Source organism: Acomys minous (assembly GCF_964271855.1).
Source record: "Acomys minous genome assembly, chromosome: 6".
Taxonomy (NCBI): domain Eukaryota; kingdom Metazoa; phylum Chordata; class Mammalia; order Rodentia; family Muridae; genus Acomys; species Acomys minous.
This window is the reverse complement of record NC_140487.1, coordinates 92,959,528-93,030,258: the sequence shown is the minus strand read 5'-3', so window position 1 is coordinate 93,030,258 and position 70,731 is coordinate 92,959,528. Positions and strand designations below refer to the sequence as shown.

General features: G+C 43.3%; 3 protein-coding genes across 4 annotated transcripts in view; 2 read left to right on the top strand and 1 right to left on the bottom strand.

The window, feature by feature from the left end:
* The first annotated feature begins 17,228 nt into the window (after nt 1–17,228).
* On the top strand, nt 17,229–35,082 carry CYP4B1 (cytochrome P450 family 4 subfamily B member 1). Its single transcript, XM_084786585.1, has 12 exons — nt 17,229–17,475; nt 21,829–21,970; nt 22,146–22,190; nt 23,353–23,480; nt 29,123–29,247; nt 29,481–29,632; nt 29,762–29,868; nt 30,646–30,836; nt 32,308–32,441; nt 33,540–33,604; nt 33,704–33,786; nt 34,146–35,082. Exons 1-12 carry the CDS (start codon nt 17,296–17,298, stop codon nt 34,327–34,329), a joined length of 1,536 nt encoding a protein of 511 aa, XP_084642711.1. The 5' UTR covers nt 17,229–17,295; the 3' UTR covers nt 34,330–35,082.
* A 2,444-nt stretch (nt 35,083–37,526) lies between these two features.
* LOC311600177 (cytochrome P450 4A10) lies at nt 37,527–47,973 on the bottom strand. 2 transcript variants are annotated; one of them, XM_084786589.1, is made up of 13 exons: nt 47,714–47,973; nt 46,181–46,322; nt 45,457–45,501; nt 44,930–45,057; nt 43,472–43,596; nt 42,992–43,146; nt 42,486–42,592; nt 42,204–42,394; nt 41,988–42,121; nt 40,871–40,935; nt 40,657–40,733; nt 38,158–38,331; nt 37,527–37,789 (listed from the first exon to the last, which is right to left on the bottom strand). In XM_084786589.1, exons 1-12 carry the CDS (start codon nt 47,900–47,902, stop codon nt 38,163–38,165), a joined length of 1,527 nt encoding a protein of 508 aa, XP_084642715.1. In that variant the 5' UTR covers nt 47,903–47,973; the 3' UTR covers nt 37,527–37,789; nt 38,158–38,162. The 2 variants fall into 2 exon arrangements, with proteins under 2 accessions (XP_084642715.1, XP_084642714.1); XM_084786588.1 differs by having other exon boundaries at nt 46,181–46,325; nt 47,714–47,972.
* Nucleotides 47,974–69,900: 21,927 nt separating this feature from the next.
* Nucleotides 69,901–70,731, top strand: part of LOC311600179 (cytochrome P450 4A14) — a 10,354-nt gene continuing 9,523 nt past the window's right edge. The window contains exon 1 of the mRNA XM_084786591.1: nt 69,901–70,132. Coding sequence (XP_084642717.1) covers nt 69,938–70,132 — 195 coding nt within the window. The 5' untranslated portion in view covers nt 69,901–69,937. The remainder of the gene's footprint in view (nt 70,133–70,731) is intronic.

Genomic DNA, 70,731 nt, shown 5'->3' with positions numbered 1-70,731 from the left:
TAAATCATCAGAACATTTCTCTGAGATTAGTAGGATATCTTAAGATATTTGTTCAGAATATCCTAAAAAGCTGTTTTATGTGTGGATAAGAACGTGTAGCACACACATTCGAAGTCTTATCCTGTTGTGAGTTAGGATAAATTGTAGTAATCAGAGGTCTAAGCCCTTAGCCTTCCGAGGCTCTGTTTTCCTTTAGCCTCTTCCCGCTACACTGGAAATGGACATCTAACTTTACCAGTGGCGTCTCTCTCTCTCCTTCCCTCCCCTCCCTTCTCCTCTGTCTCTCCTTCCCTCCTCTCCCCCCCCCCCCCCCCGTCCTTCTCTCCTCCCTCAATTTATTATAATTTATTCAGATTAGATCTAGATTGTTGTTCCCTCACTTGTATCTTCCTGCTTCCGCCCTCCCGCCTGCCCTCGCTCTTTCGCCCTATTCCCCTCCCCTAGACCTCTGACAGAAGGAGACCTCCTCCCCCCATAGGGCCACAGCCTGCCAGGTCTCATCCGCAGAACCTGCTTCCTCTTTCTCTGTGTACCGCCAGGCCTCCTCACCAAGGGGAAGTGATCAAATTCAGGGCACCAGAGTTCATGTCAGAGGCAGTCCAGTGGTGTCTCTCTAACCTGGTGTTTGTCTTGGTCTGAAAGACCCATTTCACACCGACTTGGCAGAAAAGCATACCCTGATTTTCTGCAGTGATACAAGAAAAGGAAAGTACAGATTACTGTAGTCCCTATAATGTTATGCAGATGATTTGTATAGAAAATATAATTTATGATGTTTGAAAATTATAAATCCATGACATTAATTCAGAGTACTATTAAGACCAGGAGTGTATAGGAGAGTTTTGAAAGGCTTCAGTTCCTCATCTGTTACAGCAAAAGTCTCCCTTTACTTTTTCTTTATTATACTTTTTATTATTTAAAACAATTTTTAAATTTAAATATATTTTGATCTTACTCTCTTCCTCCCCCAAGTCCTTTCAGATCTCCCCCTCCCTACCCACTTAACTTTATGTTCTTTCTCAAATAATAAAGAAAAAACTAACACAACTACAAAACCAAGAAAACATAATAAACAACCCCCCCCATAACCCAAAATACTAAACTGTAACCAAATAAAAGCACACACAAACCAAACTGTTGAGTCCATTTTATGTTGGTCAACTACTCCTGAACATGAGGCCTGACCTGAAGTGGTTGGTGTACCCAATGTCACTCTATTGGACGGAACTGACCTTCCCTGTCCCAGCAGGTATAAACCTTATTTCCTCTTCTGAATGAGATCGAAGCATCCTCCCTTGGGCCCTCTTGGTTACTTAGCTTCTTTAGTACTGTGGATTGTAGCATGGTTATCCTACACTTTATGGCTAATATCCGTTTATAAGTGAGTATATACCATGTGTATTCTTCTGGGTCTGGGTTAACTCACTCATGATGATCTTTTACAATTCCATCATTTTCCTGCAAATTTCATGATGTCCTTGTTTTTAATAGCTGAGTAGTATTCCATTGCATAAATGTACCACAGTTTCTTTGTCCATTCTTTGGTTGAGGGACATCTAGGTTCTTTCCAGTTTCTGGTTACTATAAATAAAGCTGTTATGAACATAGTTGAGCAAGTGTTCCTGTGGTATGGTGGAGCATCTTTTGGGCATATGCCCAGGAGTGGTATAGCTGGGTCTTGAGGTAAAAATATTCCCAATTTTTTGAAAAACTGCTAGGTTGATTTCCAAAGTGGTTGTACTAGTTTGCACTCTCACCAGCCATGGAGGAATGTTACCCTTGCCCCACATCTTCTCCAGCATGTGCCATCACTTGAGTTTTTGATCTTAGTCATTCTGATGGGTGTAAAATGGAATTTCAGAGTAATTTTGATTTGCATTTCCCTGATGACTAAGAATGTTGAATATTTCTTTAAGTACTTCTCAGCCATTAGATATTTGTTTCTTGAGGATTGCCTGCTTAGTTCTGTACCCCATTTTTTAATTGGGTTATTTTGTTTGTTGGTGTTCATTTCTTGAGTTCTTTATATATTTTGGATATGAGCCCTCTATCAGATGTAGTGTTGATGAAGATCTTTCCCCATTCTTTAGGGTGCCATTTTGTACTATTGATGGTGTTCTTTGCCTTAGAGAAAGAAGCTTTCCATTTTCTTTAAACATTTTTTTTAAATTTAAAATTTAAATTTATGTATGTTGGTGTGAGGGTGTCAGATCTTGGAGTTACAGACAATTGTGAGCTGCCATGTGGGTTCTGGGAATTGAACCTAGGTCCTTTGGAAGAGGAGGCAGTGCTCTTAACCACTGAGCCATCTCTCTAGCCTCAGAAGCTTTTCATTTTCATGAGGTCTCGTTTATTAATTGTTGATCTTAGAGGCTGAGCTGTTGGTGTTCTGTTCAGGAAATTGTCTTCTGTACCAGTGTGTTCAAGGCTATTCCCCACTTTCTCTTCTATTACATTTAGTGTATCTTGCTTTACGTTGAGGCCTTGATCCACCTGCACTTGAGTTTTGTGCAGGCTGATAAATTCAGACCTATTTTCATTATTCTGTGTGCAGACATCCAGTTAGACCAGCAGCATTTGTGGAAGATGCTTTTTTTTTCTATTGTATTTTGGCTTCTTTGTCAAAAATCAAGTGTCTTTAGGCATATGAATTTATTTCTGGGTCTTTGATTCAATCCCATTGGTGGACCTGTCTTTTTATGCCAAGACCATGTGGTCTATATTGTTATATCTCTGTAGTACAGCTTGAAATCAGGGATGGTGATGCCTCCAAAGTTCTTTTATTATACAGGATTATTTTAGATATCCTGGAGTTTTTGTTTTTCCATATATGAAGTTGAGAATTTTTCCCCAAGTCTGTAAAGAATTGTGTTGGAATTTTGATGGGAATCACATTGAATCTGTAAATTACTTTTGGTATTTTTTTTTTGGCCAATTTTAATATGTTAATCCTACTTATCCATGAGCCTGGGACATCTTTCCATCTTCTGATACCTTCTTCAGTTTCTTCTTCAGAGACTTGAGGTTCTTGTCATACAGGTCTTTCACTTGCATGATTAGAGCTACACCAAGATATTTTATATTATATGTAGCTATTGTGAAGGGTGTTGTTTCCCTAATTTCTTTCTCAGCCCATTTGTCATTTGTACTCAGGAGGGCTACTGACTTTTAAAAAAAATTTTATCTTGTCTCCAGCCAATTTGGTGAAGGCGTTTATCAGCTGTAGGAGTTCTGTGAGTAACAGTACTTTGACGTCTTCCTTTCCAGTTTGTATTTCCTTGATCTCCATCGTCTTACTGCTCTAGCTAGAACTTCAAGTACTATATTGAATAGATAGATAGAGAGAGAGAGAGTGGGCAGCCTTGTGTTGTTCCTGATTTTAGTGGAATTGCTTTAGGTTTCTCTCCATTTAGTTTGATGTTGGCTCTAGGCTTGCTGTATATTGCCTTTATTTTGTTTAGGTATGTTCCTTGTATCCCTGATCTCTCCGAGACTTTTAACCATAAGAGGTGTTGGATTTTGTCAAAGGATTTTTTTCAGCATCTGATAAGGTGATCATGTGTGTTTTCTTTTTTAAATTCAGTTTCTTTGGTGGATTACATTGATGGATTTTTGTATATTGAACCACCCTTGCATCCCTGGGATGAAGCCTACTTGATCATAGTGGATGATGTTTTTGGATTTGGTTTGTAAGTATTTTAATTGAGTATTTTTGCATCAATGTTCAGAAGGGAAATTGATCTGAAATTCTCCTTTTTTTGTTGAGTCTTCATTGAGTTTAGATATCAGAGTAACTGTAGCTTCATAGAATGAGTTTAGTAATGGTCCTTCAGTTTCTATTTTGTGGAATAGTTTAAGAAGTATTGGTATTAGCTCTTCTTTGAATGTCTGGTAGAATTCTGCATTAAAACCATCTGCGCCTGGGCTTTTTTTTGTGGTTGGGAGACTTTTAATGGCCATTTTTATTTCCTTAGGGGTTATAGGTTTATTTAGATTGTCTACCTGATTTTGACTTAACTTTGGGAAGTGGTCTCTATCAAGAAAATTGTCCATTTCATTTAGATTTTTCAATTTTTTGGAGTACAGGCTTTTGAAGTAAGACCTAATGTTTCTTTGGATTTTCTTAGTGTCTGTTGTTATATCTCCCTTTTCATTTCTGATTTTGTTAATTTGGATACTGTCTTTTCTGCCTTTTAGTTAGTTAGGCTAAGTGTTTGTCTATCTTTTTGATTTTCTCAAAGAGTTAGCTCTTGGTTTTTGATTCTTTTTATTATTTTCTTTGTTTCTAATTTATTGATTATTATTTGAGTTTGATTATTTTCTGCCCTCTACTCTTCTTAGGTGTTTTTGCTTCTTTTTGTTCTAGAGCTTTCAAATTTACTGTTAAATTGCTAGTATGAGATCTCTCCAGTTTCTTTATGAAGGCACTTAGTGCTATGAACTTTCCTTTTAGCACTGTTTTCATTGTGTCCTATAAGTTTGGGTATGTTGTGCCTTCATTTTCATTGAATTCTAGGAAGTCTTTAACTTTATTTCTTCATTGCCTCAGTGGTCATTGTGTAGAGAGTTGTTCAGTTTCCATGAGTTTGTATGCTTTCTGCTATTTCTGTTGTTAAAGTTCAGCTTTAATCCTTGGTGGTCTGATAAGATACAATGGGTTATTTTAGTTTTCTTTTATGTATTGAGGCTTGCTTTGTGACCAGCTACATGGTCAATTTTGGAGAAGGTTCTGTGAGGTACTGGGAAGAAGGTATATTCTGTGTTTGGGTAAAATGTTCTGTAGAGATCTGTTATGTACATTTTACTCATAGCATCTATTAGTTTTATTATTTCTCTGTTTAGTTTCTGCCAGGGGCCTTCCACAGCATGAAGGTCGTTGCTGACAAGGCAGCCCACAGAGAAGATGAGGAGTCAGAGAGGAGAGTGAGTGAGTCAGGTGATGGTCAGGGGAATTCACCAGCTCTGACTTTCTAGCAATCAAGTGCTTCTTTATTTATACAAGTTTCACAGAACAAAGACAGATGAATGGTTACCCAAGTGGTACAGAGTATGTGTTTTATTTATTTTTTTATTACAAGTTCAGTCACAAATAAAAATACAAACAGAATAGATTTTTTTCTTATTATTACTGCTGTAACTCCAATGTAAAGAATCTGAAGAATGTCTCCTCCAAAGCAAACACATATATTATATGTTAGACTGCTTTTAGGCTGGCAGTGCTTGCTGTTTGAAAGCACTCCTGACAAACAGAAAATATCTGAACTGGTCTTTTTATGAATAGCGAATACTAATACCTGTAGGCACAAGGTTATTGTGTAGTTTATTGTATCATTTGTACACATTGCACATTCCATATATATGTACAAATATATCTATACTAATAATTTCAAAAGTTTGCTTATTTTCAGAGCAAAAAACAGGATAATAATGAAGACAAAGCAGGCAGCCTGGGCTGGGTGATTCAACTTCGGAGACTGCCTCTGGCATGGAAAGCAAGTTGCTTCAGCTACTGTTTCCTCGAAAAATTACATGCATATCAACTTTAAAAGGGCTAGCCCAAAACATTGATCCCCAAAAGAATGGACAAAAACAGATACAGCTAGCTTTTGCAGAGCTTGGCCAATATCTTATTTTTCTAAGGGTACCCAAAAGATGTTTATACCTCCAGACAGCAAAAGGTAATTTTGAGAGAATGTCGCCCCCATTCCCAATAGATGGGGTGGCGGTTTTTGGTGGGTTGCCAATGTTCATTTTTGCCAAGGGGGTTAGTTATAAGTTAATAAAAGTTTTATTTAAGGATTTCTTTCTTCTATCCTTTTTTCTCTCTTATCTTTCTATCCCATCTAGCATTAGGGGAAAAGGGGGGAAGGAGGGAAGGATATAAGGGAGGCTATAGATTTATAAAATAAAAAGTAGATTATTGAATCTACTAGACTCAAATATTTTACATTGGTATTCAAATATAGTACATTGGTATTGTAGATTGATCGAAATTTAAGACTATTCTATTCAACTTTTGCTTTATGTATTGTATATTGTATGTTGATGGAAACTTAAACTTCATTTTTTTGTTGGTTGAAACTTCAGATCATTTTGTTTGACATTTCCTTAATGTATTATACATGTGCAACTCATGTGAAAAGGTGAAAGCTAACTGTTATAACGTGTTCAGGATGGTTGGAGATAAAAGTTGGTAGTTAATCACCTATAAATCTTACTAGATACTAAATTATTTAATTATAGAATAAGCTTTATTTAGTTTCTTGCATGTTTTCAAAGGAATAGATAGATGATGGATAGATAGATAGATGGTCTGCAAACACTTCAAAGACGCACAGAATATGACATTTAGTAATAAAGGGCTTTTATGACAGAGAGATACATCTGCTCCTGGCAGCACCTCCAGTCTAATTATGAGGGCATCGAGAAATGAGAGTGGCAGAATAACCACTGGACTGAGGAACTGTTTTTATCCCTAATGCTAATGACAGACTGACTGTCCACTATGATCAAGCCTGATACTGAGAAATTGGCTGCCCAGCCTTGCAGAGATTAGGTGGGCCAGTCCTTCAGGATTGCTGCTTCACAGAGCAACTTGTCAGAGGATTTTGGGCTGGCGGGTTGAAGACTGGATGCCGTGACAATGGAGAGGAACCCGTAACTGTCCAGGCAGTCAGCTCTATCTGTCCTGCCAATACTTTTGGAATATATATGTATATCTGGCCAAAACAGAGGCAGAGTTTTTTGGGTCTTGGTATTGTTTGGCTGTTCATCCTTCCACTTCAAGATGCTCCTAGAGAGAACCATTCCAGCAAAGTTGGGGCTTCAGGCTTCGGCTGCTGCTCCGGCTTCTGGCTGCTGTTCCAGGTTCCAGCAGCAACTTTTGTTGAATTGCTGATCTGCTGAAATCCTGCTAACTATGCCAGGAGAATTGTTCATAAGAACTTATACCCAGAAGGTTTCATTCTTGTTTTCTTTAATCTTCTTTTCCTATTGTTTAGGATAGGTTATAAGGGAGGTACACTCATTTTATAAGTTCATAATAAAGTATAATTGTTGCTTATATTCCAATTTCTTTACTTCTCATGTCTGGTTGCAAGCTTTATTCTGAGAATTTACTGCCTAAATGTTGTGTAAACTCTGCTCCCCAGTTGTCCCCCTGGTATGTCCATAAATCAGCTTACAGCCAATTGATGAGCAGGGGAGAGAATGGGGCTGGACTTCCTGCCAGCCAGGGGGGGGAGGAGCTAGGAGAGGAAGCAGGGGATTCAGCCAGTGTTCAGAGGAAGGAGCTGGAGACAGGAAAGCTACTAAGTGCAAGTATTGCTGGCCTGTTTGCTGGGAACGAGACAAGATACCATAGAGGGTTAAGAACAGACTTAAACTGCTCAGACTGTGCTGTGAAGCCTTGTATCATAAAATGGCTTCAATAAGTTCTGTGATAGCTGGGTTAATAAATAAGCTAAGAGAAACGAACACTGTTTTATAAAAAATAACTTCAACGAATACCTAATTTTCCTATATGTATCATATCATCCACCTATGCTAGACAATAGGAAAAGCTTATTTTAGTCAGCCTATCTTATTTATTGAATTCTATTCCTTTAGTAGTGTACCCTGTAGCCTCCTATCTTTCAACTACGTTTTTAGATAGCTCTAATCCTATAGTGAAAAGAGACCTTGAATCTGTAACCTATTATCTTGGCCAGTCAGTTTGTCAAATGTCTCTAATTTTGCTGTTTGAAGATTCCTGGAATAATGACCTTTTCTAGCTATGTGCTTATCTGTACATAAAGATCTCCAGGACATAAAGAAGACTTCCAAATAGCGGCCAGATAAAGTCAATTTTAGGATTTTTCTAAGAAGACTCAGATATAACTTTTCTCAGGAAAAGACATATTGAATCATAATGTGGAAAGTCACCAGCAATGCAACACACGGAGGCCAAAACCCAATGGAAGGACAGCAATTGTAGCAATCAGCTTTGCTGGCACTGTGTCAGGCAGCTGTGATGGATTCATGACTCTTGCTGTTTCCAGTGGATATGGCTGTGCCAAGTTTCTTTCCCGATGACCTGTCCCTTAGTGAGAGTTGGGTGTTGAAGTCTCCCACTTGTAATGTGTTTTTGTTTTGTTGTTGTTGTTTGTTTTGGTTTTTCGAGACAGGGTCTCTATGTGTAGCTTTGGCTGTCCTGGACTCGCTTTGTAGAGCATGCTGGCCTCAAACTCACAGCGATCTGCCTGTCTCTGCCTCCTGACTGCTGGGATTAAAGGCGTGCGCCACCACGCCCAGGTTAGTAATGTGTAATTTAAGATTTAGTAATGTTTCTTTTACAAATGTAGGCTTCCTTGCATTTGAGGCATAGATGTTCAGAATTGAGAAGTCATCTTGGTGGTTTTTTTCTTTGATGAGTATGAAGTGTCCTTCCCAACCTCTTTTGAAAGTCTATTTTATTAGCTATTTGAATGGATATTCCAGCTTGATGCTTGGGTCCATTTGCTTGGGAAACTTTTTTTTCCAGCCCTTTACTCTGAGGTAATATCTATTTTTGTTGCTGAGGTGTGTTTCTTGTATGTAGCAGAAATGAAGGATCCTGTTTTTGCATCCATTCTGTTAGCCTGTCTTTTTATTGAGGAATTGAGTCCACTGATGGTAGTTTATTTCTGTTAATTTGATGTTGGTGATGTTTGTGTGTGTGTGTGTGTGTGTGTGTGTGTGTGTGTGTGTGTGTGTGTGACATACATATATCTTATAGAATAGTAGGCTTCCTTATATGAATCTATATTTTTTATTTGTTTACTTCATATTTATTTTATTTTTGTGGTTTGAATGTTTGGCTGCATGTATGTGTATGCCTGGACCTCCTGTGGAGATTAGAAGAGGGTGTCAGATCCCTAAAAATGGAGTTATAGATGGTTGTTAGCCAACATGTGAGTGCTGAGAACCAAACATGGGTCCCCTGAAAAACCAAAAGTGCTTGTAACTGCCCGAGTCATTTCTCCAGACCTAAGCCTATACTTTTTTCAGTTTTTATAATGTATTTTTCCAATCTAAGGTAAATAGCAAGTCAATCTCATTAAATCAAAAAAGAACTATCCGGCAAAGCAGTAAACTATGCTGATTTTATTGGAAGTTTCTTCTTTTGTTCCCCACCAAAATAATTTTATTATTTGGAGATTTCATTCAGTGCACTGTGATCACACTTGCTCCCCATTCCTTTCAGGTTCACCCTCCCACCCCTGTGCTCCCACCCCACCAAAAAACCCTACTAAGCCCAATTTATGTTGCCCATATACTCATTGGAGCATGATCAAATTCCCAGTGGCCAGGCCATACTTAAAGGTAACTGAGCCCATCCCACCTCATGCAAGAAGCCATCAGTTGCAAAGAGCTGCACTTCAGCATCTTTATCAAAAATCTTAAGGATGCTCTGCAATAGCTTCATGTCTGGACTCTTTCTTTGGGGCGAGGAGAGAGTTGCACAGAATCCTTCAATGTCTCTCCTTCTTGGTTATGAGTCTGCAGTCGTTGACACCACTGCAAAAGTGGCTTCCCTCCCACAGCAGCTGTAGAAGGGATCATGAACATCAACATGGTTTCCAGAGGCAGTAGGGACTAAGGAGGTCTTGTGAGGCGACTTAACTGGGAAAATGAACCATTCTTCATCTCTAAAATCTTGTTGTTGCTCAGACTCAGGGTGCGAGTGCTGTTGGGAGCATGCCTGGGGCCATGACATGTGTGAGTAGCTCAAAAGGCGTCATCATCATCATCTTCATGTAGCAGGCTGGGGCATGTGACCAAGTGGTGGCTACATCTTTAGTTCTGTTTCTCTCTACCAATGTATGACCTCTCCATTCTGTCATCTTTTTTTTCTTATTCAAGCCTATATTTTAAATCAATGGTGTTATTGAAAATATAAATACAGGTAGAATTTGAAGTAGTCATGATACAAAGGGCAAAAATTTTTCAATACTAAAATTCAGGCTTATGGCAATTTTATGCAAAGTAGCAATCATGGAAAATCATAGATTGGATTTGCAACCTAAGAACCTGTATCTGTAAAAAATATTTTTCTTAAATTTTTTTTTGGATTCCCAGAACCCATGTAAAATAATCTGGGCTTGATGGTGCACATCTGTAATCCCAATGCTGGGCAAGCAGAGACAGGTTAATGCCTGGGTTTATGGAATAGGTAATCCAGAAAAACCGGTGGGCTACAGGTTCAGGGAGAGACTTCATCTCAAAAAGAAACCATGGAAAGCAATGGAAGAAGTCACCGAACATTAACCTGTGTTGCCGACACACCTGTACACACACCTGTACACACACACACACACACACACACACACACACACACACACACACACGGAGAGCATGATCACACCATCCTACACAGATGGCCAGGGAGTGCTGGAGAAGCAGGGGGTCTGACTCTATGTTTTCTCTGTCATGTTATAGTCCTATGAGGATGTGGCAAAGCCATCACTGCGGTGTGTGGGTGTGTGCAGGGACACGGGAGCATCTTGGAAGAAGCTTTGTATTCTCTGGAGCCTCAATCCAGGAGAGATCATGTAGAATAACAGACTTGATCCAGCCCAGTGGCATCACAGTCCTGACAGCTCTCTTGCTTTTACCAACTCCCCTATATTTCTTCTCCCTTCACACTTTCATGACCAAAGTTCTCACCCAAAGTTGGCTGAGATTGTCGCTGGGTACATACAGTCTAAGTGGAAGGGAAGGAGCTTGGTAGAATGCAAAGATCAGAAAATTTCAGATGCCAGGATGGGGCAGGGCTTTCCTCTGTTATCTCATCCACTTTGTACATTAATGACACATCTCACATAGTACACCAACTTTCCAGGGTGTATAGGGGGTTTCCATGATCACAAGTTTCCTATAAGAACACAGTGAAGAGGGCTGGTTGACCAGGAGATCAATAAAGAGGACAATGATCTAGAAATGGGGTCTGGTGTTTCAAAGCCACTTGAGTGTTCCAACGTTCACTCACAGCAGAGAATGCTGCTCCAGCACAGCTATGAATATTATTTGCAACCCTGGTGCTTTCATTAAGAGTCTATACTCAGGGCTGGAGCGATGGCTGTGGGTTAAGAGCATTTGTTGTTCTTGCAGGGGACCCAGGTTTGATTTCCAGCACACACATGGTGGTTCACAACCCCCCAGAACTTCAGTTCCAGGGGATCTGGTATCCTCTTCTGACCTCAGTAGCACCAAGCACACATGTGGTGCACACACGTACATGTAGGCCAAACACTCTCTCAAACAAAAATGAATGAATCTTTAAAAAAAATACAACTATACTAATGACTTTCTCAGTTTACTGACTGCACAGAGACCCTTGAGTGTCAATTGAATGTTTAGAGAGTGGTGGATAGAGTGGTGCCATATTATGAGTGGCTGTTGGACCTGCGTTCTCCATTCCTGCATCGAAGCACAGCTTTTGAGGTTGTTTCATAAACATGGCTGTGGTCCCACTGAGTGCCTTTTTGCTCTGTGCAAAAGCAAGGGAAAGGCACATTTGGTCTCCAGAAGGCCACAGATGGGAAGGATTTGAAGACTAAGGCACACACTCAAATGGCTGCCAGGGAGAAAGTGCACACACTCAAGAATCGTGTAGATTGTGGTTTGAATTGGTGTTTTTGGTGAGATAGGCACCGGAGGGAGGCTTCCTGGAGAAAAGCTACAGAGTAAAGGCGTCACCCTCGTCTCTGGTGCCTTCCCTTCCCCACATCTATAGCCCCAGTCTTCCTCTGGCGAGTGACAATTACAAATTTGCAAATGTCCTTTTCGAGCATCTGAGAAGGGGGCTTCCAGTCTCCCCACAGGCCTGAATCATAGTGGCTTCTTAGCCAAGTGCCACTGGATAAGAAATGCTACTTTAAGCCTAGGATTTGGGCCAATGGCATGCCGGGAGATATTTAACGGCTGGCTTTCCAGGGAAGAAAGCTGTGATAATGTTCACAATTTCTGTGGTGCTAATGCTCCTACAACGATCGATTTCAAGCAGCTAATGTCATGTCCCACAACCTAAAGTTGAGACGAGACGCAGAATCTGCCTTTGAGTCCCAGTTTCAGCTGGTGGCTTATCTCTAAGCCTCTCTTCACAGCAACTGTTTTTTTTTTTTTAATGGCCACCTTGAGAACCAGACTAAGACCAATGGATGGAAGCTCCAGAGAAGTATATATGGCTTCCAGGGATCACTACTCACGTGGCAAAGTGTAGGCACCTTTTAGGGTAGAGCTCAGGACGTACCTGCTATTGACCCTGGGCACGTGGTCACTTGTCTTTGCCTTAGAAGTATGAGTGGTTGCTAGACTCTAGCGAGGGAGTGGGGCGTAGGGATTGAGTGATAGAATCATCATGAGCATGAGAAGATAGCAGAATCTCTGAAGCTACCAACGACATCCTTGTTCTAACTTTGCCTCCTAGTTTAACACACACACACACACACACACACGAGAGAGAGAGAGAGAGAGAGAGAGAGAGAGAGAGAGAGAGAGAGAGAGAGAGACAGAGAGACAGAGAGAGACAGAGAGAGACAGAGAGAGACAGAGAGAGACAGAGACAGAGAGACAGAGACTGAGACAGAGAGCATTCATACTCCTTAATTTAAGACTAGAAGTGCTTTGGTTGAATGACATTGGGTCTAGGTTTCTCCTGGAAATAACAAATCACTATGGGGGAAGGTGACTAAATATATATGGACATCTTTAATTATACTACCAAAATGGCCAGGGACAGGTGGGGTCAGGATCTAGGAGTTGGTTGTTGTTTAGCCCATGACTTTGGCCCCTGAGTGACCTGCCTTTTGCCCTAGAAGTGTAACTAGCTGTCAGATTGTAGCAGGAAGTAGATGGCTGGGTGTGACAGGCTATAATTCTGTTTGCTGTGCTATCTAAACACAGGGCCATCCTGTATTTGGGGGTAAGGTCAACGCCAAGAGTGTAAATTCATGGTACTAGGTAGAAGAAGGGTTCAGGAAAATGATGCTCGGGATATATTCACCCAAAGTCTACCCTAACCACTTGGAGCTTTCTACATTAGTCATTTTTACTTCTAGGTGAACCCCATATGGTCCTTGACAAGGGCTACGACTTCTTAATCAGCTTGGAGTTCCCTTAGGTCCTTCCTCAAACACCCCCTTAATCACACTTCCTGGTGGGGATATAGTGATACACAATTCACTGTAAAATGCCAAGGTCAGCAGATGGCTCATCATGATGCCTAACTCTCTAGCCCATGTGAACTGTGTTTTCATTGGGATAAAGTGAAACCTGGATATGAATTTTCAGAAGTGGGATAAATCAATAGAGAAGAAACTTACAAAAAATCTTTTTATTGATTCTTTGTGAGTTTCACATCATGCACCGCTGTCCCGCTCATCTCCCTATCCCCTCATACCTGCCCTTTGCCCTTGCAACCTCCCCTCCAGATAAAAAGCACACAAGCAAGCAAACAAAAAAAAAGCATAGAGAACATCTTATCGTGGAAGCTGTACTATGTCACAGTGTGTCCCAAAGTATATTCCTCTGTCCACACATTTTCTTTTCTTTTTTTTAGTTGTCTTTTAAAAAATTTTTTTATTAATTTATTCTTGTTACATCTCATGGTTATCCCATCCCTTGTATCCTCCCAGTCTTCCCTTCCTCCCATTTTCCCCTCCCCTATGACTGTGACTGAGGGGGACCTCCTCCCCCTGTATATGCTCATAGGGTATCAAGTCTCTTCTTGGTAACCTGCTATCCTTCCTCTGAGTGCCACCAGGTCTCCCCTTCCAGGGGATGTGGTCAAATATGAGGCACCAGAGTTCGTGTGAAAGTCATACCCCACTCTCCACTCAACTGTGGAGAATGTTCTGTCCATTGGCTAAATCTGGGTAGGGGTTTAAAGTTTACCACTTGTATTGTCCTTGACTGGTGTCATAGTTTGAGCGGGACCCCTGGGCCCAAATCTGCCTAACATAATGTTCTACTTGTAGGTTTCTAGGATCCTCTGGATCCTTCTACTTTGCTATTCTCCCATGCTTCTCTCATCTAGTGTCCCAATAGGATGTTGTCCACATATTTTCACTTGCGAGTGTTCATTGCAATGAGCCATTCATTGATCTGGTTCAAGATCTTTGGCTTCTGTGACACAATCAATATTGGATCCTCATCGGGACTCTCCTCAATTATCCTGTGATTGTTCTGTGTCATGGCGATCCTTCAGCTTTGGAACAGCAGGACTGGCCCTTTCATATGTCCCAACCGTTTGGTTGACAGATGATATAGATTTTGGGGTAGGCCAACTCAGAATCCTTGATCTGGGCCTAGGTAGTAGCAAAGTTAGTCAGCCCACTGGCTCTGCCTTATCTGCACCACCAGGACAAGCTCCCCAGTACTGCTCTGCTCTGGCTAGGCCACCCAGTGCCTCCATCAGCAGGGAGCGGGGTCGGCTATCCTGATTTCATGCCTTTGGCCCTGACTTACCCATGCCCATGCCTCCAGAGCCAGATCCACTGTGTTGCTCATTCAAGGTGCTGGGCTCACTCTCTGTGAGGGGCCGAGACAGCTTTCCCACTCTCACACCCTTGGGGCTGGCTTATCTGTGACTTAGCCATCAGGGCTAGCTCCCCTGTGTAGCCCAGGTGAGGTACAAGGCTTGCTCTCCCAAGTGTTATAGCCAGCAAGGGGAGAGGAATAGCTCTCCTTTTCTCATACCCTGTCCAGGAGAGGTGCAGGGCCCCACTCTCTGCTGCAGCCACTGGGAGGCAGGGCCAGCTCACCTACTCTCATGACCCCAGTGCCAGCTCTCCTGACTGCAGCAGATGGTAAGGGGCGAAGGGGGAGGGATTCACCCCTCTACACCACCCACACCACCTCACGGGAGAAGATGAGTGACAGAGCCCACTCTCCATTGGTCTTGTCCTCAGGACTGGCTCACCAATGCCCTCTCAACCGGGGCCAGCACTACTATGCTGCCCAGGCAAGGTTCAGGGCCTGCTCTCCCAAATACCTCAAGTACAAGGGCCAGATCACCAGCTCTCATGACTATGGGGCCAGTTATCCCAACTGCCTCAGATAGAGAGGGGCAAAGGGGTGCAGGGTACCCCCCCCCATAGGCCACTTAACAGCAGAGGAGTAGTGGGGTCAGCTCTGCCATGCTTGTGCCCTCGGGTTGTTCATTCATGCCCTGCCACCTGTTCACTGTGCTGCCTGGGTGAGGCACAGGGCCCATTGGTGACAGATGAAGCCAGATCTCCATAGTGCCATAACCAGTGAGGAGTGGGGCCAATTATGCACAGCACCATGGACATCCACGTGGTCTCCAGTGACTACGCCAACCAGGGACATCCCATGTTCTCGAGTGGTAATATGAGTCATGGACATCAACACTGACCCTTGCCACTGTGTAGGCGTGGACCTAGACATGACCTTAAGTGACAGCTTTGGCTGGGACTTCACCATGGCCCCAGGTGGTGGGGCTGGCCACTCTCAACAGGCTTCTCTCTCTAGTTCCATCTCTTTTCATGATGCCCAAACTGCTCCCATTTGATCACTGCATATTTGCACCAGCTGCGATAGCTCCAGCTGCAAGCTAGCCACGCAGCTGACGGGTACCTGGGTGACATCGTTCATCCTGGCTGTGTAGTGTGGCAGGCACTGAGTGTCTATGGCCCATAGGTGCTTTGCTAGAATGTATGTCTCCAGGTAGCATGGTAGTCCGCAGATCTCTGTCTGTCTTCCTCCTCCCATGCTGTGCTGCCTGGATTTGATTTGATTTGATTTTTATGAGTCCTAGACATAAAACAGCTTGGGGCACCAAGCCAGGCATCATGCTAGGATGAACAAAGGACCGCCATCTGCTCTGCCCCTGCCTGATATAAGGACACCACCGCCACCAAGGTGTCTCTTCGTCAATTGCCAGGGGGTGTAGAAAAAACTTTTGGAGTTTTCTTCATCATACTATCTCTTGCTCCTCTGCCTGTGGGCAGGCCTGGGTATGCTAATTCCCCAATCTCCTCTGTCAGGTCGACAACTCACCATTTGCTGAGTCAGGACCTACTGCTGGAGTTCCAAGTCCATTCGTGCCTCGGTTTGGCCCTGTCACCCTACACCACACCCAGTCTGCATTTTTCTGTCTATACTGAAAATACGACTCCCACGGATTGACCCTCCTTCTTGCCCTCCATATCCCCTTTCTGATTTGGTTGACTGATAGGGGACACCAGGAGGAGGTTGGGGAGTGGTAAAAGAAAGGGTTGGGGGCACAGTTTCCTTTGCCTGCATTATGCCGGGCAAACGCAGTCCCAACCAGTTTGTGGGAAGGTCCTTCTTGTTCCTTCATGCAAGAGCGATGACAAGATTCTTGCTGTTGCTAATTCACGGACGCCACGCCAGGTCACGTGTGCTGCTTTCCAACCCCAACTACCCTTCTGAAAAAGAGCCTTTCATCAAAGTCCTTCACCCGAAATACCGGCGGCGGACTCTGTGCTCTGCAGTTGCCCAGGATGATACAACTCCACATCAGAGGGAAACAGCAGACATTCCCTGCAGCAAGGCAGGTGCTTCTGCCAAGATTGTCCTTCAACAGAGCCCTTGGCTGTGGCATTCGGAGCAGCCGCTGCCTTTCCAGGAAATGACATTTCTCTATTCCTCACGGGCCCCGAGTAGCTCATTAACCGTTAATCATCAATCAAATCAAGAGAGATTCGATGGTTAACCATCATTGCCTTGAAAGTATATTCCATATCCCTGTCCAGTTTGTACTATGGTTTTGGAGGTAGTTCATTCTCCTTTGATGCTTCTGGGGCTGTACCAGTCCCTAAGGTCATCTTGTTCGACAGTGGGAGCTGTCTAATGAGAAATCACAGGTGACCTTATCTGGGAAACAGAAGAATGAGTACCTATGACCTTAGTTGGTAGATTAAATGAGATAATGTGTATTGAGTCTATTAAACATACAATGCACTTGTAAAATAAAAAGACAGGCGTTATGCTAATGGTCACACCAAAAACTACCGTCTGTTCTCTAAGAAACCAAGGTGGGATGCCCATGGTCTGTTTTTTAAAAAAAGCTATGTTTTGGTGGAAGGCAGGCAGGCTCTCTCCTCTGTTGCTTATGAGCTTTGAGACAGCCATCTCCACCCTATGGCACCCAGCCCAGTCCCGGTTGCTGCTGGATGTAGGGTGTGGCAAAGGGGGTAGGAACTGGCAGGGTGCCTGTATCCAGAGTATAAGGCAATCCGGGAGCAGCTGGAGCCAGTTGGGAGCCTGGGCCCTGCAAATTTATTAGCCATGGTGCTCAGCCTCCTCTCTCGGAGCCTGTCCCGCCTGGTCCTGTGGGCTTCGGTAGTGATCTTGATCGTAGGCATCCTCAAGCTCGCCAGGCTGCTGTTGCGGAGGCAGAAGCTGGCCAAGGCTTTGGACAGCTTTCCAGGGCCTCCCACCCACTGGCTCTTTGGCCATGCTCTTGAGGTATGTGAGGATGTGGGGGAGTTGGGCCTAATTCCATGGAGACTGGGAAGGGAGGCCATCAGTTTGGGCAGGGGATAATGCCTGGATCCCTGACTTCTAGTCATCTTTCCCAATCCTGCGTTTTGATCTGGCTTCAGAAGCAGCACAACTCTTTAGAGTTGGAGCTTAAGAAGGCCTGAGATGCTTTTCCATTATTCTGAGGCCCAAAGTGCAAGTTTGTGTTGAGGCTTGTTCATAGATCACATGTGGTGGGAGGGAGTGAGAGGCAGAAACTAAACCCTTAAAGTGAGTGACCGAGCAACTAGGCAGTCATGTTTAGATCTCTTAAGTGTCCTGCTCTGTGCAGCATAGATTTCTGGTGCCAAGGAGGACATTAAAGTAAAGGCAGAGGAAAGTGTTGTCTCCTGAGACCTCCCAGCATGTCTGAGAGGTTGGTGCCCCAAAGTTGGGAGGTGCCTTCAGTCTCCCCTTTGCGTAGCCAAAAAACTATAGCATTTCCCTCAGGCTCAGATCCTGGTTGGTTCTCCTGTGAAGGGAGCACAGTAGGGGTTCACCTTAGCACCCAGTCTCTGGAACTCCTCCTGGTATGGGGATCTAGATCTTTTGAACACAAGGCAGGGGTTTGGAATCAAGTGGGAGAAACTGATCTTCCACCTCATCCCCCCAGCATCTGAAGACTCTAATATTTTAAGTTGGAACTGGAAGGCTGAGGCCGAAGTCTTCTGGAGTGTTTTGTAGTCGCAGGAAGGTTTGGGAGCCCAGGCATGGATGCCAGGGATGAAGTCTAGGATAGATGTGTAATTCTCTCTACTTCTTTATTCCTCCATCTGGGGAGGCATTGACACTGGACATGAACTTGATCTCTAATCTTACTCTTGTCCCTTACAGATAACCCGTTGAGGAAAACCTATGAACTTACCTGTGTACCACTGAACATCCATGATTTAAAAAAAAAAATGGTGGTTTGGGTGCGAGAAAATAGGCACTAGAGACTTCCCTGCTTCTAGGAGGGTGGGCGCGCTTCCTCGCGAGCCCACTTCCGCTTCGTTCTTTTCATCTGAGCACCTTTCATCTTTTCTACTAGTCCGAGACTTCTGGAAACTGAAGATCTAGTCTGATTTATTCCTGTGCCCTCAAGGTCCAGCCCAAAACCTGGGCGTGGGTGAGATATGGCTGAATGAATAATTATAATACGGGTGGATTGTAGGGAGACGTGTCCAGAGAATGGAGAATGCTGGGAAAGGCAGTGGGGAATCAGGGGGACTTGAGAGGGTCTCTGCCAAGTACGGACGGTTGCGGCCACATCCTGAGGGAGCGTGAGAGGCACGTGGGAAGACTTTTAATCTCTTCTCTCTGTGCCCACTTTGTGCTTACCTGCCTTCTTCAGAGTTGGGGGGGGCCTCAATCAGTGAACTTCTATGGCATATGGTCCTTACTCTCTCACAGCTCCACGCCGAGGCTGGTTACCCTCTTCTTCCCAGGTGCCTCATTCCACTTTGCTTGGAAATATACAGAGAGCCTGGAACACAGCCTAGCTTTAGTTTCTTGACACCAATACAACTATCTGGAGGGCATTGGCTTGACACCAGGAAGGAAATGCCAAGGTTGGAGTGGTGGCTGATCTTAAGCCCTGGAAAAGTGCCTGGAGAACCTTCACAGGCACAGCACCACCGTCGCATTTCTCCAGGGCTTGGCAGCCCTGCTGTGGTTGCATTCACACCCAAACCTGTGAATGTGAAGTTCAGGGCGTGGATTTGTTTCCTTAGTGTGAGTAAAGATGGGAGAAGTTGAGATTCAAAGGGGATAAGGTGCTCAGTTAAGGGCACATCATGGTTAAGGATTCAAGTCAAAGCTAGACTAGGGATGTGTGCATTTTAACCCACAACACAGTGAGTCAAAAAAAGCAAACAGAAAACTAGTCAAACAAACAAAAAGAGCCAAGCGACAGAAAAGGGATCCTAACACACGGTGAAAATGAGCACGGAACGGAAAGGAAGAGAGTTGGCCGGTGAAGGGCCTGAGGGGTGTGGGGTGCCTACCAGGGTTGGGCTCTCCCTTCTTGGTTTCCAGTTACAATCTGGAGACCTTGGTAGCATCTACTTCTCATCCTAGTCAGATCTCAGAGAGAGTCTCTCTGAGGCAGGGAATGTCCTGTTTTTCCAGGGTCCCCTGAGGAGAGGAGCACAAGGGATAATTTGAATATAATAGATACTGCCTGTGGGCTTAAGTCTGAGGCACTAGGCAGGAGCTGACATACCCAAGCCGTGTGTGTGTGTGTGTGTGTGTGTGTGTGTGTGTGTGTGTGTGTGTGTGTGTTTCAGTGTGGGGATGTGTATATGTGAGTGCAGATGCTGACAGAGTCCAGAGGACGGTGTCAAATTCCCAGAAGCTAGATTACAGGAAATTACAGGTGGACCCCCCTGTGGATGCCAGACCAGTACGGCTCTTATATGCTGAGCTGTGTCTCTAACTCCTTCTATCTCACTTTTTGAGACAAGGTCTCTTACTAAACTTGGAGCTCTCCATTTTTGGCAAGACTAGAAGGTCAGCAAGCCTCTTCTGCACTCCCCCCATCTTTCTATTTCACCTTGTGGTCACAGATGCTAGCCACCATGCCTGGCTTTTACGTAGGGGGCTTGGGTTCAAATTCAGTCCTGCGTGTCTGGTAAGCAACTGCTTCCCCCACGGAGCCACGTTCCCAAGCAGATTGATTTTGTCCTCAAGTGGTCTCCAAGTGTGCTCTGGCTGCTGCAGACTGGCGAGGCAGTGAGCTTGTGCCTTGGATACCGGCCAACTGATCTCTAGGTCCATTAGGGAATGGCCTGAGCAGAATTGTTGACAGGAAGCAAGCTCAGTCATGATCCCCGGTCTGCTCTGCCACGTGAGATAGTTCCGTTGGCCTTCAAATGCACTCTTCCCACTCATGAAGAGGTCATAGTTCAACTAAGCTTCATTAATGTCCCTTTCTGATCAGATTCTTGGAGTGTACTCACTTAGACTCTTGGAGAGCGGGGCCTTCCTATTGTTACCTGCTGCTGGGGTCAACACTGGTGCAAATGAGCAGATGAGGCAGGATGCTTGGGGGAGCTGGGTGCAGTGACTTTATCTCCATGTCCTGTTTTTCTCCTGCTTCCTTCCTTTGTGAGAAAACAAGCTGTCCTAGACCTGATAATAAGTGTCCCAGCTCAGGGTATCTGAGGATACATCTGAGGCATCTGTTGTGTAACTCAGAGAAGTCTGCCAGCAGCCACACGGCCCCATAGAACAATGTCTCAGCAGCCATTTTGAGGGATTGCAGCTGCAAAAGCGAGCCCAGCTGCTGTGAGCTGTCCTCACTCTCACTGGGCTCCTGGGGACAATTAGGGCCCATAGAAGAAAGCTGTCTCTAAGGAGGCTGTGACAATCTGTGACTGAGGCCAAGGTCTTATGTCTGTGATTGAGATGCCGCAGAGGACCATGGGAAAAATGAGGAGCAGGGTTTAAGGAAACCCCATTAAACCACATGGATTAATCCAAGAGCATCAGCATTCTTTAATTTTGGCTGGCAACCAAAATTAAATCTGGGGTAATGCCTCAGAGCTTCTTGGTACCAAAGCGGTGCAGAATTTTCAAAGACAAAACCCACAATGGCATCAATGTTAGGTGAGGGTTAGAGAACCCTTGCAGCATTTGCTTAAGCAGAATGCAGTACTTATTTAGACATAGCACGGCAACTATTTTTTGACTTAAACCTTAACTATTTTGGTTTGGAAATCCCAAATGCGTTGCCAAGATGCGCATGGCTATTGGGAGGGTAGAGGGTTGAGAATTCTCTAAGTGGACCAAAATGGTATGAGGACAAGATGGCGTCACCTTAGTCAGTTCAAGGGCTGACAGAAAAGAAGAGAGACACAGCAGAAAGGAGCTGTTCAGGCATACCAGCTAGAAAGGAGGCAGGGGCACCACCAGTATTCCTTTTACCTGTAGGTAAAGATGTTTTATTGTCACTTCTACTCCTTGACATTGCACACATAAGGCAACCTTTTGGGTTGAACTCAGGATTCAGAAAGATGCTTCTGCGGGGAGATTACACCAAACTGAAGACGACTGGGAGCCAGAACCGCAGAGAAGGCACAGCTGGTGGATGGGAATGAACGTGGGATAATGTCTGGGGTCTTTGAGGGGCGTGGCTTGGATGTGACAAGGACTCCTGGACTTAGAGCAGCAGCTCTGGGGCTGGAGAGGGCATTCAGGAGGATGGAAGGAGGTCCCAGGGTCCACCTGGGCAGCATCCTTCCTTCTCTGTCCAGAGACCTGGGGTCTGCTGGGGACACTGGGTTCCTGAGTGGTCCTTGTCTTCTGTTATTGTTTCAGATCCAGAAGTTAGGGAGCCTGGACAAGGTGGTATCCTGGACTGAACAGTTCCCCTATGCCCACCCACTCTGGCTTGGACAATTCATTGGTTTCCTGAACATCTATGAGCCTGACTATGCCAAAGCTGTATACAGCCGCGGGGGTGAGGTGCCCTGGAAAGAGGGTGGGACTTCCTGAGAATAATGGGCCCAGGGACCAAGTTGAGGGAGGTCAGGGCCTGTGTCTAAGAGAATGATCATGTCTCTACCTCACTCATCACTGTGCCTCATTGCGGGAATATCCTATTTTTCCCCGACTGATGTCCGCTTGTCCTGCAGACCCGAAGGCCGCAGATGTGTATGACTTCTTTCTCCAGTGGATCGGTAAGTGGGCATCTATCTTTCTGTGTCTTCCCTTCCCCCCTCTTGTGCTAAGTGGCCAGAATCCAGCCACACTCAGCTGGTCATCCCTCTGGTGTGGACTGCCTGGCTGCTGAGTGCCTGTCCTAAGGGATATAGGAGTTAGACACCTTCCCTTGATGGATACTGATCTCTCCATTCTGAGCAGAGAGGCAAGGCAATGTGTACTTGGAGTGTGGCTTCCTAGAGGAGGCAACCCTAGAGTTGATCCTACTGACTGTTAAATGGGGTCATGCTTTGCAGAAGAAGGGTCTGAGAAATGTCTAGTAGTTATAGGACCATGGAGGCTGCAAGCTGTCTGAGTGGCTGGAAAGCAGACTTTGATTAGTAGATGAAACTAGGCAGGAAAGATGGGCCAACTTTGGCTGTCAGTGTGTAGACTGCTGGGGAAAACAGTGGGAGCTGTTGAGTCATCTTCTAACTAACTAACTAACTAACTAACTAACTAACTATCTAACTAACTATTTTGAGACAGGGTTTCACTATGTTGCCTTAACTGGCCTAGAACTCTCTCTATAGAACAGACTGGCTTTGAACTCAGAAAGAGATCCATCTGCCTCTGACTCCTGTGTGAGTGCTGGGATAATGGTGTATAAATTCCAAACCTGGGCTTTATTCGTATTTTTGCTTTTATTTATCTGTATGTGTGTTCGTGTGGATGTATGCCATTTATGCCCAGGTACCTATGGAGCCAGAAGAGAGCATTGGATCCCCTAGGACTGGTCTTATATGTGGTTGGGGGCTATATCATATGTGTGCTGGGAACTGCACCCAGGTCTTCTGTAAGAGCACTAAGGGTTCTTGATTCATTACTCTAGACTCCACTTGAGTTTTCTTGATCCAAGGCCGTATGTGTCCCTAAAGTTTCTGGGAGCTAAGAAAGGGGTAATTGATAGGAAGGTAACACTCCTAGACTACTGACTTTGCCAAGATCTGCTACCTTCTCCATATTGGAAGGTCCTGGCAGCCTGGAGTGGGGACCAGAGTCTATACTGGGTCTTGTAGTGCACTTCCCCGGACTGTTCCAGACTTGGGAGTGTCAGAGGCTGTGTGTGATTGATCCCATCTCTCAAGGGTAGAACATGATTATCTGGACTTTACAGTCTCCTTCTCATCTCCCTCTCAGGGAAAGGATTACTGGTTCTGGAAGGGCCCAAATGGTTCCAGCACCGCAAGCTGCTCACACCTGGTTTCCATTATGATGTGCTGAAGCCCTATGTGGCCATATTTGCCCAGTCCACACATGCCATGCTGGTGAGTCCCCTCCCTGTGGCAGGCTCCTGGAATTGGGGGCTGTTGGACCACCTCTGTACCCATCCCCATTTGCTCTAGATGAAGGCAAGTGGTACTTTCCTGTGGAGAGGGTTCCTGAGGCCCTGTTCTTGTTATGCCTGCAACAGTGGTGCCAAAGGCCTGCTTTGCCTCTCTCTGCTGTTCGCTACCGAGGCTCTAAGCATTGGGGTAGCTTTGATTCTTGTCTTTGTCAAGAGACCTGGCTCTTTCTTGCTACTGCAGTTGGTTCTGGGAAGCCAGCCTAAGTCCCTTAGTGGAGCAGAGTTTGAAGAATGCCTGTGTTTCACAGTATCAGGAATTCCCTTTGCATTTCCAACTTCATTTACGTTTTCACAACTGTTTAGACCCTCATTTCTAAGAGGGATGTCAGGTCGTACAGGTTTAGAGCTAGCAGAATTGGATAATATTCCTTCCGTTTCTATTTTGTGAATAATTTGAGAACTATTGATACAAACTCTTCTTTGAAAGTCTGGTAGATTCTGCACTAAAAGCATCAGGTCCTGGGTTTCTTTTATTTTGGTCAGTTGACTTTTAATGACTGCTATTTCACTGGGCATTATAGGCCTATTTAAATTCCTTATCTGATCTTGATTTTAACTTTGGCAATCAATATGTATCAAGAAAAGTATCCATTTCTTTTTGGCAGATTTTTGTTTTTATTATTTTTTTCTTTTTCCAAAACAGGGTTTCTCTATGTAGTCCTGGCTGTCTTGGACTCACTTTGTAGACCAGGCTGGCCTCAAAATCAGAGATCCACCTGCTGTGCCTCCTCCCAAGTGCTGGGATTAAAGGTGTGCACCGTCATTGCCTGGCATTTACAGTTTGAAAAAATATATCCTCATGACTTTCTGCATTTCTTTGGTGTCTGTTGTTATGCTCCCATCTCTTCATCTCTAATTTTGTTAATTTAAATATTTTCTCTTTGCCTTTACTTAACTTAGATAAGGCAACATTTTCTATTTCATTCATTCATTCATTTCTTCTCTTTGCATCCTGGTCATAGCTCCCTCCCTCCTCTCCTCCCAGTCCTGCCCTCCCTTTTTAAACTCCCTCCCTTATTCCTCAGAAAAGGGAAATCTCCCTTCCCAATCATCCTAGTTCATCAGATTACATCAGGACTGAGTCTGTCCTCTTCCCCTGTGGCCTGGCAAGGCAGTCCTGCCAGGGGGAAGTGATCAAAAAGTTGTTATTAGAGTCCATATCAGAGATAACCCCTGATCCCCTTACTAGAGGACTCATATGAATCCTGAGCTGCCCATTGGCTACATCTGTGTAGGGGGCATAGGTCCAGGCCATGCATGGTCATTGGTTGGTGCTTCAGACTCCACAGGCCACTCTGGGTCCTGGTTAGTTGGTTCTGTTGGTTTTCTTGTGGAGCTCCTGTCTCCTCCAGGTCCTTTTCTCCTTCCCCCAACTTTTCAACGAGACTCCCTATGCACTGCCCAAAATTTGGCTGTGAGCCTAAGCATCTGTTTTGAACTGCTGCTTGGTGGAGCCTCTCAGAAGACAACTCTGCTAGGCTCCTTTCTTCAAGCATAGCAGAGTATTGTTAATAGTGTCAGGGATTGGCTCTTTGCCATGGAATAGGTCTTGGGTTGGGCCAAGCATTGGTTGGACATTCCCTCAATATCTGCCCTATCTTTATCCCTGCACATTTTGTAGGCAGGGTAAATTTTGGGTCAAAGTTTTTGTGGGTGGGTTGGCCTTCCCCTCCCTCTACTAGGAGTCTTGTCTAGTTAGAGGGTATCATCTTCCGTCACTATGGCCCCTGCTACTAGGAGTCTTTGCCAGAGTTTTCCTCATGTCCTCCCAGGAGCCTCACCTGACTTAAGTCTCCAGCTTGTCACAGAGACCCCACCACCACAGCTTCTATTTCTCTGCAGGCTTTCTGTTCTCCTGCCATCGCTCTCCCTAGGTCAGATCTCCACCCTCATCTTTCTCTGCACTCCCTCTCCTACCTCGTTCTCTCTCTTCAACCTACTTCTCTCTTTTCTATTTCCCCTTCTGAGTGATATTTGAACATCCTCCCCTGGATCCTCCTTGCTACTTATCTTCTTTGGGTCTGTGCATTGTCGTATGTTTATCCTGTACTATATGGCTAAAAGCCACTTGTAAGTGAGTAAATACCATGTGTGTCCTTCTGAGTCTGGGTTACCTCACTCAGGATGATCATTTCTAGTTCCATCCATTTGCCTGCAAATTTCATAGTTTTTGTTTTTAATAGCTGAGTAGTAGAGTATTCCATTGTGTAAATGCATTACAGTGACTTTATCCATTCTTCAGTTGAGGGACATCTAGGTTGTTTCCAGTTTCTGGCTATTATTAATAAAGCTGCTATGAACATAATTGAGCAAGTGTCCTCGTTGTATGGTGGAGCATCTTTTGGGAGTGGTATAGCCTGGTCTTGAGGTAGAACTATTTCCAATTTTCTGAAAAACTGCTAGATTGATTTCTAAAGTGATTGTACAAGTTTGCACTCTTACCAGCCATGGAGGAATATTTCCCCTTTCTCCACAACCTCGGCAGCATGTGCTGTCACTTAGTTTTTTATCTTAGTCATTCTGATAGGTGTAAGATGGAATCTCAGAGTTGTTTTGATTTGCACTTCCCTGATGACTAGGAATGTTGATCATTTCTTTAAGTGTGTCTCAGCCATTTGATATTCCTCTGTTGAGAATTCTCTATTTAGCTCTGTGCCCTATTTTTTAATCGGGTTATTTTGTTTGTTGGTGTTTAATGTTTTGAGTTATATGTTTTGGATATTAGCCTTTTGTCAGATATAGGATTGGTGAAGATCTTTTCCAGCCTTTAGACTGTTGTTTCGTTCTATTGACAGTGTCCTTAAGGCAACATTTTTCAACCTGTGGGCCACTACTCCTTTGAGGATCAAAGAACCCTTTCACAGGGGTAGCAGATAAGATATCCTTAATATGAGATATTTATATTACAATCATAACAAGAGAAATATTACATTTGTGAAGCAGCAATGAAATAATTTTATGGTTGAGGGTTGCCGAAACATGAGGGCATTACAGGGTCAGATCATTAGGAGGGTGGAGGACTCCGGTGATAAAGGCTTGTCAACCTTACAGCTTCATTGATTCTATTTTTTGTTTGTTTCCATTTCATTGATTTTGGCCCCAAGTTTGACTATTTCTTGCCATCTACTATTCTTGGGTGTGACTTTTTCATTTTGACCTAGAATTTTCATGTGTGCTGTTAAGTTACTAGTATGAAACCTCTCCAGTTTTTAATATAGATACTTTGTGCTATGAACTTGCCTCTTAGAACTACCTTCATTGTGTCCCATAAGTTATGGTATGTTCTGTACTCATTTTCCTTCCAGATTAAATTTCCCCATTCAATCCTAGAATTCAATTTAATTTCTGTCTTGGCCATTTTTTTTTTCCTTCAGAAGGGTACGGTCCAGTTTCTATGAATTTTTAAGCTTTCTATTGTCAGATAGGATGCAGGATGTTATTTTAATTTTCCTGTATCTGTTGAGACTTGCTTTGTATCTGATTATTTGGTCAGTTTTGCTGAGGTGCTGAGAAGAAGGTATGTTCTTTTGTGTCTGGGTGAAATGTTTGGGAAACATCTGTTAGGTACATTTAGTTTATAGCTCCAGTTAGAGCCAGCATTTCTCTGTTTAGGTTTTTGTCTGAATGACTTGTCTGTTGGAGAAAGTGTGGTATTGAAGTCTCCCACAAATTTAGGTACTCTTTTAAAAATGTATTCATGGTGGATTTTTTTCTTCTATAAGAATGTAGTGTACTTCTCTACCTCTTCAGATTAGTTTTATACTAAAGTCTATTTTGTCAGATATTAAAATGGCTACACCAGCTTGCTTTTTGGGCCTATTTGCTTAGAACACCTTTTTGGTCCTTTTACCTTGCAGTGATGTCTATCCTTGATGTTAAGGTGTGTTTCTTGGATACAGCAGAAGGATGGATCCTGTTTTCAAATCTCTTCTGCTAGTCTGTGTCTTTTTATTGGGGGGAATTGAGCCCATTGATGTTAGGAGCCCACTGAATGAGCAGTGTTTGCTGATTACTGTTATTGTTGTTGTTGTGATGGTGTTGATAGGTTGTGTTTGTGTGTGTCCTCTTTAGATTTGCTGGTCTGGGATTATTTATTCCTTATGTTTTTCTAGGTGTGATTAACTTCTTTAGGTTGATGTTTCCCTTCTGTGGGGCTATATTTGTAAATATATATTGCTTAAATTTGATTTTATCATGCAATGTCTTATTTTATGTATCTAGTGTGATTGACAGTTTCGCTGGGTATAGTAGTTTGTGTTGGCATCTGTAGTCTCTTAGGGTTTGCAAAAAATTTATCCAGGCCCTTCTGACTTTTAGAGTCTTCACTGAGAAGTTAGGTGCTATTCTAATAGGTCTGCCTTTATATAGCACTTGGTGTCTTACACCTGCAGCTGTTAATATTTTCTTTGTTCCATACATTTAGTGTTTTGATTATGTGCCAAGGAAAATTTATATTCTGGTCAGTCTATTTGGTTTCTGTATGCTTTTTGTATCTTTATAGGCATCTCTTTTTTCTTAAGGCTAGAGAATTTTTCTTCTATGATTTTGTTGAAAATGTTTTCTGTGCCTTTGACCTGGGTTTCTTCTCTTTCCTCTTTTCTACTCTTTTTAGGTTTGGTCTTCTCATAGTGTCCCAGATTTCCTGGATGTTTTGTGCCAGGAGTTTTTTAGATCTAACATTTTCTTTGTCTGAAGTATCCATTTCTTCTACCTTGTCTCAAATAACTGAGATTTCTTATTCCATTTCTTGTACATTGTTGGTGAGTCTTTCCTCTGAGGTACATGTTGGAATTCCTAAATTTTTCATTTCCTGATTTCTCATAGTTTAGGTTTCTTCTAGTCATTTTATTTTCCCTTTCAGGACTTGAACAATTCTGTTCATTTTCTTCCATTGTTTGTTTGTTTTCATAAATCTCTTCAAGGTATTTATTAATTTTCTTTTTAAGGAGCCTCTATCTTGTTCAGAAAGGCTGTTTTAAGGTTGTTGTCTTGTGTTTCAGCTGTGTTGCAATTCTCAGGGCCTGCTGTGGTAAGATTGCTGGCCTCTAATGGAGACATATTGTCCTGGATGTTATTGTGTTTTTATGCTGGCTTCTAGGCATCTGGGTTTGGGAAGATTGTAATTCTAGGTGTTGGCACCTGCTTGTGTCTTTGTTGCATGAATCTGTTGGTCCTTGGCTTCTGTTTCCCTCTCCGTTTTTTAGGAGGGTTGGTGGCTGTATGTTGCCTGGTAAGTAATTCTTGTTGATTCTGATAGGTGTTGCCATGGGAGGCAGATTCCTGGTAAAATGTGTTTCTGGGTATTGGGAGTTGACACTTAGGAATAAAGGCTAGGAGAGGCGAGGGACCCACAGGAAGGAGGTTGTCAAGTGTTCCATAGGGATGTACTTAGTCCCCTGAAGATAGGGCCTGAGAGTGAGGAGAGATCACAACAGGGATGGGACCGGGGGATTGGATTTGGAGAAGAGGGAAAGGGAAAGATTTCCAGTTAGCTTACTTGCTACCCTGGCCAGGCAGCCCAACTCGTTCCCACATTACCTCCCTTCTCTTTCTGGATTCCAGGACAAGTGGGAGAAAAAGGCTAGTGAAAACAAGAGCTTTGACATCTTCTGTGACGTAGGCCACATGGCCCTGGACACCCTCATGAAGTGCACCTTCGGCAAAGGAGACAGCGGTCTAGGCCACAGGTTAGGAGCGTCTCTGCCTAAGGCTTTCAGATAAAGAAGCAGGAAGGGCTCCCGATCTCTCTTGGAGAGGAGATAGGTCCTGCCCTGATTTGTCCAGACCCTACTCAAGGTGGGAGACTTTGCTGCTAGTGAGGCTTAAGGGGACAATGAGAGGAACAGGAAATATCCTTGGTAGGATTCCTAAAAGAAAACTGCTCAGGCCTATTCCCCTCCCGCCCCCCTCTCCTGTATAGAGACAGCAGCTACTACCTGGCAGTCAGTGACCTCACACTGCTGATGCAGCAGCGCATTGATTCCTTCCACTACCATAATGACTTCATTTACTGGTGGACTCCACATGGCCGCCGCTTCCTGCGGGCCTGCCAGATAGCCCATGAGCATACAGGTGGGCCTTTCCCTCACGCCTTCCCTGCCTCCACACCAAGCAGGAAGCCTTGGTTCTTCCTCTGGGATCCTCTGTACCCTTCTTGGTGCAGGGCCAGGGTAGGCAGTAACACCTATGCTCTTGGTCCAGATGAAGTCATCAGGCAGCGGAAGGTGGCCTTACAGGATGAGAAAGAGCAGAAAAGGATGCAGCAACGGCGGCATGTGGACTTCCTGGACATTCTCCTGGGTGCTCGGGTGAGTGCACCTGTCCTACCCGACAGCTGGTTCTGCGGAGGTCCTTAGACTCTCTTCCTCAGGTAGGCTTTTTTGTCCAGCATGTATAACCTACTGCTTGCCATGGCACAAATAAACAAAGGTAAAACATGCAGCCTGTGTGTGTGGTTGGGTTGTGACACCAGGGAACTGGCAGCCTGGGTCATGTGTTGCAGCTTGAAGACATTTCTAGGTTTCCAAGATCCCTGAAAATCTTGGCATTGCACTCCCGTCCTTTCTTTCCTTTTTCTCCCTCCCTCTCTTCCATTCTTCCTTCCCTCCTGCCCTCGTTCCTTCTCTTCCCTCTCCCTTCCTCTATCCTTCCTTTCCTCCCTCACTTCCTTCCTTGATTCCACAAAACTCTGTGTCTCTCCTGAGTCAATTCCTCTGTTGGGTTGTGAAGGTGAGAAAGACACGGTACAGCCATCCTTCTGCATACAGTATCGTGGCCAGGTTTGGGGAGGCAGTAGGTAGATTTGACAAAGATGGTTTCCCTTGCCAGCTGGAGCAGTGTCGCTAATGAGCACGTCGGGATTGAGTAGAGTCACAAGTTATGTGTCCAGAGGGCTCAGGGAGCATTTCGTGGATGGGAAGCAACTAGGCTGGGGTTGAAAGGGACAGAGGGATTTGGAGGAAGACTCCAAGTCTACCAAGAAGCTTTCTTACGTTTCCTCAGCTTTGCATCTGACAGCTACTGTTGGGCATGCTTCTTATCCCTAACTCAACGGCTTTGGGCTGTTCCACTGTGCCTTCTCTCAGGATGAAAGTGGGATCACGCTGTCAGACGCGGACCTCCGGGCTGAAGTGGACACATTCATGTTTGAAGGTCATGACACCACCACTAGTGGTATCTCTTGGTTTCTCTACTGCATGGCCCTTTATCCCGAGCACCAGCAGCGATGTAGAGAGGAGGTTCGAGAGATCCTAGGAGACCAGGACTCCTTCCAGTGGTGAGTGAATCTGAGAGTGAGCTTGATGCATCTTGCTCAGCCCAGGGAGGGCTTGTACCCACCCTTCCAATGCCTGACCAGGACAACACACAGCTGTTCCTGAAATGAGGTGAGGTTGGCAGGAGTTGTTCCCTTTTTCTGTTGGTGTATAGCTTTCTTGGGGGGGGGTTAATTATAGATGATACAGTCAATTCTTCCCAAATGGAGGCTTTTCAGTGTCACATAAAGTTGTCAAAAAAGGCTGGATTTCATAATGATAGAGTATGAATCCCTACTGGGCTTCTGGATAGAGTAGAGAGGTCTGAGAAAGAAGGGGACGAAGGAGATGAAGGTGAGAGGACATCTGGGAAAGCCAGCCTTGCCAGCTGCCACCTGCCTTTGGCCACAGCCCCCAAGAGTCTACGCTGGTGAAGAAGATTGATTCCTAAATGCCGACAGTTAAAAACGTCTATGTGGTAACTGCCTGTTCCTCAGCTTGAGTCCGAAATCCTAAACATGACACCAGCAGAAACAGCTTCTTCTTCAGAGTGGTCTCTGGGAGTCCCACCCGGGCCTCTCATGCTGCTCCCTCCTCTTAGGCCCTTGTAGCCTGACAGTCACCTCCTCCCACTGAGTTCCTCATGTGCTTCAATCACAGGGCAGGACACACAGTAGGGATACAGAAAACTGCCTACCAGGGGCACTGATCTATAATATCAGTGTCAGAGAAGGCTGTAGGATGGAGTAACATCAAGTGACCCAGATGTAGAGGGTGGAGGAGTGAAAAGGCTTGCATAGACATTGAAGAAGGTTACAACTCATGTGAAGAGAGCTGTGCATTCTAGGCTAGACAGTCGTGTACATAGTCTGAGGCAAGGAACTAAATACTTATTTTATTTTCAGTTACTTTTATCCAGAATCTGAAGTGACTTTAGAGGATGCTTATTTAATAAAATAGTAGGAGAAATGAAAAGTCATGATTAGGGGAAGAGTGACTTGGAGTTTGGGGCTCTCTCTGATGGCTGAACCTCACATTTGAGTCTGAGCTTCCTGGTTATCAAAGGGAACCATGAAACTCACATATAGTTTATCATTATGCATCCATAAATGTTTGTTGTTTTCACTCAGCTAACACGTGTCAGGCTGCCTTTTTTTCTTCATTCCAGGCCCACAAGGGAAGCCAAGTAGAAACTAAAGAAATGTCCCTTGTGTGACTCCTGTAAGGCCCTGAATGACACAAAAGTAGCCTTGTCTTTGAGGGTTGGGTACACATATGTCTTTGGGTTCCTGTGCCTTCTTCTTCAGATTACTAGGTCTGTAGGGCCACCCAGTGTTGCACTATGTTTAGTCACTTGGAGCCCTGTGGCTCCTCTGTTGGAAGTGTGCTGGTGATAGGAATTGAAAATGATATCACAGTAAAGCTAGAAATGGGGCCTACCTTCTCCTGGGACCCCACTGCTCCCAGTTCCCAAGTGTCCTGTGTTGCTGGCAGGGATGATCTGGGCAAGATGACCTACCTGACCATGTGTATCAAGGAGTGCTTCCGCCTCTACCCACCTGTGCCCCAAGTGTACCGCCAGCTCAACAAGCCAGTCAGCTTTGTGGATGGCCGCTCTCTACCTGCAGGTGGGTTGGGGGGAAACAGTGCCACTGGGCAATCTTTACAGCATGAGGAGAGAGCTCGGGCTGTGTGTGCAGACCCCGGGCCCAAGCACCTGCTTCATAGAGAATGAGTTAAACTTGCTTCTGCCAGCCGACCTCCAGGCTGTCCCCTGTAAAGTAAGACTGAGGGTATAAAGAGAAGATAAAAGTTCATTTTTCTTATAGGTTTCAGAGTGGTTATATGCATTCATCTTTCTGTGGATTAAAATTGCAAGATTTTTCTTTTGTCTTCCAAAAGAATCCAACATGAGGTATTCCTTTGAGGCAGTGATTGGGAAGGCTGGGTTTTCTTTTGAGTTCTATTGACCATCACTGCGGTAGGATCTGGGCGTGGCTAAGCACTGGGGACAGTGGCTGCGCTGTTCTCAGAGGAGGGGTTCTTGTAAGCTAAAACTTTTCACTTTTCTTTTCTGTTAAAATGATAGCAAATCATTCTACTATGGTACTATTTGACCATCAAATTATAACAATATGTACACACCAACATTTAAAAAAATGAAAATGGAGGTGAGAGAAGAATGTGTTTTTCATAGCTGTCAGAATTAAAAAGAGACAACGGTGTTCAGAGTTCTTATGTACACTGCGCCTGTTCTGACTTCAGCCTGGACAACTCCAGGGAGAAGACGCACGGGAGGCTATGCCGGATACGTGTACATGCCCAGCTCTGTGTTGTGGCTTCCTAAACATATTCAGACCTGAGCCTGACATGTAGTAAGCATCAAGTGAAGGGTGTCTTTTATTATTAATAGCACAATAATTTCCTGACAATCAGTTAGTTGAAAGCCAGCAGGTTCTAATAAGGAGCTCCTGCCTATCCTACTTTGTGCTAGGGTGGGTTCACTGTCTTTGTTTTCAATCCACAGATGAATGGCTGTGACACTATTCTTAGTGCTGGCCTAACGGAACTGAAGATAGTGATTATTCAAGTATGAATGTGAGCAGGAGCTCAGTGTCACTGTCAGGGCACAGGCAGAGGCTAGTGTCCCAGAGAGGGGTGTGTTAGGGGACTCAGGCCTCGCTGCCTCATGATCCCTCGTCATTAAGCCTCTTTTCTGCTTATAGGAAGCCTGATCTCTCTGCACATCTATGCCCTCCATAGGAACAGTGCTGTGTGGCCTGAACCAGAGGTACTGCTTCTCTGGGCCTGGAGGTCAGACAGGGTGTGGGCTGTGGGGTTACCCTCTGTCAGGATTTGGTGAGTACTTAAGAAAGGCCCATGTCCTTAGGTCTTTGACCCACTGCGCTTTTCTCCTGAGAACGTGACAGGACGCCACCCCTTTGCCTTCATGCCATTTTCTGCGGGTCCCAGGTAGGGAGAGGGATCCCTGGCTGTCAAGACTGGGTATGAAAAGTGAAGGCTGTCATTGGGGAGGCATCATTATGGATTTCTCTGTGACAAGGGGACCCGTTTGCTATTTTACTGGGAAATGGATGGGGTAGGTGTTTTCATTCTGTGAGAGACTGTGAGCTAGAACTTCTATATGAAGCTACCCAGAGGGACCCTTTACTATGCTCCTAAGATTTGATTTTTAAGCCCAGGTGAACAAATCAAACAGCCATTACATGTCCAAAATTAGTTAATGTTTTTCTGTGGGCCTCTAAGAATACTGGACTCTGTCACTCTAGACAGCCAACCGCTTAATGATTCTTTGTTGCTGCGTGCTGCAGGAATTGCATTGGGCAGCAGTTTGCCATGAATGAGATGAAGGTGGTCACGGCACTTTGTTTGCTACGCTTTGAGTTCTCTCTGGATCCCTCAAAGCTGCCCATCAAGATCCCTCAGCTTATCCTGCGCTCCAAAAATGGCATCCACCTCCACCTGAAGCCGCTGGGCTCTGGGTCTGGAAAGTAGGTCTCCAGAGAACAGGGCGTGGACAGCACAGCCAGCAGCTTTTCCTGGGAAATCGTCCTCCTAGATTGAATGTGGAGTCGTCATGGATCCCTGCCTTTGGGAGGCTTATAGATATGAAATTGCCAGCACTGACAGTCTCCTGGAAGACATACCCATGTAAACATGTGTGCCTAATGACTCAGTGCCTGGACGCTAGAACTCATTCCTTCCCACCACAGACATCTGCTGAACATCTGGATGAATTGAGAAACTTCATTTATTTCTCATCACTGTGTCTTTCTAAAACAAATGCAGCGAACAAAACCCAGCCCGTGGGAGAGAGAAGCAGGTAGATCTCTGTGAGTTGGAGGCCAGGATGGTCACTCTGAAGCCAGAGTGAGTTCTAGGTCAACCAGGGTCACCCAATGAAAGTCTGCCCAAAAAACCCAACTCAACCCAATCCAACTCAACCCAATCCAACCAACCAAATAAAGAACCAAATCTAAACCCAAACCCAAACCCAGCCCAACCTAATACAACCCAAATAACAGAAACATACATTCAGCCAGGGAGGACAATGGAAATGTTGCCTTGAGATTTGAGAAGGCTGGATGTGAAGGAGGGATGGGTTGGATAGAAGGGAAATGTCTTTAACTGTCTCTGTGTGTATTTGGAATCTGACGGACATGAGGAAAAGTTGCTTAAACTAAATTTGCACAAAATAAATAAATAATAATTAAAAAAAAGCAAACTCCTATCACCAAAGTCAAAGAATATGGAAGGTGTTTTTAGTGGTGTCCTTTCTTTCTTGGGATGTGTTTCTGTGGCACTCTTGTCATTCTCCACGCTGGTGTTTCACAGCCATGTAGTGCTCTGGGCATTCACAATATTTCTAAGGAACGTGGTGCAGTAGCATTCAAGCGGGGCACTTTCTGGGAGAAGGGAAACTCCTTTCCATAAGGTGAGGCATGAAGGTACAAAGGACTTCTGGGGTGGAGTTCAGGGTAGGGACCTACGTGATGACTTAGAGGTTTTCCCTGGTCATCCCTGCAGCAGCTGCTTGATGCCTATGGGCACCTGCATCTCTAGAGTTCAAGGTCTAAGGTTGCTGTGAGGATCAAATCCAGGAATTAGCCCCACATGAAAGAAAGGGCACTAGAAACTAGGATCAGAGGCAGGATGCAGGAGGCAGGAATTCTCTAGCTCTGGGACTTGGTGAAGTCTTTAGGGCAGTGATTCTCAACCTGTGGATCATGACCCTTTTGGGAGTCGAATGACGCTTTCACAGGGACTACCTGAGATAATTAGAAAACACACAAATATTTACATTATGATTCATAACAGTAGCAAAATTACAGTTATTAAGTAGTAATGAAAATAATTTTCTGCTTGGGGGGGTGTTCACCACAATGTAAGGAATTGTATTAGAACGTTGAAGCACCAGGAAGGTTGAGAACCACTGCTCTAGGGCATCCTGGGAAATGTGCCATATGCCTCTCTTTCTACCAATTCTTTATTGCCTAGGGGAAAGACACATCTTGGAAGATCTGCCTGCGGACACTTGCTGACTCCTGTAAAGCCTTAAGACATAGATCTCCTTGTACACTAGATGCTGGGATGCAAAGGTGCCATTGTAGTATGCCCATTGGCTATGAGCCTTAATGTAACTAACGTTCTTTTTTGTCCTAGCACCCAGACAATCTATTCTCTGAACAAACGTAGTAAGCTTTCAACAGCTATCATCACATGGATGCCGATTCTCCAGCCATAACCACCATGTTTCTTTGAGTGCACCTGCGTCTAAACTGTATCATCTTAGATCGTCCTTGGCATTCATGTGGTATGAACAGAGTGAAGTTATCCTTCTCTGATAGGAGGAAGCTGTGGCTGCTTTTTAATATTAAGGGAAGGACCTTGAGGGACACTAGTCTAGGAGGACCTTCAGCTGAGAAACTTCCTGACTCTGACGTCTTTTGGTCAAGACACCATCATTAATATCAACTCTTCTTGGATGTTTGTATCAGTGGGAATAAACCCAACAACTCTGTACTCTGGTGTGTGTGTGTGTGTGTGTGTGTGTGTGTGTGTGTGTGTGTGTGTGTGTTGGGGCCTCCTGGGGGAGGGAGAGTGGACACTGGAACTGGTGGCTATCACAGATGACCACTGCTTCATCTTTATGACTTTTAAAACTCATCCTGAGGCCCCATGGATGCTGGGCATGCATGTGCACATGTGGAGGTGGAATGTGCTGTGGGAGTGTAGAGTGATTGCTTGAGTGTGTCTTTGTGTGTACCACGGAGGGGGAATGAAGGGGACAGTTAACTGAGCCAAAGTCTTGCTCATTGCTTCCAGGCAGTAGAACAGTAGAATCACTCTCTGGTTACATATTCGTCACATTTGGAATCCTGTGGTTAGAGTATTTATTTCTTTATTTAACATCCTGGGCATAACCCCATCCCTCCTCACTTCCCAGTCCTACACTCCCCCTCTCTCTCCTCATCCTCCCCTCTTTTTCAGAAAAGGGGAGCCCCATTTCCAGTCCACTCCAGATCATCAAGTTGTATCCTGACTGAGCAAGTCCTCTTTCCTGTGGCCTGGCAAGGCAGTCCCACCAAGGGGATGTGATTAAAAAAAAAAACTGGCAACAGAGTCCATGTCAGAGAGAGCTCCCACTCCCCTTACTAGAGGACCCACATGAAGCCTGAGAATCTCATAGGCTACATTTTTGTAGGGGGCCTAGGTCCAGTCCATGCATGGTCCTTGGATGATGCTTCAATCTCAATGAGCCCCTCTTGGCCCTGATTAGTTGGCTCGTGGGTGCTCCAGTGGTGCAATTGGTTAGCATGAGGTACTTATAGAGTACTTGTCCTTGGCTGGTCACCTGGAGTTTTGGGTTCTTATTTCCCTGTGTCCTCTCAGCATGGCTAGCATGAGACTTTATGCATTGCTAGGCTGAATAATGGCTTCACAGTGGTTTTCAGAATGGAAAGACGAGTGTACCCTAACCACAGGTCTCCAAGCGTGGTGACCATGTAACCAGAAAATGATTCTACTGCCTGGGAAGCAAGAAGTAAGGCTCAGTTCACTGTCAGGCACATTCCCCCTCCGTGGTACACACAAAGAGACACTTGTGTAAACTCCTGAGTTTTGGAGCCTGGGAATGTTTCCTCATAATTCAAAAGGAACTCAGTCGGTAGATTGAGTAAACCATATGGAGATAGGAAAATTATCTGGGATTCTTTTAGTGGGCTTGATGACATCACGAGACATTTGTAAAAGAGAAGGAAATTAGAAGAGAGAGAGAGGCTGAGAGAGGATTCCTGCTTTAAAGCAGGGGTCACGTTCCAGTGCCAAGGAATGGTGAATTGCACGGATGGGGGGGGGGGAGGTCTCTCTGGAGCACTCTTCTGAAGAAGGTTGGTCACAGCAATAACTTCGCTTCTGGCCAGTGATACCCATTTCAGACTTCTGAGCTCCAGAACTGTAAGGTAAATTTTTTTTTTGTTATTTCAGATCAGCAGGGCTGTGATAGTTGATTATTGGTGTCATGAAGAAGTCATGTAGGGAAAAATAAGATGACAGACAGGGAAGAGGCAGGGAGAAGAGGCTGGAGGACTGAGGAGATTGGAGATAAGGTGCACAGCCAGAGGTGAGTAGTAGGAGACAGAAAGACAGATAGGGAATTGAGAGGAAAGCGAGAGACAGAGATGGACAGACAGGAGGCTAGGAGTTCACAGAGCAAATGTGAGAATAAAGATGAGTGGATAGAAAGCAAGATGGTGACAGAGACAGACGACAGGAAGACAGAGTGTCAGATAGAGTGCTCATAGAGTCTGTCCTTGTCCCTACCAGAATTAGTGGAGCTTCTTGAGACGCAGGTGGATCCCATTCTTGGATTTCAACACAAGTCTCGCGATGGGCGTGGGAACCTTGGTGGGATCTGGCAGCAGCTCAAAGCGAAGCAGGGTCAGGGCCACAATCACCTTCAGCTCATTCATGGCAAACTGTTTCCCAATGCAGTTCCTAGGACAGAAAAGGACAGTAAAACTCATTAGCCTCTGACCCGTTTTAAGGATTGACCCCCCAAAATAGCCCAGGATAGCATTCAGGCCCTCCCATCACAGGTTCAGTTTAATTTCTGTCATTGCAGGTCGTGGCTATTTCTACCCCAGGCCTTGGTTCTCCTGATATAACTTCTACATGTTTCAAGGCTACTTTGACCCTAGTTCTTCTTTTAGAGATATGATCTGTTAGGCTAGTATTCAAAGGGTTAGACCTCAAACATGTGAATTATTTAATAAGTTAATAATTGCTTAGATTACTCTATTCAGGGAGATATAGGACATAGGTTCAAAATGTGGAATCAGATGTCAGTAGGAAAGTTTTACAGGGGGACTGTGTTGGGGGTCCTCTTACTTAGGGTACCTCCACCTTCTTAATCCATTAGCATCTATAGCCTTCTAACTCTACTTCAGAAACTTCCATTATTCCTTCTTCAGTTTCCTTTTCTGGATTTCTCTGGCCTCTCTGACCCTCCCTCCACACTGAACCCCTCTATGCCTCCATCAGGCAGGCCTGTATTTGGATGCCTAGCTGCAGTTACCAGTCGCTGCCTTCACCTCTTTGCTGCCCACCCCACTTCCTACTTCAGATCAAGTTGTTGAGGTGTTTGAGAATTCCCTTCCCCACCAGGTTTCATGTTTCCAGAGCTCAGGCCAGTGAGCAGCTGGATCCCATTTTCTTGTGATTGTCCCTGTTCCTCCCGGGGAACCCAAGGCACTATCAGTGCTATATTCAAGAACATGACACAGTCATGGTAGGGGGACAGGAACACAGAACATTCTGCCAACTGCTCAAGGAGTGTCTCAAAGAATGGAGGAAGGATATTTAACCACAGATGTATTTGTCTTTATAGAATAGAGTTTTGAACTCTTGGAGGCAGGGATAGGATAGTCTCATCCATTCCCGTGTTTTTATCTAACATAGCACCTGACATACATGGGAGTAGCTTAAAATTTTATTTTACATTTTAAATAATTATTCTTACTTGGTCTTAAAATTTAGTTCATTTGAATTTAAGGAATAAGAGAAATGGAATGAAATATAATGAAGATTAAAAAACTTCTGACCAAAGCAAAGTGTGGTGGCCTGTGCCTGAATCCCAGCACTTGGAAAATAGAGACAGAGGGATCATGAGCTCCTGGCAAGCCTAAGAGTCCATCTCAGAAAACACCAGAAGCAACTTGGTTCACTCCAACTAAAGCTGAGTCATCAAGTACTCCCTTGTAGTGATGGTGACATGATTTGCAGTGAGTGGAGACGGGAGCAGTCAGTCCCGAGGCACACCAAATGCTAGGCAGCCTGTGTCTGGAAGAACAACTTACTGAAAGCCTGTTCTGTGAAGGCTGACTTGCCACTTGAGGGATTCATGAAATACAGGCTCAGAAAAAAAAACCTGCATCTGTGCTGCCTTTTAAAGCTCACAGTAAGTTGGGTCCCATGGGAGCCTTTGAGGATTTTCCTAGGAACTGTTGGAAAGTCTTTATCTGGTTCAGTAGCTATTTCAAGAATGTTTTATATTTAACACACCAGAAACACTTATAAAATGCTATCTGTTATCTATAAAACAGAGGATTTACTTAAAAGCAGTTTACTCTTCTCCTTTTTAATACTTTCCCCCCCTGAAGTTAGACTACACAGCCAAGGAATATACATTATAAGTTTTGGCCATTGGGCAATTGTTAGAGGGATGTGGATGTCAACACTGATTCAAAAACCTATGTTGAGAGAGACTGCAAAGATGGAATAGATGCACATTGTATATGTGAGCCTTCCCTCAAAAGACCCATTGTAACATTTCAAGTATCTGACTGGATAGTTGTGCACGGCAGACACCCAAGAAAGTTAATCACCCGCAATTAGATTTTTAGAATTGGAGAATTACTCAGGAAGGGTGGTGGGTCAGACTGAGGTTTGGAAAAAGACATGCCCCTTAAGAGTCCTAAAATTTGAAAAATTTAGACACCTGAAGTTAAATTCACATAAAAAAATCAATTTAAACTCCTGTCCTTAAAGTCAGGGGAATATCAGAATACACACAAGTGTGCCACACCCACTGACATAGAAATTTGACTGGCAGATGGGAAGGTCACTGGGTCAACATCTTCGTAGTGTGTCCTGAAACGCTACCCTCCTTTTGTGCATGGACACATCCTCAAGAAGCTTTCTCCCTATAGCCACGAATGAGGATATACCTGGAGATGTCATATTTGCAGGAAGGCAAAAACTATGTATGCTGCAAATATTCTCCACAGTGTATACTTCACCGTCACACGCAAGATGTCTCACCTTGCTCCTCCCGAGAAGGGCAGGAATGAGTGGCTGTGTCGGGGAGAATCGGGTGCAAATCTGGAAGGGTCAAACACCTGCAGGGAGACATCATCTCAGTCAGGACAGGTAGAGGTCAGACTTCTGCTTTGAACCCACAAGGATGCAGGATGCCTTGAGATGAGAACAGTAGGAGGCATTGGCCTTGAGACCAACTCCCCTGTCCTTCTCTTACCTCTGGGTTTGGCCACACCTTTGGGTTGTGGTGTAGAGCATAAATGGAGAGTGTGACCGAGACACCTGTGGGACAGATGGGAATAGGAGAGAAGATGGGTTACTCCTAGAGGGGGTGAAGCCTTGGTTCCTGAGACAGCAAGGGACATGCCTGCGCAAAAGGTCTGGGTACTATAGCGCATCACTTTTGGTAGATGTGGGTGAGTTGGAAATGAACATGAGGCACAGGTAAGGAACGTAGAAATGGAGTCAAAAGAAGAGGATGATAAAAAAAAAAACATGACAAGTGGGCATGGGGAGACAGATAAACTGGGAAAATGCTTCTTGTACAAGCATGAAGACCTAAGCTTGATCTGCAGAACCCATGTAAAAAAAGCTGTGTGTGGTGGCCCATGTTTGTCATCCCTCTGCTGTGAGGTGGGGGCAGGCAGGCCTCTATGGCTCACTGGCCAGCCAGACTAGACTAATGGGTGAGTTACAGGTCAGCGAGAGATCTCCAGAACTAATATATATATATATATATATATATATGTATCATATACATATACATATACATATACATATACATATACATGATACATATATATATATGTATCAATGGAGGCAGTACCTGTGGAATAATAAGTAAGCCTGTGTTCCCGGCCTCAACATGAACAGACACACAGACACACAGACACACAGACACACACACACACACACACACACACACACACACACGTGTGACCGTGACGACATATGAAGAGTAAGTGTGGCTATGAATTATATAGTGTAGGTACATGGAATTGAGCCTGGGTTACGAAAATCAAAGAATGTCAGGAGCATCATGATAAGAACGTGGATGGAAAGGAAGGAGGAGTGTTAGCTGATAAATAAGAGATGCTGAAGACACTATTCATGCATGCAGTGCAGCAGAAGTGGAGGTCACTTAACGTTAGAGGAGGTCATTTAATTTTATTTCCCATACTAGAAAAAGTACCTTATGAGTGAAGAAAAAAACATTTATTTACTGAAAAGGAAATGGACACCCAGAGAATTCAGAACTGTTGAAGCACATAGACTTCTTGATCCTCCATTATCTCTGGAATGAGTTGAGGTGAACAGGCCTGGGGAACTCATACCTTTGGGTAAAGAGCGTCCATCAGGGAAGGTGACAGGTGTGCTGAGCTCTCTGACAATGCCTGGGACAGGTGGGTAGAGCCTTAGGGCCTCCTTGATGCACATGGTGGTGTAGGGTATCTTGTCCAGGTGGTCCCTGAAATAATGTCTGTCCTGAAGGTCATGTAGACTTGAGACCCGAAGTACTCCAAGGGTACTTCTACCTCTTAAACTCTTACCAGGTGATGGAGGACCCGTCCCCCAGGAGGTTCTGAACTTCCTCTCTGCATCTCTGTTGATGTTCAGGGTGGGTGGCCAGAGCATAGAAGATCCAGCTGACTCCACTGGCTGTGGTGTCATGGCCCTCGAACATGAATGTGTCCACCTCAGCACATAGGTCCTTGTCAGACAAGCTGTCCCCGTTCTCCATCTGAAGGAGGCAACAGGCGTCATCAGCACCATGCTTGTTCTTTGCTGTGTGTTCCCAGGCAGACTCTCAGACCGCTGCTATACACACTCACTCTGGCAAATAAGAGGATATCCAGAAAATCCAAACGTCTCTTCTTCTTGACCTTCTCCATCTCTCCCTCATCCTGCAGCTGGTCCTTTCTCAGCTTGATCACGCCATCTGTTTTAGAACATCAGTTATCACACAGACCTGAGAACGACTGCAATCCCATGTGTCTCCTTGCCTGAAGCTATGCGCTTTATACAGGTCAGCAATTAAGCAGTGGGCAGGGCTAGAAGACCAGTGCCGTCTGATGCAGGTCAGACCTCTTTTTAGGACCATGGGCAATAGAAGCTCTGTTTGAGCTGCTGGGTCAGGCCTCATTAAACATTGCCAATATGATGACACACATACAGCACCTGGCATTCTGATGTCTCAACTTCCGACACTTATAGTGTGAAAGTATCCAGAATGTGTATGGCCCAGGTACCATAGGGCAATGATCTACCTTGGAAGTCATCAACAGCTCCTTTGAGTTGATTCTGGGAAAGAAGGGGAGACAGGAGATACCAACAGAACCTGTGTGATCATGGGCCAGTTGACAAGCACGATTGGCCATGCGCCCATTGGAGGACAGATTGTAGATGGTATCATTTTGATGGAAGAGATTCCTCACACGGGAATGAAATAGGTTGTTCAGGTCCCCAATGGCCTGGATGTAGGTCTTGTAATTTCTGAGGAAGAAGATACAGAATAGGTTAGACTGTGGAGCGATCAGATGCACAGATAGAATTGGACTCTGGGGAGAATTCTTCTCCTTGGTAGAAACAGACAACATCGAGGCACACATTAATTCTGTCTTATAACCCTTGTCATTTTCAAACCTGTAAAATGTTGCATGAATATCTAGGCATCCACCTCAGCTAGGGATCAGTGGCCATGGTTTGGGTAAGGTTAGATTGGGTCAGAAATTGGCCTGGGCCTGGGGTCTTGAGTATCCAAGGCGCCCCACCTGCATCTTAAGACTAAATGCCCTGAAGTTCAAGGGTTGTTACTTACCTGTCCACCTGGACACTGCCCTTGTGGCTGAAGGCACACTTCATGACGGTGTCTAGGGTCATCAAGGAGACGTGTTGAAAGATCTCTATAGAGGAGTCCTGACCAGCCAGCTGTTCCCACTTGTCCTGCAGTGGAAGGGGAATATTAGCCTAATTTCCCCAGACCACTTGTGCTCAATAGACTGGATTCTTTCCCTATGTTTTCAGATACTGTGTCCTTCAACTTGGATAACAGATGTTCTATAGATTGCAAAACAAGTCTTTGTGAGAAGACATCTATGTTCTTATAAATTACTTCAAAATTAAATGTTGAAACCCATAAGATAGGAAACAAATTTCAAGTGTTTACAACTAGTTAAGATGTTTTATCTGACAAGCAATGCATTTTTAGGGGGTAAAGAAGATGATGCAACAGTGTTTAGAGAGTTGAGCTCAACCTCAGATAATGGTAGCACTTCCATGTATTGGGCATAAGAAATAAACAAAAACAAACAAACAAACAAAACCCCCAAGTAACTACTATGGGTATTTCTAATGGCAGTTACCAGTGACTTCAGCTACTGTGTATTTATCAAAAGCTTGCTGAGAACAAGTGAGTAAGTGTGAATGAATGAAAATTTGAATTGATTTGAGTGAAAATGGCTTCCATAGGCCTGTAGAGAGTGGCACTATTAGGAGGCATAGCCATGTTGGAGTTAGGTTCAGCTTTGTTGGAGGAAGTGGTCACCGGTGGCTGGCTTTGAGGTTTCAGATGCTCAAGGCACAACTCTGCGTCTCCCTCCTTTCCTGCTGCCTTTGGATCAGGATGTAGAATTCTCAGCACCTCTCCAGCACCATGTCTGCTGGTGTGCCATCATGCTTTCCACCATGGTGACAATGAACTAAACCTCTGAACTGTAAGCCAACTCCAGCTAACCAAGACCATCAGAAGCCAGGGTCCCTGTTGGAAGGTGGTAGCATGGCAGGTTTGTCTATGACAATGTGAATGTGGAGTCCATTTCCTTGATGGTCACTCATGACCACGCAGAGGCACTGAGACCCGAGGAGAAACCCTGGCTAAGTATCATTCTGGGAAGTCCCTCTGAATTTGACGTTTTGAAGAGGGAATTGGAGTATCTATCTACTATGATGTTCTTTGCCTTGGGCAATGAACAAGTTTGGCTGTATCCTGGTACCTGGAATGTTTCTGTTTCATCTGTATTTGAATAACTTGTGTTTATAGTAGAATACATATGTGGAGCTTGTTGATATACACTCTGAGTAGGTGGAGAGAGGGAGGGAGGGAGGGAGGGATGGAGGGAGGGAGGGAGGGGGGATATGAGGAGTAAGAAGAGAAGGGGAAGAAAGAAGCTGTTGCTGCTGAAGCTGTGGCAGTAGCATCAATAGCATAACCAGCAGATGATGTAGAAAAGACAGCGAAGCAGAGGTGAGTAGAGAGAAGCAAGTCAAATGAACTCACCAGCATCAATCGGATGGAGTCGGCCATAGTTTTCACATAGGGTTTCAGAATGTCGTAGTGGAAGGCTGGGGTTAGCATCCGCCGGTGCTGGAACCACGGCTGTCCATTCAGTAAGAGCAAACCATACCCTGGACCGGAGATAGGTGTGTGTATGTGTTGGATCAAATCAGAGAGACCATTAGATAAACTGGGGGGGGGAGGGGGCGGTATGAAACGGAACTGAGGAAGACAACCCTGAAGAGTGGTACAGTTCAGGACACGGAGTTCCTAGCTAGTGGGACAGACATACACTCTGTGACTATGACAGCTGTGAGGTAAAAATTACAAAAGATCCAGGAGGAGGGAGATGAAATTGATGATCGAATAGGAGTGTTGGAGGAGTTGAAGGGTCAGAAGTCACAAGTAGAGCTTTGGAGGACGACCACGACAGTGGTAGCCTGTCACATTTCATTCTCTGCGAACCAGAAACACAGCACTTGGAAAAGCTAATTGGGAGTAGGTAACATTCCCAGTTTAGACATACATACCAATCCAAGGAGCCAGCAGTCTGTAGGCACCATTAGCCTTTGGATCTGAAAGGGAGAACAATGACTTCACATGAAATAGGATAAATAAGGCAACCTTGAGGTAGCTGGTGGTTGAAGCCTTGGGCTTTTTGTGATCTTTTAAGTCAGTGTCACTTGTCAACTGATCTATGTCTCTGTCCGTTTCCCATATCCCCTTCAAGCTTTGTCCTAACAGTCAGGCTTAGGAAGGTAGGATTTATGTACTGGTAGCTGGACTCCATCAGGGCTGGAATGGCAAGTTGGTGAGAAACAGTCCATGTGCTCGAAGTCAAAGAATAGGACAAGTGTGACAAGTATGACAAGTGTGACGTACGTGTGTGTGTGTGTGTGTGTGTGTGTGTGTGTGTGTGTGTGTGTTACAGTGGATGGTGGCTTAGTTATCCTATGATTCCAGGCAGACACAAATTAGAGATTTCAAATTCAAAGCCAATATGGATTTGAATTTTGTTTTTTAGACCTGGAGCGATTTACATGACTTCCCATCTTAATTAGATTAAATAACAAAGAAAGATAAAGTCACTGGGCTAAAGGGTTTGACTTTTCAATACTGAGTGCTGTTGGCCATGTGCTGGGTTGAGGCCTGGGAGAATGGTAGATAGAGGCTGTAGGGCTGGAATTTGTCAGCCTACAAGCACCAAAGGGGAAGGGGCTTCCCTCTCTCTCCACGATGAAGTGCCACTCTCACCTGATCGTCCCAGAATCACCTTCATATAGTCCGGGTCATAGACAGTAAAGTAAGCTTTGCTCCCCCAGAACCAGCGAGGAAAGGCACTCGGGAAGTCTTCCATGCATTCCACAAGTTTCTTTAGTTCCTGGTCATTTAGGAACTGCTGTCATGGGAGAGATGAGGTAGTGGGTAGTGAGGCTCTTGCTCAGCTTTTGGAATGGAAACAAGAGCAGAACAAGCACAGAGGCATCATTCTAGGCTTTTCAAAAGCCGCCAGGAATGTGCAGCAGTTTGATGGACTGTCTGTGCTACCACCCATAGCTTTGCCCTACCAGGGGCCGGGGTCCTGAGCCGGACTTGAGAGTCCTGCTGGGTGAAGCTGTGCTTCTCAGAGGAGCCGCATGGTCAGGTCCTGCGCCCTGCACACAAGCACCACGTCCCCATATTTTTCTTTCTTTTTTTTTTAAAAAAAGGTTTATTTATTTATTATTATGTACACAGTGCTCTACCTGCATGTACACCTGTGGGTCAGAAGAGGGCATCAGATCTCATTATGGATGGTTGTGAGCCACGATGTGGTTGCTGGGAATTGAACTCAGGACCTCTGGGAGAGTAGTCAGTGCTCTTAACTGCTGAGCCATCTCTCCAGCCCCACCCCATATCTTTCTAAGAGCATCGATTGCACAATCCTTTGTTGACTGCCTTTCCATGTATCCTCCTACTTGGCTCTGACCCTTATTTCCTGGGGTGACAGTACAAGGGGTCAGTTCTGTCCCTTCCCAGCCTTACAGGCTGCTACACCATCTCCCTTGCTGGGAGATTTCGTAATCTGTGCCTGGCTCCTGAGCTGAGCACTATGGTACATGGAAACGACTGTGTGCTTGAATCCAGGTAGCTCACAGTGCAGGGTGTGTGGAAGGAGAATGCAGAGCTAAGTGGACCCTGAGGAAGTTCTAACATCAGTGCCCTCACTCCTTTAATGTACTATGACTTTAAGACTTCATCTTGTAATTCACCCATCCCGAAAATTCCCCTGCTCTAGGCAGCCACCCACTTATCCCAGCTAGTGTGAACTCTTCCTGTGCCCGAGAGCTTCTGAGATGTGTGCCGTTGCCCCATGAAGAATCCCATGGGGCAAGGTTTCCATCTCACTGATGTTTGCATTCTCAGGCAAACTCTGAGCTTGGGAGAGAATAGTCATGAGTGACTAGGCAAGGAGCCACCTAGAAGTTGAGAACCGCAGAGGTTATTAAAGGTGCCCAGCCAGAAGAGGAGGAGTCTAGGTGGAACCAACCACAGCCTTCCAAATACAAGGCTAGCAGAACACAGTTGGACGGCAGCCAGACAGGTTGAGCAACCCTATTGTTATGTGTACCAGCCTGAGCTGGGTATCACATGAAGTACTTGGATTTCTTATACAGCAGGCATTGTCCTGTGAACTTGATGTCTCTGAGAAACCCATCCTCCCTGCTTTCCCACCCACCCACCCACCCACCCACCCACCTACCCTTCCCTTCCCTTCCCTTTCCTTTCCTTTCCTTTCCTTCATACCTTGTGCCCAAAGAACCAGTGAAAGGGTGGGCATGGGAACTGCTGGAAAGCCTTGAGTAGCCATCGCCTGTGCAGGTAGAACTGGACCGCTTTGAACAGCAGCAGCAGCAGGCCAAGCACGGAGGCCACTTGGAGGAAGCCAGAGACGCTGCCCAGGAATCTGGTGGGGCTCAGAGCAGAGACACTCATGGTGCGGCCAGTGTTGATTCACTGCCCTCACTCTCATTAATCCTTTCTACCTCGGGCCTAAATCCTGTAAGGATTGCCCGCCTACCTGTGGGAGGAAGAAGGGTGGGAAGAAAAAGGCCTAGACAGACATTGAGCTCAAAGTCCAGTTGGTTAAGTAATACGAGAGATTTACCTTTCAGCTGACAGTGGCTAATGACCAGCCCTGCACCCACTTTCCTCTCTTTGTGTTAGTCAAACATGTTTATTTCTTTGCCTTTTCTTTCAACACATGGGTACTGCATATTTTAGCTAAGAAAAAAAAATATAATTTCCTTAAATAGTCATCCATTTATTTTTTTAATCTTTTATTGCAAAATATTACTTAATTTAAAAAAAATCAAACAAGGTTGCTATATCTTGCTGAAGTAGTATGTGATGTGTGGGGTTCCCAGGGGTCCCCACACAGTGGCTCTTTCCCAGGCTCCATAGCTTAAGATTGTGGCTTTGTTTGTTGCTCCTAGGAGTTCCTTGGTTTACACAGCAAACCCAGAACCTGCAAAGTTTCTTTCAAATTGTCTATGCCAAGTGGACGGTGAGTGGTTGCTAAGTCAGACTGGAGAGCATCCAGGCCTGCTGCCCTGCTCCCTCTGGGTAGGCCAGTCTCGTGGGCAGTCCGTGTCTTATGATGCCGAGCACTACGGTGACTGTCTTGCATTGCTCTTGAGGCATTCACCCACTTCCTGAAAGGGACCGAGCATCTAGCTGATGCTGAGCGTGTCTTCCAGCTCCAGTTTCTTTTGACAGGATAAATCTGAGCTTCAGCTCATGGGACATTCCATGGAGCTCATCCTTTTTCCTGAACATATCGATGCATTTTCTTTTTTTTTTTTCTTTTTTCTGTTAAGCATTATGGCTACCAGGGTCATCAGGGATGTTTGAGATTCTATTATTTTTATTGCTTGAGCTCAGTCTGGGCTCTATTTCTTTGGATCAATAGATGATGTAGATACGGCTTTCCTTGACATTATGGGTTTTTTTTTTTGGATTGTGGACTCTTTGACAAAACGTTTGTCATTAATGACAGAGGGAGCCATGCTGGGCAGGGTCGTGGGTGCCATTTTAGCCACATGGACTGCAGCTCTCCCTTCCTTACCCCACTTTCTCTTTACTTCTCTGCAACCAGTGGCTTTCTTTCCATTCTTCAGCACCTTTCTGTGAGGTTTTGTAGATAGCATACAGTTGCATTTCATTAAAAGAAATCTATTCAGCCAACCTAATTCATTTAATTAGAAAGTTTAATCCAGTTTTGAAAAGTTTCTGTTGTAGACTCTAATGTTAGTCTACTAGGGCCCTGCTTATATGTGACTTGGCATATTTCTCTTGTTTTTCAGAATACCTTGTCTTGGGTTTTTTGAGAGCTTGAATGTAGTTTGTTTTCAACACGACCATATAAGTCGAATATAAGTGAGGTCCTTTGAATTTACTATACTTGGATGCCCAAGCATTTCCCAATATCTGGAAGGCTTTCAACTAATATTTAAATAGTTTTATTTGTTTATGTATTTATTTATGATTTATTTGTATGCATGTGCCACATGAATGCCATAATGTATGTGCGGAGGTCAGAGGAAAACTTACAGGAGTCAGTTTTCTCTTTCTATCACGTAGGTTCCAAACATGGAACTCAGGTTGTCAACGTGGTAGCAAGCACCTCTAACCGCTAAGTCACCTCACCAGCCCTCACAAAATAGGTTTCTTTTCATTCTGCAACTCCTATAATGTGAATATTTTTCACTTATAGTATCTCGTTAGCCTTATGTACTTTATTCGTTGTCTTTTTCCTATTTCCTTTCCTTTTTTTGCTCTGGTGGGTTATCTCAAAAGCCTGTCTTCAAGCTCAGAATTCTCACTTCTGCATAATATAATCTGCTATTGCGACTCGCAACTGTATTTTATTTTATTTATTGAGTCTTTCATGGATTCCTTTTGTTTTGTTTTGTTTAATGATTTATATTTCTTTTTTTCTCATTCAAGTGATGAATTTTTGTTTGTTGTTTGTTTGCTTGGTTGGTTTTTTTCCCAATGAACATAAATTTTATTCCAAGTTTGTTTGAAATTTCTGTTAAGATCTTCAAAAAAATGTGCATATCATTACATGTGAGCAGTATTTATTCTCTCTTTGTCTTTCTCTTCTTTCTTTCTCCTTTCTTTCTTTCTTTCTTTCTTTCTTTCTTTCTTTCTTTCTTTCTTTCTTCACTCCTCCCCTCTCAGTCCCACCCTCCCTCCCTCTCCTTCTGTTCCCCTTCCCCTACTCCTCAGAAAGGGAGAACCACCCCTTCACCAAACCCCCCCCCACTCAGTTGCCTCAGGACTGAGTGTATCCTCTTCCCCTGAGGCCTGGTGAGGCAGCCCTGCCAGGGGGAAGTGGTAGAAAAGCAGGCAGCAGACTCCACGTCAGAGACAGCCCCCACTGCCCTTACTAGGGGATCCACAGGCAGACCAAGCTGCCCGTCAGCTACATCTGTGCAGGGGTCCTAGGCTCAGTCCATGCATGCTCCTTGCTTGGCGCTTTTGTCTCTGCTAGCCCCCCTGGGCCCAGGTTAGCTGAGACTGTTGGGTTGTGGAGCTCCTGTCACCTTGGGGTTGTTTGGTTGGTTGGTTTGGGCTTTGATTTTTCGAGACAGGGTTTCTCTGCAGCTCTTCCTATCCTGGACTTGCTTTTGTAGACCAGACTGGCCTTGAACTCACAGCAATCCGCCTGCCTCTGCCCCCTGAGTGCTGGGATTAAAGGTGTGTGCCACCATGTCTGGCTGTGTGGTTTTGTTTGTTTGTTTGTTTGTTTTGACTTTCTAGACAGGATTTCTCTGTGTAGCCTTGGCTGTCCTGGACTTGCTTTGCAGATCAGGCTGGCCTTGAACTCACAGCAATCTGCCTGCCTCTGCCTTCCGAGTGCTGGCATTAAAGGCGTGCACCACCATGAATAGCTTGTTTGGTTGGTTTTAATAAAGTATGTATTCTTAAACATCTTGTCAAGTTTCCTTAAAATTATCATTTTGAGATTTGCTTTAAAAAAAAAAAGCCAATCCTTTGATTTCTTTTATTTTGTGGCACTTACTGGAAAGGTATTTTTCAGTATGTTCGTGGTGTCTTTATTCTGGTATCTGTGTGTGGTTAATCATGCGCCTCTGCCGCTTTTATAGGAGAGCTTCTTTCTTCTTCTTCCAGAAATGCACTTTCTCCTGGAAATGTGCCCAGGCTGTCAGTAGAGTGGTTACACTGGTTTTAGTTCCAGCATTGTGGTTTTCAGGCAGCTTCTTCAGGTACAATATCAACATTGACAATACGTGTGTGTGTGTGTGTGTGTGTGTGTGTGTGTGTGTGTGTGTGTGTGTGTGTTTTAGTGGCCTGGCACATAGGTGTTTGGGGCCTTTTCCTGATATGCCTTCTTTTGTAGCTGTGCGTACTGTTGTGGATGAAAGTGGGGGAGGTCACAGTTTAGTTTCTGTTGTTTACAGTAGGTAGGGCTCATCTTATGGACACAGGAAAGCAAGGTTTGATTGGTACAGTACTAGAAAGGAGGGTACTAGTTAGTTTCTGGGGACAAGGCTGCCAAGTAAGGCCCACTAAGATACAATGGTGTGTGCAGAGGTATGTATCAGTGGTTGGGGACTGCGGGCCAGGCTCCTCTAGAGGTTTTATTTGTTTGTTTGTTTTTTATATTTTGAGACAGTGTTTCTCTGTGTAGCCCTAGGTATCCTGGAACACACTCTGTAGGCCAGGGTGGTCTCAAACTCACATAGATCCACTTGCTTCTTCCTCTCAAGAGCTGGGACTAAAGGTGTGTGCTGCCACTGCCCGGCCTCTGGAAGTTTTGATCAGGCAAAACAAAGCAAGCCCGGCAGCAGGAATGTGGTACTCTTCAGTTTCTGCTCTGACCTTGCATGTATCCAGGGACAGACCCTACTAGGATGGTGAGGGAACAAAGAAATGACAAATACAGAAACACAGACAAGCAGAAAAAGCCGGGATTGAATGGACTGGGGCCTCTGACAGAGAAGCTGACATTTCCCTCTCCAAGCTCAGTGTTTATTTATATGCTTGAACAGAGGAGCAAGGTTTTTGCACACAGCTGAATAAAATGGGCAGCTTTAGTTAATCGTGGTAGCTGCAGTCTCGTGGGGGAGCATTCTTCAGGCTCTCCAAGGAGGGAGAAAGCTATGGTGGACATGTTCTGCACACATTATCAATATTTGCACATGGGGGGTTTGCTGCTATCCCCATAAGCCTCACCTGGGGAAAGTAAAGCTTTGCCATTTTCCCATGGGTTTGAGGGTCCTTGACATGTCTGTGCCCATGTCAACAGCACACATTTACTCAAGATTTCATTTATTCAGGATTTTCTCACTCCCTGGTATTGTTTCAGGACCGTGCAGGGGCTGAGGTATAAATAGTAGGCTCAGGTAGGAGACCAGTTCACTGGCTGCACACTGTGTCTTCATGGGCACTTTACTCACTGAATTGATCAGAGTGGGCTGCCCAGCCACTCCTAGGGCTTCTTGTGTGAGGCAGGAGCCTTTCAGTCCTTTTCCTTGGCTCTTGTATGCTGAGATGCTCAGGGCACGCTGCCTGTCTGCTTGTGGAAATTTAGGAAGTTGATTGGTGCTGACTGGATACATTCTGGGAATGTGGGGTAAAGGTAAAGCTCAAGACAGCGTGCCTGAGAAACGTCAGCTGTGGCTGAAGTCAACGTGCGGTGTAAAACTGACAGTGCTGCAGGCAAGCGCCTGTGGGTTGAGCAGACACACCTCCAATGCAAGCGTTGTTTAGGTTTGATTTCACGTGGGGGAACTATCACGGTAGAAGTTGTGTGCTCCATTTCCTAAAGACTTTCTGTGTCTCTGGGCTCCATGTAATATTTGCCTTCAAGCGCCATTCCAGTGGAATAAGGCTTGCTTTTTCTTGATTTTGGCTCTTGTTATGGAGAGGGGGAAACACGGCGGATATGTCTAGTTAGCTAATTTGCTGATGATGCTATTCCTCTGAGCACTTGTGTGCCGGGAAAGGTGTGGTAAGGGGTGTTCACAGCAGCAAAGAAAAACAGACACATGAACCTTGACTTACAAGAACGGGCTAGTTTACCAAATGTTCAGTAAGTATGGTTGGTTGGACCCTTGCCCTTATTATGTGATAAGAAACTGATAACAGAGAGGCCAAGCGATGTTTAAAGGAAAGCAATCATTGAGAGTCTGTGCCGGTACTGGTACCCTTTCCTATTGGACTACAAGACTGCCTCCCCCCAGAACCTGCTGACATGTTTGCAAATGCCTTCTCGTCTGCCTTTTCTAATCACAAGGGATTCGTTTCTCAACTCATAGGGCCAAAGGTCTTTTCTTTCTCCCCTAAATCCCGGGCTATGCAAAAAACTAGAGCAAAGGGGAACGTAACAACTTACACCCCATCTCACTGAACTTTCCCCCAGCTTCCTGCCTACCTTTTGTATCTACACTGTGCTCTTTCCTTCTGACCCTGGACTCTTGGACTGTGGCCCTGTCCCTGTTTTGCTCAAGAACCCAGTTTTTTTTCTCACCTCTAAAGTGAGGGACTAGATTGGAAAGAGCTTTGGACTTTGAACATGGCTGTCAGTTACAGTTCGGTGTCTTTTATTTTCCCTCTGAAAATTATGTATGAGTTCTTTGAGAGTTGTGTACAATGTATTTTGATTCTATTCATCTCCTTTGCCAACTCCTTGCAGATCCCACTCCCCATTTACCTACATTTCTCAGCTCTTCTTCCCCCAGCCCCAAGCCCATCAAGTCCAATTCATGCTGCCTGTGTACTCCTGGATGCGTGGCTGTCCTTTCACTGGAGCAGGGTCGACTCTTTCCCCTGCATTATCAATAGAATTTGTTGTCATTTGTCTTCTTGATCTCAGCCGTTCTGTCCAGTATAAGATGAGATCTCAAAATTAGCATTTCCCCAACTGCTATGAATGTTGAACACCCTTAAAGATATTTTCTCGCCATTTTTTTTTTATTTTTTCCTTTTGAGAACGCTCTGCTCATATTTATAATCTATTTTTGTTTGTTTGTTTTGAGACAGAGTTTCTCTGTGTAGCCTTGGCTGTCCTGGACTAGGCTGTGTAGACCAGGCTGGCCTTGAACTCATAGAGATCCACCTGGTTCTGCCTCCCTGAGTGCTGGGACTACAGGAGTGTGCCACCATGTACTGCTCATAGCCTATTTTTATTTTTGAGGTTATAATATAATTATATCATTTCCTCTTTTCCTTTCCTCCTTTCCACAAATCCCCTTACCCTCATGTAAGAGGATCATGGCCTCTTTTTATATAATTTGTGTGTGTATGAGTTTCTAAACACATAAATACAACCTGATTAGTCCATATACTGTTACTTGTATGTATCTTTTGGGGGTTGACTATTTGTTATTGGATAATCAATTGATGTGCTTTTTCATGGGGAAGATCATTTCTCCTGCTCTCAGCATTCCTTAGCTGCCTGTACCTCTATTTATAGAATTGAATCTTCATGAGCTTTCCCCTCTTCCATGTTATCAAGTCTTTTGGTGTCATCTTTGGAGAACTTACTAGTTCCATTTTCCTAAACCCATATAATTTCTAACTGTGTTCTAAATACTTAGCCTTATACCCACAAAGTCCTTCATCAAAGAAACTTTTTCTTCTCCTTCCTTCTCCTCTTCCCCCTCCTCCTCCTTTATAATAGACAAATACTCTGGTCAAAATGCAGAGGAAAAAGTGACCACGGGGTGCTCAGCTCCAGTTAGCACATCTATAACACGGAACATATACCTAAGGCATAGGGAATGCCACAGATGTGGTGGTGGTGAAGATTGTGAGAGTCAGAAGACCAGGATGTCTGCTGCCAGAAAATGTCTTCTAGACATGGCAGGGAAGTTGTATCCTTGAACTCTCAACAATACAGTTACCTAAGCAAGACTTGCATGGTCACCACACCAGTTAACATGCTAACAAGGATGGAGAAAGCAGTACAAGAATGCCTCCCTAGATGAATGGATTTAGGCAATAAATGCCTGCTGAGAAGGGGAGAATTAGTTTAATCCAGGGTCGAGCCCCAATAGGTCAAGTTATCAGCCTTAAATGCTTCTATATATTCAATATATAATTAAAGAAAATTTTGAATTGGAGAGAGACTAGGAGTGGGGACATAGGAAGAGTTGGAGAGGAAGCAGGAGGTGTGGAGATAATATAATCACTGTTGAGGCATGCCTCCTGGTGTAGGCTGTTACTGACAAGAGCCAGCAATTAAAAAAGGAAGGGAGGAGAAAAGAACCCCCCATGCATGCACACACACACACACACACACACACACACACACACACACACACACACACACACGATAGATGAAGCAAGACAAGCTCCAATGAGCAAGTTCCAACAAGTTTCAACCATTTATTGAGTGGATGGAGCAAACTTCAAAAAGTGAGCTCCCACAACTGCACAGATACACATATATACATATATACATTTGTTGGATGGAACTAATGTCAAAGAGTGAGCGCCAACCATTTTACACACACACACACACACACACACACACACACACACACACACACACACACATGCATGTTTGATGGATGGATCAAACTCCAAAGGCTTCGATATCTTCCACAGCTTATATATCCCAGTAAAATCTTTCAAGCAGTACAAAAAAAATCACAACGTGGTTACATTCTATTTTTTTCCTTTTAAAAAATTAATTTATTCAGATTACATCTCAATTGTTATGCCATCCCTTGTATCCCCCCCATTCATCCCTCCCACTTTCACTCTATTCCCCTCCCCTATGTCTGTGACTGAGGAGGACCTCCTCCCCCATTATATGGTCACAGCCTATCACGTTTCATCTTGGTAGCCTGCTTATCCTTTCTCTGAGTGCCACCAGGCCTTCCCACCAAGGGGAAGCGGTCAAATATGGAGCACCAGAGTTCATGTCAGAGTGAGTCCTCACTCTCCACACAACTGTGGAGAGTGTCCCATCCATTGGCTAGATCTGAGTAAGGGTTCGACATTTACTGCATGCATTGTCCTTGGTTGGTGCAGTAGTTTGAGCAGAAATCCCTGGGCTCAGATCCGCCTGTCATGATGTTCTTCTCTTAGGTTTCTAAGACCCTCTGGATCCTTTTATTTCCCCAGTCTCCCCTACTTCTCTCACCTAGAGTCCCAATAGGATGGCCTCACATCTATCCCATTCTCCTGGTAAGTGAAGACTTTCATGGGACATGCCTTTGGGCTAGTGTCCAATTATAAGTGAGTATATACCATGTGAGTCTTTCTGCTTCTGGGTTAACTCACTCAGTATGATCATTTCTAGTTCCATCCCTTTGTCCAAAAATTTTGGGGTTTCCTGTTTTTTAATAGCTGAGTAGTATTCCATAGTGTAAATGTACCACAGTTTCTTTATCCACTCTTCTACTGAGGGACACTTAGGTTGTTTCCAGGTTCTGGCTACTATGAATAAGGCAGCTATGAACATGGTTGAGCATATGTCCCTGTTGTATGCTGGAACATCTTCTGGGTATATTCCAAGGAATGGAATAGCTGGGTCTTGAGGAAGCCCTATTCCAAGTTTTCTGAAAAAGGGCCATACAGATTTCCAAAGTGGTTATACAAGTTTGCATTCCCACTAGCAACGAAAGAGTGTTCCTCTTTCTCTACGTCCTCGCCAGTATGTGGTGTCACTTGAGTTTTTTATCTTAGCCTACATTCTATTTTTTTTAAGTGAAGGATTACAATGAGTATACGTAGGAAAACATGTTCTTCAATCCCCTTACATGATCAAATGTTTTACATATTATGGGTAACAAACAAATTATTCCTAAAGAACCCATATACACTTTAACTAGGCAACTTGTTATAGATTAACAAAATGTAAGTAAGAAGTTTTTCAGCCAGTTTCAGCAGGCTGCAATTTGCAGTTACAAAGAAAGAATCGACTATCTTAAAAAGTAATCTTGTAAATCTTTTAAAAAAAGAATTGCAAATTCAAACTTTTATATAAAAACAGTCATTTCTACTTTATATCCTCCAGACGCATAACTACTCATTAACAATTTTTATTAAATCATATCAAGAAGCTGAGGGCAAAAACGAGTACAAGAAATTAATCATTACCTTTCACCAGCCCAGTGTTAACCTAAGAGTCACGTTGGCCAGTGCTAATTTGGGTTATTGTTCTTGCTCCCTAACCTCAAAAGTCCTGAGCTCTGAACTTCAAATTGTTCCCTAAGATTTTCTACATAACAGCCATTAACAAAAACATCTTTACTTAACCTTTCTAAACATTTCATTTTTCCCACATTCACTGCTAACAATCTACATCTCTAAGTTCTTTCCAAGGGTGGTGGCTGAATCATTAACCTGCGTCAGCAGCAATGCCTGAAAGAGATCCAGCATTATTATTGTGAGTGTCAGTGATACTGCCCAGTGAGGGGCTGGAAGCCCCCTTAGAGCTCTCATATGACTCATATATCATGAGGGATGTGGTGACTACAAAGGCAACAAGCAGAGTGATGCTTTATAACAGCATGTAGTCCTCAGGGTTCTGCCTCCCGAGGTACACTCATCACGGTTGTGCTAACTGGTGGGCTGCATTCCATGAGTTCTAAAGCTGTTTCGCTGTTTTATCTTGCACTGCCCCCTACAAAGCACAGTACTCAGGACTCGTGCATAAAATTCTCAAAACAAAAAATAAAACAAAACAAAAAACCCAACCCTCCCAAAAAAACAAAAAGCCCCCCAAAACACAAAAACCCCAACCCAAGCCAAACCCACCAACCAACCAAACAAACAAACAAAAACCCTAAAAAATAAAAAACAGAAAAGAAAGAAAGAGAAAGAAAAATTAGTCAAACAAACAAACAAACCACTCAGGTATTATTTGCAGTCAGGCCCATGATGTGGTAATAGTGAACATTTAGTGAGTAAGTTAGTTATAGGATCAAATATTGAGTAAAAAGTTTCACATAAAAGCTGAGCATGGTGGGGCACGCCTGTAATCCCAGCCCTCAGGGAGGCAGAGTCAGTTGGATCTCTGTGAGTTCGAGGCCAGCCTGGTTTACAAAGTGATTCTAAGACAGTTAAGGCCACACAGAAAAACTTTGTCTTCAAAAAAAAAAAAAAAAAAAACCAAAACCAAAAAAAAAAAAAAAACACCAAAAAAACCTCACACATACATTTTAAAAAGTTTCACATACTTCCTTTCAAAACAGTAGCCTCCATGTTTCTTTTTAATCTTGTATTATAGCTGGGATACATAATAGAGAAAATAGTTATTTGGTTTCCCAGGATCACCTTGCTGGTTAGAGGTGCAGCCAAGATTCTAACCCAGGCAGTCTGCTTGTGGGACTTGTTGTTAACTAGTGGTGTAAAGAAAATGATGGTTAGGTTGAGCCTTTGGTCCATGTGGCATCCCATGAACATCCCAGGAGTCATGTCATGTTTGCTTTACTATTCCCACATAGCAGAAGTTATCACAGATTATCTATGTTGGCACAAAGCTTCCAGTGAGATCTTTTGAGGCTGCGACCAGCCTTGGGGGGATGTGGGACATGTTGTCTTCCCCATGATTTTCATGAGGGATTTGCAAGTGTTTAAGTCAAATTTACAAGAAAGTAAAATATATGGCCACATACATAATACTAGCTTAGCTCTTACCAAAAAAAATGTCCTGATAGCATCAAGATTTATTAACAAAGTAAACAGTTTCCTATCTATCTGCTCTCCAGATAGTTCAAATAATGCTCCTGAGAGGCTGAGACCAGGCATTCACATCTGGATGCTCCCTGCAGAATGCATAAGAGACCTAGTACTGTAATGATATCCAGTAAATATTGAGTGATTTGGCAAATGATGAATGGGAGGGGGAGAGCTAGGTGTTCAGTGCTGGCCTTGAGTATATACTAGGCAAGTGCTCTACTGCTGAGCTACAGCCTCAGCCCTAAGTAAGACGCTGAAGTAGTTAGGTCTTCCATCTTAAACAGGGGAGGTTCTATTTGTGGTGCCATAGTTATAAAGTATTTAGTATTCTTCTTTTTGTGGTGCACTTTATGGTTCAGCGTGTCCCCCCACAGTGGCATCTTGGAGTATGAACTCCTGTGGGTAGAATACCCTAGGTAATCTGTGTTTTCTGTTTTATCTTCATCTTCGTGTTTTGCAGTAGTAGGGGGGCTGAATCCAGGACCTCACCAATGCTAGGCAAGTGCTCAGCTGCTGAGCTGCGTTCCTACTGTCCTTTTGATTGTTTACTTCAAGACTGTTCTTCGTTAATTATGCAAGCTGCCCTCGAAGTTGCGCTTTTGCCCAGGCATGCCCTTGAACTTGTGATCTTCTTTCTTCATCCTCCTGAAAGGCTGGGGTGACAAGCCTGTGCCTCTCTGCCTACATCCGTTGTTTTTCTCTCTCTGTTTAAAAGCAGTTCATTCTTAGGCTAGCATACAAAGCAGCGTGCTCCATCATGCCGTCTGTGTACATCTGCGCCCTTGTGCTTTGTTCTCAGTTCTCCTCTTCCTTCACACTTGCCCCCTGCCTCAGTTGGTTCCCTTCTGATCTCTGATCACGCACACCACACTACCCTCTCTATTTCCCACCTCCCTTAAGATCGCTTCCTTTCCTGTCACGACCCCCTTCTTACTTTTGTGACTTGTACACACACGTAGGTAAACAGGCATTGCTGGGTTATGCTGGCCACCAGGCTAGTTGAAAAGCATTAAGTGCCAGGTTCACCAAGGGACACTGCCTCAAAGTATAAGACAAAGAATTATAGAAGAGGGTGCCAAACACCATTCTCTGGCCTATGTTTATGGGGGCACAGGTGCACAAACCCACAGGTGTGCACACATGCACGCGCATACACACATACCCACCCACCCATGTGTTCAGTTATGGATAGCCATTTGGCAGCTTCCGTCCCCTATCTGTTATGAGTAATGCAGGTATTCCTGCTGTATATTGGTCTGGAGTCCTTTTGGTTTACCCAAGAGTGGTAGAGCTGGGTCTTATGGTAGTCCAAGTCTTAGGTTTTATTTGAGAAAACTCTGTAATAATTTCTATAGTGGCTGCTTAAATTTGCATTCAATGTCAGTAGGGAATAAACGTTCTTTTCTCCCCACAGCTTGCTAGCAATTATTGTCATTTCTTTCTCTCTTTAAAAAAAATTTGTCCCATAATATCATGTTTGTTCTTTTTTTTCTTTTCTTTTCTTTTTTTCTGAGACCGTGTTTCTCTGTGTAGCTTTGGCTATCCTGGACTTGCTTTGTAGACCAGGCTGGCCTCAAACTCACAGTGGAGCCGATCCGCTTGTCTCTGCCTCCCTGAGTGCTGGGATTAAAGTCATGCACTAGCACGCCCGGTACCATTTCTCTTTCTCTCTATTTTTAAAAAATATTTTATTATAGTTTATCATCTTACATCCTGATTGTTATCCCCTTGCTTGTATCTTCCTGTTCCCTCCCTCCCTCCCTCCCTCTTCCACCCTATCCCCCCCCCCCAATAATCACGCTGACTGTGGTGAGAGGAATTCAAATCAGTTTTAATTAATTTTCCCCTGATGGCTGAGGTTGCCAAACACTTTTTCACACATTTAAAAGCCAGTTGTATTTCTTCTTTGGAGAACCATCTATTCAATTCATTAGTCCATTTGGTTTTTTTTTGGGTTATCTTTTGTGTTTAATTTTTGTAGTTCTGTGTATGTGCTGATGGGTAGTTAGCAAAGGCTTTTGCCGTTCTGAAGGCTGTCTCATCCCTCCTCCTCCCCACCCCCCAACCACGCCCCTCCCCCTGGGTTAAATGTTTTCCTTGTGATGCTGAGGCTTTTAAAATTCATGTGATGCTATTTGTCATTTGGGGGAGTTATTTTCTGGGTTATTGAAATTCTTTTAAGAATATCTTTCCTTACATTATATTTTGAAGTACTTCCTCTCAAGAAGTTAAGGTCTTTTTTTTTTTTTTTTTAAAGTTTGTTTTTGTGTGTGGCAGGAGATAAGGGTCTGGTTTCATTCTTCTCAATGTGGGTATCCAGTTTTCCCAAATTAGCTAGGTGGCTATAACTATGTGATTTCCCGCCCCCCCCCCCCGCATGCCCCCCCACATGCCCCCCCAATCCATGATTCTATTCTACTGTGTGTGTGTGTTTTTTTTTTTAATCCACCTTTCTTTTTTTTCTGTGACAGCTCCATGCTGGTTTTGTTACTATGGTTCTGTGATATAATTTAATATCCGGTATTGCGATACTTCCAGATTTCCTTTCTCCTAAAGACCGTTTTTGACGCTTTTGAGTCTTCTGTGCATATATATGAATTTTAGTATTATTTTTCTAGTTCTGTAAGGAGAGTCATTGAGATTTTGAGGCAGATTGCATTGGATATGTATAGTATTTCCACTGATATAGTCATTTTCACAATATAAATTCTACCAATTGGTGAGCATGGAGGGTAATTTATGTCATCCTCTGCGGTTTCCTTTTTCCGTGTCTTAAAGTTTTCACTGTAGAGGTCTTTCACTTCCTCGGATCTGTTTATTCCTTGGATATATAGGTGCTTTGCCTACATATATTTCTGGGCATCATGTGTGCCCAAGGAGGCAAGGAGAGGACATTAAATCCCCTGGAACTGGACTTACAGACAGTTGTGAGCTGCCATGTGGATGCTGGGAATCAAACCTGGGTCCTCTGGAAGAACAGCAAGCGCACTTAACACCTGAACCATCTCTTCAGCTCCATAAAAAAAATTTGAAGCTATTGGAAAAAGTATTCCCCCTTAACTTATTTCTAAGCAAACTCACTATAGGTCCATAGAAAAGCTGGTGGGCTTTGCATAGTGATCTTCTATCCTGATAGTTTGTGGAAAGGGTTTATTGGGTCTAAGAATTTTCTGGTAGAGTCAATAAAGTATAGAGGTGTGATGTCTGCAAGGAGGGATGATTTGAATTTATTCTTTTCTATTTAAATGCCTTTTATTTTTCTTTTAAGTTCTATCTAGAACTTTGGGTATTATGTTGAACGAGAGAGGAAGGAGTGAGTATTTTTGTCTTGTTTTAAATTGTAGAGAAAATGATCGCATTTTCCCTTTACTTAATATAATGTTAGCTATGGGTTTGTACATTACCATGTGATTCTGTTTCTAGTTTCTTCAGTGAGAGAGAATATTGAACTTTGCATCAATTGGAACTGTCATACGATGTTGCCCTTAGCTTTACTCAGGTGCAGAAGTGAGTTTATTAATTTCTGTATGTTGAACCAGTCTTACGTCTCTGCAACAAAACCTATTGCATCGTGTTGTAAAGCTTCTTAAAATATCCCTCAGTTTGGCTTGCAAAAATTTTATTGAGAATTTTGCATCTGTTCTCATCATGAGAATTAGTTTCTAGTTTTCTTTCTTTTTTTTTTTGTGTTCTTCCAGTTTTGACATCAGAATAGTGCAGGTTTTGTATAACAGAGAAGTTTGATAGGTGTTGTTTCCATTGCTATTTTATGGAACAATTGGAGGAGCATTGGTCTTCTCTAAAGGTTTGGTAGAATTCACTGTGAATCCATCCAATGTGGGGCTTCTCTTTGTTGTAAAACTTAAACAAAAATGTTCATTTATGTGTGTGTGTGTGTGCATGTAGAGTTAAATTTTTGTATTTCCTTTACCACATTTTTCTAGAAAAATGTGAATCTTAATGTCAAAAATAAGTATTATTTACAGTAGCACAAGAAAATTCTTAAAATAAATCATTTCTGTTATTTCCAACAATAGAAAACTACTATGGAAATCTTTTTTGTTGTTGTTCTTTTATGACAGGGTTTTTCTGTGTAGCCTTGGCTGTCCTGGACTTGCTTTGTAGACCAGGCTGCCCTTGAACTTAAAGACATCTGCCTGACTCTGCCTCTGCAAGTGCTAGGATTACAGGCAAATGCCATCATGCCCAGATCTTCTATGAAAATCTTAATGTGCCAATTTACTAAAAATATTATTTAATTATTAAAACAATTATGAATTGTATAATGAATTATGCATTATATAATGTAATCATATAAGTTCAAATAATGGAGATTTCTGTTTTGTGGAACATATATGAAATATTTTATTTATAATAACTAAAATTGAAGGAGTGTTGGAAAAAGTTGTTCTATTTGAAAGGGCAGTAATATCATATACGTTAATTGTAAGCATTCATAGCTATAAGCTTTCCCCTTATAACTGCTTTAGCTGTAGCCCAAAGGTTCTAATAAGTGTTGCATTCACTTTCATTCGGTAATTGCAAATTTTGATTTCTTCTCTAATTTTTTCAATGACCCACTGTTCATTCAAAAGTGTGTTGTTTATTTTCTATGTATTTGTGTCATTTCTACAGTTTTTCTTGCTGTTTACTTATTGTTTTATTGCACTGTGGTCTGAAAAACAACCACAAGAACTTTATTTTGTACTCTTTTTTATTTGGTAAGAATTGTTTTGAGACCTAGAAAGTGGTATATTTTAGATGAGGTACCATGACCTGGTGCAAAAAAAGTATATTCTGTATCTGTTGAATAGAATATTCCGTACACATCTGTTAAGTGCATTTGCTGTTTGGTGCACCTTAATTATCATTTGTTTGGATGTTCTAAACGTTTGGTACATATATATTTACAATTGTTGCTTTTTGGTCAGTTGTTCCCCCTGTTAACATTAGTGACCTTCTTTATCTCTCCTCATTAATTCTTGTAGAAGTCTACTTCATCAGACATCAGAATAGCTACAGTAGCTTTTTTCTCAGTTTCCAATCACTGGTATATTCTTTCCTATTTTGTTCTCAGCTTGTAGTGTTATGACCAATAATCTGCATTTTTTTGGAAAAAAAAAGTTGGATTTAGTTTTTAAAATACAGTCAGTTAGCTTGCATTTTTTGATTGAAGAGTTGAGGCCACTTATTTTATTTAAATTATAACAGAGATGTTTACTGATTTTTGGCATTTAGTTGGCTGTTTCTGGCTGGTTGGATTACTGTTTGTTCTTTATTTTCTTCTCTATTAGGATCAGGAGTTGGTTGTTTTACTGTGTTGGGTACCATGGATTTCCCTAGCTTTCCTTTATCTATTTTTTTGGTAAATTTTATCATTTTTTGAACTGGAAACTGTATTTCTTCCTTGTGTATAATATTTTAAAGTATTTTTTACGGTGCTGGTTTGGTGATCATAAATTGGCTGTGTGTGTGTGTGTGTGTGTGTGTGTGTGTGTGTGTGTGTGTGTGTCTGTGTGTGTGTATGTGTGTGTGTGTGCGCGCACACATACACATTTATGACTTTCCTTTCCAGGTCATGAGGTCAAGAGTTGAATTCATCTGGTTGTTTGTATATTTGTTAAGGTCATAGGTCATATTTTTCCAGAAAACCTTTGAAATCAGCATCTAACATTTACCTATTTCAGCATTTTTGAGTTCAATAGTTGAGAAGAAAGAGTCATGTTGTTTTGGTTTTTTATGTTTCTAGCATTTCTTTGATGTGATTTGTACATCTGTTAGTTCGATGTTTTTCCATTTTGAAATGGGATCTTTTCATCAGGCTTTTTTTTTTTAAAGGTCAGTCCCCAGCACCATTCAGGATCCCTCAGGGAGAAGAAAGCAAACTTTTATCAGCAACACCAAACTACAAAATACACTTAAAATCAGGTAAAGACAAATGTGACCTGAAAGCAGCTGTACTATAAAATGTGTTGTAAAGATAATCATTATTCAGATTAAGTGTAGAAATAGTAAACTAATAAAATAAAAGAAGGAAACAGAAATGGAGAGGAACAGAGGAGAAGCAAAGTTAAATAAAGGACAGATAAAAGAAGAATAACGAATGTAACAGAGGGAAAAACAAGGCAAGAGCTTAGGATGAATAAGAAAGAGGAAAAGAAAAAACAAACAAACAAAAGATCCCAAATTAAAAATCAAAATTAGGTAAATTTAAGAGAGGAAATTAAAAAGTCAAAACATGAATATTAAAAAAGTAACCAGTCAGTGTGTTAGAGAGATGGCCCCACAGTCAGGAGCACTTCTTGCTCTTGGGGAAGACCTAAGTTAGATTCCCAGGACTCACATGGCCGTCCATGATCATTTGTAACTCAAATTCCCGATCTGACATCCATTTCTAACACTCATAGGTACCAGATACACACATGGTGCACAGACACAAAGGCAAGGTGAAATATTCAAGCACATCACATAAAATAAAATAAAACTTTAAAAAAATCAAAAACACCCCCTTTCCCCCCAAAACTCACCCAACAAAGAAAGCAAGATTACTATTAGATGTAAGGGCAGCATAAGGAAGAAAACAGGGTTGGGGAGGATCCAAGAATTAAAAAAAAAATATTGCTAGCAAATGAAAAAAAATGCCTAAGTAAGATTAGATGATGAATGAAAGGGAATACTAAAAACATATTTTTATAAGCAACAGGTTTATTTCCAAGACTTCCTGGACCACACTCCATCAGGCGTGTGGTACTTTAGTTGGAGTTTGTTTCTCAGGAGCTGTGAGAGTGTGGTAAACAGACTCACTTAGGACCGGAAGCAGCTGTGGTGGTTTGAAGACTTTGGGTGGAAAATGGATGTCTGTTAGGTCCATTTGATTTATGATGTCCTATAACTTCAGGGTTTCTCTGTCAGGGTTTTTCTTGGTGATGGGAATAACCTATATATTGGTGTGCGTAAGACACTGAAATCTCCCAGGGTTACTGTGCTGGAGCAAATTTTTGGTTTTAGCTCTAATAGTGTTATGGTTATGAAATTCGGTGCCTCAGTTTTTGGTGCATATATGCTTAGTAGACCAAAATTAAAATTTTAATTTATTTTTGTCATTCTTTTTTAAAACGGAAGGAAGAAGTGAATTACCAGTAGTCACTCATTTTCTAACAGTTCCCCTACTTTTTAAAAGAAATATTTATTTATGTGCAAGGGTGTTTCGCTTCCTTATGTGTCCGTGTAACACATGCATGTAGTGACCAGAGGCCAGGAGAGGGTATCAAAGCCCCTTGAGTTGGCGCTACTGATGGTTGGGCTGTGAACTGCCATGTGGCTGCTGGGAATAGAAAACAGGTTCCCTGGAGGGCAACCAATGCTCTTAACTGCTAAACTTCTGAACATGATAGAGTGTGTTGTACAGACGAACAACATCAAATCTCCAGCCTCATTGCCTGATTTTTTAAAAAACAACATTCCCTTGGGGAACTATTATGGAAGAAAGCAGGACAAGTTCCTTGTACCAGTGCCTGGAATGTAATACCAGCACACGCTGTGTTCATTACTGCCATGGTAAAAAAAAAAAAAAAAAGGATGAAGAACTCAGATTCAGAGAAGGAAACAGGCAAAACTAGAATTCAACACTAGCCTTGGATGCCAAAGCTCTTTCCACTACATCCTGCCTTTTCTGCAAGTGAAAAGTAGGAGACGATCCAAGTAGGGAAGGGGTAATGGTACAAGATGACCCATTCAGTGGGATAGGATCATAATAACTTAGCTAAACATTCACAGCATAACTGAATCTTTCAATCATTCACTCACTCAACAAATATTTGAAGTTGTAAGATGACCGCAGAGTGGGGCAAAGGTTCAGACGGATGGAATGTGAGCAGCCGCATGTCCCCTCTGCCTTTGGTTTTGACAAGAGCTCAGGATGTTGGGGGGGGGGGATATACATGCGTTATACATGTCGTACCAATGCAGGAGACAGAGTAGGAATGTGTTAGAGAAAAGAATATGAATAGGTGATGGACCAGTTTAGGGGCAAACACATATTCCTGGAAGAGTGAATAAGCTGGCTTCCTAGAAATTCTAGTTGAAATATATTTTGTGAACGACTCTGTATTCTTCACAGCTTGACTTGATGTAGGGAAGACCATCACGAACGAAGCGAGGACAAGGTCCCCATAGAAGGGCTCATCTCCACCACCACCCCCTTTTTGTTTCTTTTCTTTTCTTTCTTTTTAAAACTTTTCTCATTTAAAAATAATTTTACGTTTGATGAGTGATTTAATTCTCATACATGCTGAAATTGGCTATACGCCATCAGTAACATGACGGAAAAAAGCACTTTCAGTTCATGTCTCACAGCAAATTTCCCACTCTACTCCCTCGATTTTTTTAATTTTTAATTTTATTATTTTTTTACATACACATTCATATTATTACCTATAAATAAAATAAACTACACACAGCAAGAAGAACCACAAAATAATCAGGGATTATAAAATTGTTACAATCAGAATGTTTTGGCCATTTGAATTTGGCAACCTTGGAGAAAACATCTTTCCTATCTTGGTGAGCTTAAAATTCTGAACGTAAATCAACATCATATCTTATCTTTATCAACTTAAAACATCTATCTAGACCCAAATATATCAACTCCTAAACAACTAATCTTAATTATAAAACTAAACTATCTGGTCTTCAACCCCATCAGAGACTTGAGAAGGAATAAAAATTAATTACCTGAGTAAACTGGAAGTGCAGGTTAGCAGTTTAAAAAAAGAAAAAAGAAAGAAAGAAAGAAAGAAAAGATAGAGACAGATTGCTGCCTGAGCAATCACCCATATATTTTCAGAACAAAGGAACCAGACACTGACGCTGGATCAGGCCTGACAGGATTCATTCCTCTCAGCATGATGGACGTTGACATCCCGTATCCTTCATGTTCCAGCCCAAAGTGCTTCAGTTGTTGTTCCTCATCAGAAGCTCCCAGGACAGCTTCAAAGAAGGTTCCTGATCCCAATTGGTCCAGCATTTCAGACTGTCCCACACAGGACTTCTATTAAGCCTGAAATTTCTCAATATTTAGAAACTGGACCCAAACTGCTATTTCTATCTTGTTTAACCATTTTCCCCAAATTTATTTGGGCTTTATTTGGGCCCCTACAAAGGTATTATTCACCCCAAATCAGCCAGAAGAAACCTTAAGAGAATGACTCCCCCATTTCCCCTAAAGAGGGCTGGGTAGGTTTTTGGTTGCTCTCTTGGGCTACAGATATTTATTTTCATTAGAAGTTGGTTAATAAGTTCTTATTGATCATATTCAGAGAGAAAAGGAGGTTGGACTGAGGCATGTCTCTTTTCCCTTATCTTTCTTTTGTAGGTAAGGAGGGATTGAAAAGAAAGAAGGTGGAATATAGAAATATATAGGAATGATAAGACAAAAAGTAGATTATTGAATCTACTACTCAACTTAAGGCCTTAATTGTTACTCACAAATAAGGTTATTTTTAATTCATTGGTACAGAATTTTGCATACTGTTGCAAAGTAAGTTTACTTTTGATACATTGAAGTAGAATTCAAATTTGATACTATTAGTCACACATTATATATATTTCTACTCTAATATGAGGTATTGTACCCTTACCACTCAAGTAGAATACAAGGTTTACCTCCAATACATTGAAAGTGCTATTTCAGGCTGTGTAGGATAATTAAGTAATACAAGTTAGTTGTTAGCTGATTAACTCATAGTCATGTCAAATACTAGTCTAATTTTATCACAAGAATATAATCCTAGGTTTAACATATAGATATGATTCTATAGATATATAAGGTAAAATAGTAAGATAAGGTATTCAAACACCTCAGAGACCTCCAGAATATGGCATTTAAATGTTTTTTTTTAATTATTTTGAAGATTCTTTGACAACGAGGCAGGTTAACTTCTGGCAACACCCAGCCTACCCCAAAGAAGATGATAAACATGTAAGAACCTCCTTATGGAGATGGCTTCAAATGTGGCAAACCAGCCACTGGGCAAAATGTTCTGTTTTGGCCACAGACAGAATTATGCCTAAAAATGGGCAAGCTTGGATGCAAGTAGAGTTGACAGCCAAACTCTGCCAAGACAGGGAAAGCAGGTCCTCAGTAGTTCCTGCCTCACAAATACACCTATCAGATATACAGGGCCAGAAGGCTGAAGATGATATTCCAACTTCTTATTTTAAAATATATTATTTATTTATTTATTTTCATAGAATATATTTTGATCACATCCCTCCCCTCCCCCAGCTGCTCCCAGATCCTTCTGGCATTCTTACACACCCAACATTATATTGAAGACTAGGCTCATGACCAAAACATTGCTTCTCTAGGTATAATCTCCATGAATTTATTAGAAACCATCTCATCAGTGTCTAGTTGATGGGCTAGTAATCTTTCTAGACTTCATTTTTCAATTTTTGCTTCCTTCATCCTGGGTTGACATTTAATTTTTTTCTAGGCAAGCCATAACATGTATAATTACACTGATTTCATTTTTGGAATTTGTCCAATCAGAGCTCAAGAAATATGTCTTGAATTGATGAATGTCTGAATAAGCGATTTGCATTTTAGGTATGTGGTAAAGAAAGGTATTGTTATCCAACCCAACCAAGATACTGAGGCACAGAAAGAATGCGTAGCAGGCTACGTACGTGGCGAGCCTATCCTGTTCTTTAGCCTCCTGAATGCAGCTGCAGTGTTCCACCCTTTGGCACATTCATCCTGCATCACAACCAGAAAGTGGTTGTGACAATCCCCGAGGAAATGTAAGAAAAAGCTGGAATTGGAGTCCAGATACTGAGTCGCTGTGTGCAGAAACTCCCAGCCACTACACTCATGTCAACACATCAGTTTTTACTCATTGCCATCACTCTCACACTGAAGTTATGAAAATGGTACATGCAGCTATACCTATTAAATGTTTGACAAATTAGAATATGAATTTCTTAATATCAAGGTTAACATCATTTGACTCTTCCTCATCAACTCAGATGCTACATAACACATAATATGTCTTTAATAAATATCTGTGAGTAGTGTAGAGACAGGAAAGTGGGCATTACGTAGATATTACCAAGATCAGCAGCTAGAGCACTGTTTTTTACTATTTACCAAGGTTGGTGTTATAGATTAATAAAGTTGGATCCTGAGGTCAATGTCTGTTTCCCCCATTCTCCCTCCCACAGGTAGGTGGATCTACCTTCTCATGAGTTAAATGTGAATGTTCCAGAGGTTTAGTGACAGTAGAGACCCAGGAGCCACTGACCATGGGTTTCTCTGTATTTAGTCCCACCAGAATCCTGGATGGTGTCTCTGGGTTCTTCCAAGTGGTCTTTCTGCTAAGCCTATTTCTCTTGCTATTCAAGGCAGTCCATTTCTACCTGCAGAGGCAGTGGATGCTCAAAGTTTTCCAGGAGTTCCCGACCATGCCCTTCCACTGGCTTTTGGGGCACAACATGAAGGTAGGAAGAAGGGAGAGAGTGGAAGAGTAGGAAAACCCAGAGCTCTGGTAGTTTAGCGTCAGAGCACAGGGCAGTGTGCTGTGTGATGAGCACATGGTTTCTGAAGAACACTGGGTGTGTTTTTAACGGCGAGCTTGCCTTAACCATGCAAAGCACACTCTTTTAAGAAGATGCTTGTTGACAATAGATTTAACTCTCAGGATTTGCCAGGGCTTGGGAGAACAGCCTACCTTTATGGAGTGGGTGAGTGATGCCAGGTACGGAGAACAAGTATTTAGGCTGTTCTCTGTGAGAACTTTGAGAAGTGATGACTTGAGGCTATGCTGTCTATCAGTTTCTTCTGAGATTAAAACAGCCCATTTTGGGGAGGGAAACTTGTGGTTAGTATACAGCATGTTTTAAAGAGATGTAAAAGAAATTCCATCCAGAAAGGAAGCCCTTTAAGAGAAAGGATTTCTACCTAGGAGGTGAAACATTTGATCCTGCACAGAAGCTCCTTAAGTTCAGGAGGCAAATAACTCAAAGGCTTCGTGAAGTCCCTTCCCCATCTCCAAGGGCATATAAGCAGTAAGAAAGGCTTAGTATGCTACTAGCCCTCA

What these genes read in the sequence shown, in the direction of transcription:
- CYP4B1 (XM_084786585.1), top strand. Translation starts at nt 17,296, where the DNA reads ATGGTGCTCAGCCTCCTCTCTCGGAGCCTGTCCCGCCTGGTCCTGTGG. An exon ending in TCTTTGGCCATGCTCTTGAG is followed by an intron (nt 17,476 to 21,828) that starts GTATGTGAGGAT and finishes TTATTGTTTCAG; the next exon opens with ATCCAGAAGTTAGGGAGCCT. An exon ending in CCATTTTCTGCGGGTCCCAG is followed by an intron (nt 33,787 to 34,145) that starts GTAGGGAGAGGG and finishes TGCGTGCTGCAG; the next exon opens with GAATTGCATTGGGCAGCAGT.
- LOC311600177 (XM_084786588.1), bottom strand. Translation starts at nt 47,902, where the DNA reads ATGAGTGTCTCTGCTCTGAGCCCCACCAGATTCCTGGGCAGCGTCTCT. An exon ending in ACTGGTTCTTTGGGCACAAG is followed by an intron (nt 46,326 to 47,713) that starts GTATGAAGGAAA and finishes CTCCCATGACAG; the next exon opens with CAGTTCCTAAATGACCAGGA. An exon ending in CCCTTCTCGGGAGGAGCAAG is followed by an intron (nt 38,332 to 40,656) that starts GTGAGACATCTT and finishes TTTCTGTCCTAG; the next exon opens with GAACTGCATTGGGAAACAGT.